The following is a 65,464-nucleotide window of genomic DNA, read 5'->3' as shown; positions in this document are numbered from 1 at the left end:
TGTTTACAGTGGGAAGAAACTGTAAAAACAGTGTTTTTTTAAGGACAGCGCTAGCAAACACTCCTTTTTATCTTGTGAGAGAAAAAGACAAAACACCCCTTTCCTTCCCCATTAGTGAAAAAATGTACCATGTTGACCAATCGAAAATGATGTGGCAACATGTGGCATTTTGTTGTTTGGGAAGAGGTGGAGGTTTTAGGAGTGACACTGGCGAGTCAGAGCGAGCGAGCGAAAGAAAGCGAGAGAGCAAGTTTTGATGCGTGAGAGATTTGTCATACCTGCAGGTAGGGCTGCCACGATTTGTCGACTAGTCACGATTACGTCGACTATCAAAATCGTAGACGACTGATTTAATAGTCGACGCGTCGTTTGAAGCTTTGTAAGATCCCAAAAGACGCAGGAATAATAGCAGGATTTAAGAGTGTAATAACGGACTGAAACAGAAGATGGCAGCACTGCACGTACAAGGATGCCAGCTGCCGTTAAACCCCGAAGAAGAAGAAGAAGAAGCAGCTGTGTCCCAGAATTCATAGCGCGGCCCAGCTTAGTTTCCAACAATGGCGGCAGCTAGTTAGTTTTAATATTACTCGTATTATTCTTTCCGGGTCACAAAATAAACGTTTAACATATTTTCAGGCGAGAATGTAGCTGTGTAAACCTCAAATATCTGCTCAGTTTATCAGGACACCACATATTTTCAAAAGCGCTCCGACGTTTTCGGAGACGTCTGTTACCCGCTAGCTCGATAGCTAGCCGGGGGCTAGGTCACTAGCGCCGTGAGAAGACCGGATTCCCGGCAAATTGTTTTCAAACCCACCGCCGTCTTTCGCTACTCAGGTTAAATATATATGAGTCACTTAGATAAATTAAAAATGTTGTTGTTTGGCTTTTTTTTTTTTTTGTATTTTATTTGTTCCTGAGTAAATCGGTTTGTCTGAGATTAAAGTTATAGTTTTTACACAGCTGAATAAACGTCAAGCAGACAGCTGATTATCAGAAGTGTGAGATGCTGGAGAATATACTCCGGTGTCCTGTTATATTTTAGATAGCAAGGAGTTTATTAAACTTCACCGAAACAATCTGCAAATTTCATTAAAATTGAATAATCTATCATCTTGTCTTTATCTTTAGTTAGCACCTTAAAAGCTTAAAGCTGTAAGCTAATGATAGTCATATAAGAGCAGATGCTGCTGGTGCAATAAGCTGTAGTTTTACGTCCAGTGGATGATGATCTGATTAGTCGACTAATCGCATAAATAATTGGTGACTAGTCGACTATCAAAATAATCGTTTGTGGCAGCCCTACCTGCAGGGTTTATACCTGTGGTGTTCTTCTCAGTCTTATGTGTGCATTTTTAGGTACATAGTGCCATGTACCAATGATATTTGCAAAATGTGTGCATAATTTTTAGAAATGTACAATTTCTATTTGCATTTTAAGTTTCAAAAATGATTTGTTAAACATGTTTGTGGTTTTTACAGTAAAAAATATAACTTTTTTCTACTCGGATTTTAGGTTTTTTGTCTCAATTGTCGTCAGTCGAATCAGAATTTGAATTTTTTTTGAAAACATGGACATGGCATCCTTTGGATTAATGAGGATCACTTGCTTGTTCTCAGTGCTCAGGTCAAAAACTTTCTTCTCTGATGGAATTTCCTATCAAACTGGCTGCTTAGGCGTCAAGTTTCTAACTCAACAATGCTCACATCCAGACGACGGGCTTTTCAGTGAAGGCCTTGCATCAGCTAGACAATATTAAACCACATACTGCATTTATTCCAACAACATGGCTTTGTAGTAGTAGAGTCCCAGGTTGGTGAACTGGCCTGCCTGCAGACATGGCAAATGTTTCTTTCATCCACTGAAAATATTTTGCATGAAAGTGAAAAATATGAAAATGGAGACCCAGGACTGTTCAACAGCTAGAATCTTATATCAGAGAAAAATGGGAAGAAACTCAAAACAGCAGCTGCTCTCCTCAGGTCACTAACTGTTGTTAAAAGAAGACAGAAAACAGTGGTAACATGGCTCCGTCCTGACTTTTCTGTTGCTATCTTCAATTTCAAAATAAGCAAATGTTTTGTATATTTGTTTGTTTTGTTGTTTTTCTTCTACAATATCCAATTGGGTTTAATTGGGTTTGTATCTGTAGAAATTTTATATCCATTAACAAATAAAGACAATCAGCATCATAATATGAACTCATTTTCAGGTTTCAACATTAACTAGACACAAGATTGTTTCTACTTTCTCAACCAACACACTTCGGCTTGTTCCTTTTAGTTTATATTATTCCTGTACCCCTGAAAATAAAGTTTAAGTTCTAATTAGAATCCTACATTAGTAATATTTGTTTGTCTCATCTATAGAGTATTCCAAACTTTTCATACTTTGTTGGTAAAATTATTTAGCACTAATTTCCTAGCAGTGGCTGTACTGTCCTGTGACAATTACACCCAGCTGTATTAGGAATTAGGTTAAAGAACTGTTTTGCTTTTTCGTTTAACTGTTGTTAGTTTTGCCATATTTGTGCCTTACCAACAGTGTTGGGTAGTAACGGAATACCCCGGGGTTCCCTTTACTACGGTTCGGAGCCACGGACCTGTTTCATATACGTGCGGAATAGTTTTCTATATGAGACCCAGCAAAAAGTGTAGCCGTACCTAATGTCCAACCTACTGATACTCATTTTACATTAAGATTTAAAAGTCTAGTTGGTACTGGTATGGCGAGTATCCTTCAGTAATAGTAATAAATCACACAGCAATTCATGTAGTTGTAAAAAGCATGTTAATATATTAAGTAATCCAAAGTATTCAGAATTAGAGATGGACCGATCCGATATCACATATCGGTATCGGTCCGATACTGACCTAAATTACTGGATCGGATATCGGAGAAAAATAAAAAATGTAATCCGATCCATTAAATATCACGAAAGCACCTCGCAAAACTTGCAACATGCCGTAACTCACCTCAGAACGTTAGCACGTCAGAGCAGTATGCGTCACGTGATAGAGCGGCTGTGGCATGCGGGACCTGTCGGTGGTCTGGATAGCATGTGGAGCTTCGCTAGCAACCTGGCATTTCATCTCCCATAAAGTTATCCCCGAGAGAAGTAAAGCAAGTGTGTAAGTCCATCTCTGAATGTTTGTAAAGCATTCCTGCGTTAAGCTTAACAAACGACTGCCTCTCGCTCTCCGGCTGCTACTTCAATCGTGAAGCTTACTTAATTACTTGCTTAATGGGGCGATCGTGGCTCAAGAGTTAGGAGTTCGCCTTGTAATCGGAAGGTTGCCGGTTCGAGCCCCGGCTTGGACAGTCTCGGTCGTTGTGTCCTTGGGCAAGACACTTCACCCGTTGCCTACTGGTGGTGGTCAGAGGGCCCGGTGGCGCCAGTGTCCGGCAGCCTCGCCTCTGTCAGTGCGCCCCAGGGTGGCTGTGGCTACAATGTAGCTTGGCCATCACCAGTGTGTGTGAATGTGTGTGTGAATGGGTGGATGACTGGATATGTAAACGCTTTGGGGTCCTTAGGGACTAGTTAAGCGCTATATAAATACAGGCCATTTACCATTTAATGATCAGCTGATCGGCTTTTCTGTCGCGAGTCCGTCTCTCTAGTTTGCTTTTGGCCCACTTTGCACCAGAAAGAGGAAACCAGCGGCCTGAACAACAGCAGAACGTTTAAGCTTGATAAGCTGTTGTTAGAATGTATTTAATATTACTTTCTACACCAGGATCTTTTTCTACGTAGCTGACGCTGGTAAACTGTGCAGGGGCGGATCTAGCAAAGTTTAGCCAGGGGGGCCGATAGGGCATGAACAGGGAAAAGGGGGCACAAAGACATACTTTTCTTTCTTATTCTCATTTAAAATGTCTAGCTTTTAATAAATAATTATCTGACACCCAAAGTTTTAATTTGATGTAAAATGAATAGAAGTCAATTACTGTATATAGTGACTATTAAGTCTAATATATATACCCTAGTAAGCTATAGTACTCTTTACTTTGGGAAGGTACCATCTGTGCAGTCTGCAATTTTGTTGAAGAAAGATGTTGAATCTATTTAATATTTCTTGAAAAATAATTGATTTCTGTGCATTTTTTTTCCACACTGCATCAAATTAAGGTTGATTACGTCGATTAAGCATCATGAGGTGGAGCGTGAGGGGTGGTTCCCTATTTTTTATTTATTTATTTTTGTTGTTGCTGGGAGTTGGAACCCTATTAGTTAGGTTGCTTAATATTTATGCTAAGTACTCTTTAAAATACCAGAATAGGGAGGATGGTGTAGGTTTAAGTTTATTAGATTGATCAGTATTGCTGAACTATGAAATATTTTTTTGTATACAGGTATAACAGAATAGCTTTAGTGTAGTTGTTGTTTTAAACTTGAGTATGAACTTATACAAAATGCAGCAAGATATTTTAAAAAAACAGTTTTGTTTATTAAAAAACACTATATCGGATTCATATCGGTATCGGCAGATATCCAAATTTATGATATCGGTATCGGTATCGGACATAAAAAAGTGGTATCGTGCCATCTCTATTCAGAATACATTACACTCACTGAGTAACGAGTTCTGAATACATTACAAAATACATATATTCTGTAATACATTTTAAAAAGTAACTTTTCCAACGCTGCCTACTATTAGCAAACTTGCGAGCCACATGCTATGAAGCAAATCTATGGTCTACAGTGACCCCTTGTAGACATTGTGAGACATCGTTTCTGCTTCCATTAAACCACAATTTGTGGGACTGTCAACTGCTCCTAAAAGAAAACTGAGCAACAATAACAGATATTACTTTTCCTTCTTCCCAGTGCAGACATCACTGATGCTTCACTCGTTCCTGCCTTCCTGATAGTTTCACATACCTTTGCTTTGTATCTGTATTTCAGGTTTCCAGATGGTATCCAGCAGTCTGAGCCTCTCCTGCCCGGTCCAGACCATGATGTGTTCAACCTCGTGACTGGTGCAGAGTTCCTCCTGTTCCTCCTTAATCTGAGGAGGCTCTGGGTCCTCCTGCTTCAGACTGGAGCTCCTCTCCTGGTTACAGATCTGTTGGTCTGCGAGAACCTCCTCATCCTTACTCTTCATTCTGTTTTGAGAATTCTTGAAAAGAGACAAGTGATAACGGGAGAAATTAAAAATGAACAAATGTGACAAATGTTTCAAGAGCACCGTGTGAGTGACTCAAGTTCTGATACTTTTATAAGCAAAATTAAGAATACAAAAACTTTCAGGTAGCTGCTGCCAGCTTGGTAAATGGCCTGCATTTGTATAGCGCTTTTCTAGTCCATAGGACCCCAAAGCGCTTCACACTACATTCAGTCATTCACCCATTCACACACACATTCACACACACAGCTTCACAGTTGCGCAACTGTTTGTCATTTTAACCTGCCACAGTAACAACCAAAAGTAATTATATCATTAATTATATTTAGATGGAGGATTTTAGAGTGTTTTTCACCACCTGACTATGATCTGAGTCCAAATTTCAAATTAAAAGCTGTTTCACTTTGTTTGCTGATTTGTGCTTAAAGCTGCAGTATTTTGTTTTGTTTTTCATTATTTTCAAACTACGAAATAATTGCAGTCACAATAATAAATTAATATCATGTAAATTATTTAAACTGTACTTAAGTAAAAATATAGAATCACCATGGTGGGATGGTGGTTAACACTGTTGCCTCACAGCAAGAAGATTCTTAATTCGACTCAGGAGTTTGCTTGTTCTGCTCCTCAGTGTGTCTGGGTACTCCAGCTAGGGCTGCCACAAACGATTATTTTTGAGATAGTCGACTAATCACATCATGCATCCATTGTTGTAAAACGTACAGCTTATTGCACCAGTATGCACCAGCTCTTACATAACTATCATTAGCTTACAGCTTAAAGTGTTTAACGTATGTGCTCACTAAAAATAAAGACAAGATGATAGTTCATTAAACTTTTAATTAAATTTGCAGATTAAAACACCACCGAGACAATCAATTCAGCAGTCTGCCTCTTTGCTCCCTCAAATATAACAGGACATTGGAGTAAATTCTCAATCATCTCACATTTCTGTTCAGTTTTCTGTTTATTCAGCTGTGTGAAAACTGTAACTTTAATCTCAGCCAAACTGATGCACTCAGGAAACAATAAAACACTGAAAAAGCCAGATAATAACATTTATAAACTAAGTCACTTATATAACTAACCCTATAGATGAAAGCACATAACATTTTATTTTCAAAAGCAAATAACAAGCTTATAGAGCAGTAGTTTTCGGTTTTCAACAAAAGCATGCAATTTACTTTGTGTACAGTCAAATGGAGTTGAGTCAACTAGTGCCACCCGTGGCAAGGTGCCATAGCCTACAGCCAGATCAACTTGTGACACAGACATCTGCAGCACAATACATTTGTCACTTTCAATTTTTTCTGTTTTTGTGTCTTGCAAATAAACCTTATATTATATAATTATATTATGCATTTATTTTTGGCCTACATCAGTAGAAAATGACAAATTATATACACAAAGTTATTGAAATCACCAGTCCTGTTGATTATCATGATTTTAATTTTCTTTCCCATAACAAAGAAATACGTCTTGAACAAATATATGACACATTAATATTTCACATCCTGTTATCATAGCCTGCCTGTGTAGAGAATACATTAACATGGCAAATGTATTTTGCATGAAACAAATTCAAACGAGGTGCAGATGTGTGTCACAAGTTAATCTGACTGTAGGCTTTAGGCACTTGACCACAGGTGGCGCTAGTTGACTCAATTTGAGTGAACATAAAGTAAACTGCACGTTTTAGTTGTGCAGCGAAAACGCTGAAATCGGAGTAATAACACGTACGAGGGGAACAATAACGAAGACAAGATTCTCCCGATCGTTTACTCTTGCTATCCTGTGAACAACATCGGCGTGGTGTTAATTGTTTGCCGTTTTCGCGATCGCCTCGCGCACGAGAATATCACCAGGTAAACTCGCGACATTTTTAAACATTTTGTTGTTAAAGAGCAACAAGACTGAGGGAGTGTGTTTGAGGTAACCTTATAAATGTCACGGATGACACATTTGGTGTTTATTTGCTGTTTTGTCGGGTAGCGGCTACTGAAAAGCAAGTCTACCACACATCTGTTCGGCCAACGCCAGTTAATCCGGAACACTGGCCGCGAAGGATTTCACTCGCAGAAAAGGCTCATCGATGGTGGCTGGGATCGCGGCACGATCATCAGCCATTGCAGCCCAAGGCTCAGGGAAACGAGCCCGCCAGCCCTTTATAGTGGCCGAGCCCACTGGCGATAAGGAAAGGTAGCTCGTCATAGAGGACTCACGCTCGGGGAGACGTTTTTATGGTCGACTTAATAATGGAATAATGGCATGCATTTATATAGCGCTTTTCGAGACCCTCAGAGCGCGTTACAATCCCACTATTCGGTTCTATACTTAGGCTCCCAGAAGAGCCTCGAGAACCCTGGTGCTGTCTTTGCATACCTCCACAATGCTATGTTATTTAATCTTTTAAAAAAGGAGATTTCCTGCGTACGACCAGAAAGAGCTCAAGTACCGCGCGTTCCACAGTTTTAAAATAAATAACCTATAACATCTGCACGGCAACCACGTGGTGCGAGTTGAAGGTTTCTCTCACAGATTCTTTCGTCCGCGTGTTTAATACTAAAATCTTACCGTTTAAATCAAAGGGACGCACTTATGTGATGAGCTGCTGGTTGAATTTAGTCTGCGCTGATGGTTGATCTCACCCTGGTCGATTGTTTCTTAACCTCCGAGCAGATTTCTACCTTGAAAAACTCTCAAACCACTGTTGTTTGTTTGTTGTGGAGTTTTGAGTGACGTCATTTCCGCTATACTTCTTCTATTAGAATTTCGAGTAGAACTGGCGCACTGCTGCCCTCCTCGGGTCATTCGTAGTCCAAATAAAAGTCCTTCCAAACAGTCCAGTGCTTTGCAGAAACCCGAATAAAGAATTTTAGTTCCCCAGTGATCCAAGCCAAGTATTGACTTAAACAGTCTGTAATATTCTGCAGCACAACTGGAACAGACTGTCTAAACATGTAAAGTAATGACACCCATTCTTTTCATTCTGTTATTGCTTTTTCCACATGCTGTTTTTTTGATGATGGATCCACATTCAGAAGACCCAGTGCTTATTAAATTAAATTAATTAATTTTATTTATATAGCGCCAAATCACAACAACAGTCACCTCAAGCATTAACTGAAGTTTCTGTATGTTTCCTTATCATTTCATTCATTTTCTTCACTCCTTAACACATATCTGAGCTCCTTTGTGAACAGTCTTGAACTTCATTTTGGACCTGTTTTAATCACTCTAGCAGCTACTATGTTTGTCATTTCCATTATTTTTCTTGCACTAAACTATTTGCACTAAACAATAATTTCAGATAAACTGTAATTCCATTCATCCATCCTGCTTTTCTCAAATTTCTCTGTGGCTTTTTCACAGTTAGAAGGAAATGCTTCCCAGTCTGCCTTACTGAAGTCAAATGAGCAAAGTCATTTGTTTTATTCAGTAAAGCATTCCAGAGCTTTTCAGAAGACAAGGCCTATGAACCAAGTGATGCTTCTGCAAGGGCCTCAGAAAAGTAAAACGCTACACTCATCCACACAAAAGCGTGTCTTTCATCTCTTCTAGGAGGAAATACTATATATTGTTATATATTATAATTAGTCCTCCAGTGAAGTTAGTCTCATATCACATGTGGCTGCATTACATCCTGCAACACCTCGACCGCCCGGGAACTTATGCCATGGTCCTGTTTGTGGACTTTAGTTTGGCTTTTAACACCATCGTGCCTGAACTTCTCTCCTCCAAACTATCCCAGCTCAGTGTGTCACCAGCTGCCTGTCAGTGGATCACCAGCCTGACAGACAGGAAGCAGCAAGTGAGGCTGGGGGAGATCACCTCTGAAACTCGGTCCCTCAGTATTGGTGCCCCTCAAGGATGTGTCCTCCTTCTACACTAATGACTGCACCTCCAAGAACTCTGCTGTTAAACTCCTAAAGTTTGCAGATGTCACCACCGTCATTGGCCTCATTCAAGATGGTGATGAATCTACATACCGACAGGACGTTAAGCAGCTGGTACTCTGGTGCAGTCAGCACAGTCTGGAGCTGAACACTCTTAAGACTGTAGAGATGACAGTGGTGTTGGAGCTATTGTTCTTTATTTTTTATTATTTTTGAAATTAGTTAAAGTTTGTTGTTAGTTTACTTATATTTTGGGTTTATTTACAAGTTTATTTGTAGGTTAATATTTGTTTCAATGTTTTGTTTGTTTGATGTTACCTTGTTAAATTAGTCAGTAAAAGCTGTAGGGCCATTTTGTTTCTATAAATAAAGAGACTGGTATAGGACCAGTATGCACTGGGGTGAGCCTATGGGTTTTTACCAGAGCAGGAGAAGCAGCAGGAAGTAACTAAAAATGGATCTTGTTATTGCCAAACTGGATTAATAAACTATAAAAACGCAACTTTCAAGTTTGGACAGTGGACTTCTTTTGCCTGCATACGGAATATTATCGCAGTGCAGCAGTGGCTTGTGGACTTTTAATTGCGGGATGTTTGGTTGGTCAAACAAAAGGAATTGCCACTACAATTGGACTTCAGGAGACATCCCTTAACTCTGCTCCCCCTTACCATATCAGACAGCCCGGTGTCTACTGTGAAGATCTTGAAGTTCCTGGGTACCACCATCTCCCAGGACCTGAAGTGGGAGACCAACATCAACTCCATCCTCAAAAGGACCCAGCAGAGGATGTACTTCCTGAGACAACTGGGGAAGTACAGTCTTCCACAGGAGCTGCTGATCCAGTTCTACACTTCAGTCATTGAGTCTGTCCTGTGCTCCTCCATCACAGTCTGGTATGGTGCAGCCACTAAACAGGACAGGAGCAGACTGCAGCAGACTGTACAGGCAGCAGAAAGGATCATCGGCGCCCCCCTGCCCTCCATCCAGGAGCTGTACCTCTCAAGAACCAGGAAACGGGCAGGGAAAATCATCACAGACCCCTCACACCCTGGACACAGACTTTTTGACCTGCTGCCTTCTGGCAGACGGTACAGAAGCCTGCAGACCAGGACCACCCGACACAGGAACAGTTTCTTTCCCCTCGCCATCTCCCTTCTAAACAGTTGACCTGTATTAAATCCCAGTTCTTTGTATTCCTTACGGCAAAGAAAGACACGGCTCAAAGTGGTCAAACTCAAAAAATGATCTTTATTTTACGTTACCGGGAAGGGAGACCTGAACACACGAACACACAAGCTCAGGTCTGAAGCACAAACAGGAAGCCTAGTTATTTATATACTTCCTCTAGACGTCACACACACTTTAAGTTTCGATCAAACACCCTACTTAGTTTCACTTTCTGCCCGCAACTCATGTTCTCTGCAAAAGCATGCAGTTTCCTGTCAGTACTTTTGGCACAGACTGTACTCAGAGTTGGGCCTCTCTTATCCATAAAACAATATAATCAGCAAAGAAGCATTCAGATTATATTATGTCACACTGCTCCCACTGCCAGACTGCAGCTGCACCTTATGTACATTCTGTAGTATTCATTCCACCTCATTTCATTTCTGTATTTAATGTATATAAGTTTAGATTAGTTATTTATAGTTGGTTTACACAGCTTTGTGTATGTATGTGTGTATATAGACGTGTGTGTGTGTGTCTGTGTGTCAATATACCAAACAGATAAATGTATTTGTTTCTTTCTAAAGTAAAGACAAAAAAAACTGCTTGACAAAGAATGTTCTGCTAATTTCTCTGTTAAAGCCCATGAAGTAGAAGACAAAAAAAGGTGGAGAAATATTTGTGTAAATAAAATTCATATCGATCACTGGTACCTTCAATGGACAAACAAACACAGGAAGGATCCCCTTTAAAAACTCAAAAACATCAAGAGAACAAAATGAAGATGTCAAAGTACCACCCATAATGTTTGACAGACAGCTGATCTCGGTGCAGAAATGATGGAGAGAAAATAAAATGGAAACTAAAATATAGATTTAAACCCACTATTTCAGTTTAATGAATTCAGCAATATCTCCATAATTGTTGTAAAGTCTAAGCCCAACGTAGAGCGGCTGAGTGAATGTGGTCTGGACTCTGTGGAGGAGAGTCATGGTTTCAGAGACACTGTAGAAGGACAAAATACCTGCTCTGTGATCCAGGTACACTCCTACTCTGGAGGAACAAGGACCTGAAATGGGAATTTCAGTGTTGTTATGCCAAAATGTGTAACTATTTTTGGAACAATCTAGTGCCCAAGACTTGTCATTACGACCAAATCCACATTCATTTCGAGTCCCTGCTTTGCTGATATTCCTATATGCAACTGCTACAAAAACTCCCCCTCTCCTCACCACCTCCCAGTAACAACGTCCGGTCAGGCTCTCTCTACTCAGGACCTGCCACCATCCAGTAAATCTGTCTGGATGATCCAAAAAGGATTGTTGATGATACATGAATGTTACTTTTCTGTTCTCGTCTGATATAACAGCTGTTTGTGTGCTGTGTTTGGATCCAGTGGAGATTTTACATGAATATTTTAAGAATCCAGCTCTGGTCTTTGGCTCTGCTGGTGGATCTGACAGTAAAACATCCACTTCAGTGACTGTCAGTGAGATGTTTGTCCATTCCTCTCTCAGAATGTCCTGTAGTTTATCTCTGACCTCTGACACAGCTGCTGTCACATCCTCAAAGTAGCTCAGAGGACGGATATTGATGCTGGATGAGTCTGTAGACTCACTGAGTGCTGACAGTGAGGGGTAGTTGTGTAGAAACTGGATGTGATCCTCTGTGTGTGAGAGCTGCTTCAATAGCTGCTTCAGCTCAGCATCTTTCCTCTTCAGCTCAGTGATCTCCTGCTCCAGCTTCTCCTGAAGCTCTTTGACTCGACTCACTTCAGTTTCCTGCTGGGATCTGATCTGCTGCTTCACATCAGAGCTTCTTTTCTGGATGAGATGGATCAGCTCAGTGAAGATCTTCTCACTGTGCTCCACTGTTTGATCAGCAGACTGATTGATGGCCTCCACCTCCTGTTGAAGCAGCTTCACATCTTTCTCTCTGTCCTGGATTCTCTGCTGGATGTTTTGTCGACTCACCTCCAGCTCTCTCTGCCTCTCAGTCCTTTCTGCTGCAGCTGAGACTGTGTCGTGGCCTTTATGTTCATCCACAGAGCAGAGATAACAGATACTCTGCTGATCAGTACGGCAGAACATCTTCATCACCTCATCATGACGAGAGCAGATGTTCTCCTGGAGCTTCTTGGAGGGCTCCACCAGCTTGTGTTTCTTTAATGGAGCCACATCATAATGAGGCTGAAGGTGTTTCTCACAGTAAGAGACCAAACACACCAGACATGATTTCACAGCTTTCATTTCTCTTCCAGTGCAGAAATCACAGGCCACATCTTCAGGTCCAGCATAGCAGTGATCAGCAGGAGCAGCTTGGAGTCCAGTCTTCTTCAGCTCCTCCACTAAAATAGTTAACATGGTGTTTTTCACCAGGACAGGCCTCGCTGTGAAAGTCTGTCTGCACTGAGGGCAGCTGTAGATTTTCTTCTCGTCCTCTCCATCCCAAAAGCCATTAATACAGTTCATGCAGTAGTTGTGTCCACAGGGAATAGTCACTGGCTCCTTCAGCAGATCCAAACAGATCGAACAAGAGAAAGTTTCTTGGTCCAGCTGAACTCCTTTCTGCGCCATTTCTCCTCTCAGTATCAGTGACTTTGTGAGTTTCACTTCCTTATAATTGAAAGCATTCGGAGCTCTTATCTAAACAACATGAGTTAGCTCTTCTGCGTCGCTGCACGTTGATTACAGCCATGTTCAAAGTGCAGACCTGAAGGGGAGGGAAGAAGGAAATATATGGACAGATAGGTGCTGAGTCAGAGAGCAGGAAGAGGAGGGAGGATTATCAGGCTATGATTAATTCTAAGAAGAGGAAAGATGTGTGATTAGTACTTCTTATAACAGAGCTTGCTTCACATTTTAAACAGTTTTAAACAGTGTGTTTTAAAAGGTCTTTTAAAATAATCTAAGTCTGCGAAATTAATTCATCTTTTTATTTGTTTCAGTATTTAAAATACTCCATATAAAGAGAGAACATAGTGAATAACTTTTCAAAACTGAGCTGAGAACAAATGTAGTCCATTTATTTTTTATATTTTTAGTTACAAAACAGAAAATTCCAAATGCTCCTAAAAGAAAACCGAGCAACAATAACAGAGATTTATAACGTCTCTTCCTTCGTCACCTGTTTGTTTTTCAAGTTGCTTTGACAGTTAGTTCTTATACTCTTGTCTCATGTGTGACAATATAGGGCACATGCCTTTATTGTTCATAGCAGGAGGTGTTTAAATTTTCATCCTCTGACTTGTTCTCAGGACGTCTAGAGACAATAATCAAGTGCACTCAAAGGAACTTTGCTTCAGTGACCATGCCCTTAGCCCACAGTGGATATTTGTAAGGGGGTGATTGCAAAACATTGCCGCTGTCACGCAGTTTCATATGATTGAGTCGTGTGTTTATGAGTCAGTAACTGTTATTTCATTGGCAGGTTAAGTGGATTATGCTGGTTATAACTGTTAAAGTTGTATGTCTCATTTACAGATTATTCCAAACTTTTCATACACACTAAAAAATGCTGGGTTATTTTCATAATCAACTTCTGTGTAAAAGCTGTAGGTTCGTAAATCGGGTTATTGTGACCAAATATTGGTGCAAAAGTCATGACTCAGGAGTTGGGATGATGATGTGCTGGGTTCTTCAGTTCACTCCACAGCTTGACTAATCCTGTTGGGTCACAGGTTGGGCAGCTTTGATAAAACATTGAGTCAAAATTTCACACAATTGTTTGGGTTGAAGATAAGCCTCAGAAGAAGCCACATCAGTCTTCACACTGCCATGTTCAACTAGAAATGACCTGATCAGATATCACTGGACTTCTCCACTACTCAGGGGCGATTCTAGGATCAGAGCTTTGGGGGTGCTGAGCACCAGGAGAGCTGCCCAGCCAGGCAAGATAAACTTTACTTGTCACAATGAGACTTCTTCCCCATCTCTGTCAGTCCTGATTTTATGTCTTTATTTCCAGAGCCGGCTCTTTTTAGTGAGCCGAGCCGAAAGAGCCGGTTCTCTAAAAAGAGCCGAAAATCCCATCACTAGTATTAAGCCTTTTGGTTCTTAGTCAACAGAGATTGACAGACCACGTGACTTTCGCGCATTGCTTTGTGGGTACCCGTGGCAACAACATCAAGACACTGCATCAAACACTAGCATTTCCAGCACCGGTAATCATTAATTCTGAGGTTTTAATCCCTACTTGCATTTTATTTGCCCCAAAAACAGTTATGTACAAAACGACGAAGAACTCGGCAGGTCCGTACGAAGACAGACTTGACGAAAAGACCAAAAAACAAAGTACGAGGAAAAAATCAAAGGAGAGATTTTCAATCTCTACACACAACGCTAAGTTGTTAAAGGGTTAACCTGGCAGGGCTGAGAATGTTGGTTGACCCTCCTCAGTATACAGCTAATCTGTTCTTCACTTAAGCTGGGCATACAGTGTGTGATTTTCGGCCCATTTTGAGATGATTTTTCAGTTGTGCCGTCGACCGTTTGGGGATTGGCCCGAGTTTCGCCTTAATCGTGTGTCTTGTAGTATACATGGGGTAACAAGAAGTGATTAACACCTCACGACCAGCTCCCAATCAGCAATCGTATGGTTGAAAGAAAATCAAACCTTTTTGAAATCCTGGTCGCCCCTCGTGAGCAGAGATGGGCAGTAACGCGTTACTTGTAACGCGTTACTGTAATCTGATTACTTTTTTCAAGTAACGAGTAAAGTAAGGGATTACTATTGCAAAAACGGTAATTAGATTACCGTTACTTTCCCGTAGGAACGCTGCGTTACTGCGTTACTAAAACCGTGATTTTTTGCGAGAATGGCTCACGACAGTGACGTAAGCGAGTGCGCCGTTAGTGACAACAGCTGTGTGCAGATCAACAATGGATCATATATCGAGTGCGGAGAGAGTATGAGCGTGCAGCGTTTAAAGCGTGGAAGTACTGACCTTACTTTGAGTTTGATTCCATAAAAAGTGACAAAAACATTAGTGTCCGTTGTGTGTGGGAAGAAAACTTCTTTTTACAGCGAAAAAAACCCCCTAAACTTCCAAGCAAGCACCGAGTGCGCAACGACGTAATGGGAAACTCACAGAGAAACTCATGGATTCTTCAACTGACCGCGGCACACCTGCACCAGGGTAAACCTCCGCCTACCCCACTCCTGCTTTACAGGTGAAAATAGAGCAACAGGACCGCTGAGTCTTTGACTTTATTTATTTTCTGCTGTGTTTTACTTGCATCTATTTGAAAGAGTGAGTGTAAACACAAAAACTATTTTCTTTTATGTGCTGGAATGTGCAGAAAATAGGTTTAAATGTTAAACTAATTTATTCAAGTCAGAGAATGTTGCATATAATTAAATTTTTGCTTGATGCATAAAGTTAAAAGATTAAAACTGATAAAACAAGTTTAAAAAAGAGACTTTTCCATTTGATTACAGAGGGGCCGATGGCGCGATATGGCAGCCTCGCTTCTGTCAGTCTGCCCCAGGGCAGCTGTGGCTACAACCGTAGCTTGCCTCCACCAGTGTATGAATGTGAGAGTGAATGAATAGTGGCATTGTAAAGCGCTTTGGGTGCCTTGAAAAGCGCTATATAAATCCAATCCATTATTATTATTATTATTATTATTGTATGATGGATTATGCAGAAAAAGTAGAATTGGGCTGAAAGATCTATCGCTTTATTACCTATTCAGGTTGTAAATCGTGTTTTTAAAAAGTAACTAAGTAATTAATTACTTTCGAAAATAAGTAATCAGTAAAGTAACGGGATTACTTTTTGGGGAAGTAATCAGTAATTAGTTACTGATTACTTTTTTCAAGTAACTTGACCAACACTGCTCGTGAGGGTATCGCATAGTAATGTGCAGCTCGATACTGAAATATCGATTCGTACGATACCAGTCATTTATGTTCTAGAATCGATTCTCATAATAAAATATCGATATTTTAGTAATTTAGGGTAAGTTTGTAGTTTATCATTAACAGGAACACAGTGGAAAGAAACTATATCATTCGGATTGTCTACATAGGAAGGAACTACTTCCTCTTCCACCTTTCATAGTCATGTGCGAAATACGGCTGCATAAATGTGTCGCAGCCCCTTGGCGTGTGCACTCACAATAATGGCTGAGCATAAATGGAGTCATGTGTGGACGTATTTTACCTCCACAAACAGCTGAGACATGGTTTGCAATACATGTGGCAAGAAAGTGAGGTGTTGTGGCAACATCACTAACCTTGTCAAACACCTCAGAATAAATCATATCACAGAATATGATGAGCGTATGTTGAGGTGAACAGAAGAGGAGGAGAGGACAGGGACAGATGCTGCTAGGGCGAGACAGACGTCTCTCACGGAGTCCTTTAGTGCTGCAGGCAGGCAACGTGTTCAAATAGCGCACAGCTTCAGTTTCTTTATTTCTATATGATGAATTCTGCATTTTTAAGTGATAAGAACAAGTAATCTGATGTCCTGTAATCATTATGAAGCTATAATTTGAGATACAATAAATAAAATAAGTTTTTGTACAAAGTATTGGTATCGGATCAGCATAAGAGACCAAGACCTCTGATACCCGACCTGACATAGACACAGACAAACAGGCACCCACAGATACAAAGACTCCAAACCTCCCTCCGCCCGCTCATATGTAGTGTTGATGCATGTGTGTTCTAAAGTGCATTTAAAACCCAGGAGGGCATGGAGCTACCTGCCAGAGAGCAGCAGTTAAGCGCATAGCCCCTCCTGATAGCCCTCATTGTCTATGTGTATTTAAAATTGAGAGGTGGGCAACAATGCTAGGGGTGAGGTTGTACACCCTAAAGGTCTTCTGGATGCCGTGTAGTGTGCACACCCCCAAGATCCTATATGTATGTGTTATGAGAGTGTGAGTAATGTCTAAGTTGTGGGATAAAATTGAGGGACAGGCAGCCAGAAGGGGACAGAGGGGGGGATGCCTTACCTGCACCCTGGTGACACACCTTTACCCCAAGGACCTACATGTGTGGGTGATTGTGGTGGAGCGGGAAGACTGAGGCAGCTGGAGATGGGGAGGGAAGGAAGGGAGGGGCAAGTGACCCCTCCCTGGGGCCAGCTCCCCCGCTGACCCCAGTAGGCACCCCCATACTCTGCAACCCACCAGGGAAAGGGGGCCCAGGCCCATCCGGACCGGTTCAGCAGCGCCGCCCGGCCCCACAGAGCCCGGGACAGCCCACCCGACCCCACCACAGAGAAAACTGCACCCACTCTGTCATCCACTCAGCTTCCAGACTACACAAGACAATAGACACCCAGGCTGAGATGTTCCTCCACCTCTCCTATATCTCCCCCTCCTGCAGAGTGAGTTCCTGGAGAGAGGAGACCTCCTGCAAGATGTAACACCCCCCCACCAGTTGAAGAGTCCCCCAGGTGGCTCTGGCGGCACCCTGCGCCAGGGCTGGGCCCCCATACACCCGCTCGCCAACAACCCCGGCGACACACCAACCAGGACCCAAACCCCAAGGCCCAGCCAGGGCCCCAGCCAAGAAGAAGGCGCACCCCCAGAACCCCACGCCCGTCCCGGACCCACCCAGGGGCAGCCAGGCTACCAGGTCAGTAACCCATGTCCGTCAGCACAGACCCTCCCCTAGGCCCACTGCACGCATCCACGAGGAAACCGTCACCTAAGAGCCAACAGAGCCCTAAACAGGCCATGACCGCAACCCCGGGTTGAGCCCTCCACGGAAGATGCTCCTGGGGAATCCCCCGACGCCCTAAGCCTGTCCCTACCCCCACATCAATATGATCAACAAACAGAAAGTTCTGCTAATTTCTGTTTAACTCCATTAAGTTGCAGACAAAAAACAAAAATAAAACTAGGGTAGCGCTCTGCCCATAAAGTTCAACTGACAGCTAATCTATGTGCAGTGCATAAAGAAAATGATGGAAAGACAAACTAAAAGAAAATTTAAACCTCTTACACCATTAAAGACTTCAGTCGTTCGCAGTTTAATGAACTCAGCAGAGACTCCAATAAAGAGCAGCTGAGTCAATCTGGTCTGGACTCTGGAGGAGAGTCATGATTTCAGAGCCTCTGTAGGACAGAAAACCTGCATTTATAGTGGGATAGTCTTCTGCTTAAATAACAGGATCATTCAAAACCGTTGTGTGACTCTGGAGGCTACACCCATAGACTGTGTGTCAGAAATATGATTTGTGTTCAGTATTTGAGCAATTTTATATGGTTTCCATATTCTTAAAATTTACTTTTGAAGGCGAATTATCTCTATTTCCAGTTAGCATCGGACCTCACTGAACAAGCTGGGTGATGGAACAAGCTGATGCTTTAATTTGCTGAATTATTTTGCACATCTTGCCAGTGGTAACAACACAGGCAAAGTTTTCACATCCATTACACAACATGGTGAGCGTCAGTAGTTGAGGGATGAAGTCACATATGTCAACATACATTTGCATCAGAGAACAGTCTCTTCAATTTACTTTTATTTCTATTTCTATAATATGTGAAAACGAGAATATAAAATACCCCCCAATCTAACATCTCTCACAATACAAATGAAACTACAATGCTTTGTAGACTGCCCAAGAATTTGAACAGGGTACTGGGCTTAAGTATAACAGACCCAAATTCAAGCACACTGGGTGAAAAAGTCCATTGTAAAAATCTGAGTTTAAATAAATAGTTTCTCAATTTATATAAAACATAGTCAGACACCAAGAAACAAATTGTGGAAAAAAGCTAAATAAAGGAGAACATTGTTATGTTGTTTGCTGCAAAGACCTGGTTATAATCATTTTTGACATTTCTTTTTAAACTATAAAAATCAGAAAGGAATTTGGTTCCAGTAGATGGTGGCTCTCAAGCACAGCAATGTAAATCCCTCTCTTACACACACACACACACACGCACACACACACGTCTATATATACATTACATATGCATACACATACATACACAAAGCTGTGTAAACCAACTATAAATAACTAATCTAAACTTATATACATTAAATACAGAAATTAAATGAGGTGGAATGAATACTAATGAATATACATAAATAAAAAGCACAACTAACTAAATCAACATCACAACATGAAGTGACTTCCAGTCCATAATGACTCCAGATTTTTGGTCTTAGGTATTACTTGAATGATTTCAAATCTTTTGTAGGAAAACCAGAATGACTGATGAATTAAATGTTTGCAATAAAAAAAAAAAAATGTTTTTTATAACAAAGTTGATTAGGTAAAAAAAAAAATTAACATCTACAATTAATATATACATGTTATCTGTACAGTTATCTGTACAGAAAAACATTCATCATAGTAACAAACCAATTAGTGTAACAAACAGTTGTTACTGTTACGGACATAAAATACCAAATTGAACTAAATATGAGGTAATCTTTTCCCTCATATATTGTAGTGAAGCTCCGCTTTGAACATTGCTCCATTTGAACTCTTTCCTCCACCTTTGACACTTTCATGTACTGTGAATTCTCATGTGCTTTTTCAAGTTTGTTGTCTGACTCAATATTTTACCACATATGTTACACAAGTTTGGCTTCTCACCTGTGTGAATTCTCATGTGAACTCTGAATGCTGACGCGTCACTAAAGCTTTTCCCACAGGCGCTACAAGAATATGGTTTCTCACCTGTGTGAATTCTCATGTGAACTCTGAATGCTGACGCGTCACTAAAGCTTTTCCCACAGGCGCTACAAGAATATGGCTTCTCACCTGTGTGGATTCTCATGTGTGTTTTTAAGTGGATCAGCTGACGGAATCCTTTCTCACATGTGCTACACCGATAAGGTTTCTCACCTGTATGACTTCTCATGTGAGTTTTGAAGAACAGAATGCAATTGAATTTTTTTCCACACAGACTACAAGAATATGGATTCTCACCTTTGTGGATTCTCATGTGTGTTTTTAAGTGGCTCAGCTGACGGAATCCTTTCCCACATGTGCTACAGCAATAAGGTTTCTCACCTGTGTGGATTCTCATGTGAGTTTTGAAGCACACAATGTCACTGAATCTTTTTCCACAGCTGCTACAAGAATATGGCTTCTCACCTGTGTGGTTTCTCATATGAGTTTTCAAGCTGTCCATATCACTGAATTTTTTTCCACAGGTGTTACAAGAATGGGGCTTCTCACCTGTGTGGATTCTCATGTGCCTTTTCAAGTGTGCCCCCTGACTGAATGTTTTACCACATATTTTACACAAGTGTGGCTTCTCACCTGTGTGGATTCTCATGTGAACTCTGAATGCTGATGCGCCACTAAAGCTTTTCCCACAGGCGCTACAAGAATATGGCTTCTCACCTGTGTGGGTTCTAATGTGAGTTTTTAAGCCGTTCATCTGAATGAATCGTTTCCCACAGGTGCTACAAGAATAAGGTTTCTCACCTGTATGGACTCTTAGATGGTTAAGCAGTCTGTATTTATACTGAAAGGTTTTTCCACAAATCTCACATTTTACAGACTTTCTACTTGTGTCAGGCTTACACTGACTATATGACATGAGCTGGCTCTCTACTCCACTTTGCTTTCTCTGATTTCTCCTCTTTGTATTTGCATTTGTAATTGATCCTGAGTGCACATGCTCACTTTCTTCCTGGCCTTGGCTCCACTCTGGCTGAGGACAGTTGTTAGAAAGAAAGTCACTGCTTGGTTCAGGTTCCTCATGAGTAGAAGTCACCATACATTTATTAGTCTCTTCCTTTAGAAGAAGCCGCTCTCCCTCCTGACTGGTGCAGGGTTCCTCCAGCTCCTCTTTAAATTCTGGAGGCTTTCGATCCTCCTGATCCAGACTGGAGATCCTTTCATGGTTAGAGACCTGTTGGTCTGCAGGAACCTCTTCCTCCTTACAGATCTTTTGATCTGAAAAGTCTCAAGAGACAAAAACAAAAACATAAAATGAAAAAAAAAAAACAGAAACTCGAACATTAAAAAAACAAAACAAAACATCTCATCAACTATTAGAAATTCTCTATGAGCATGTCGCCCACGTACGCCAGTGTAATTCAAACAGTTATGCTAGTGATACTGACACTTAGATACACCGGAATAAATTGAAGTTTGGGGAGCTACATACAAATCAAAAGATCTTGCTGCATTTTCTTACATATTAATTTTGTACATTACTACAATGAATTTTAAATAAAACCCCTCAGATGCAGTTTAAGTGCAGACCTTCAGCTTCAATTCAGTAGGTTGAATGAAAACACGGCATAAAAATGTGAGAAAAAAAACCCATCATGTTCATTTCTAATACAGATGCTTGCTTTCTCCTTTTTAATACTCTACCAGGCCTTTACTGCAGTGACTTTCAGGTCTTGTTTGTTTGTAGGCCTTTCTGTCTCAAATTTAGCTTTCAACAATAGAAATGCATGCTCAACTTGGTCAACGCTTGAGGGTTGACGGACGTGCTGACGCGCCAAAAATCAAACCACCAATTTAGGACAACACAGCAACAAGATGCAACGACCCAGAGTCTCCATTTCAACTTGGGTCGAAAGTGCGGACTTCAAACTTTATACCAGTTTTTAAATTGTGTTGACAGGCCACGTAAAACAGACGTATGATAAAAAATACACACAATGTTTTTTTCTGAATAAAATAGTAGTGTTTACAGTGGGAAGAAACTGTAAAAACAGTGTTTTTTTAAGGACAGCGCTAGCAAACACTCCTTTTTATCTTGTGAGAGAAAAAGACAAAACACCCCTTTCCTTCCCCATTAGTGAAAAAATGTACCATGTTGACCAATCGAAAATGATGTGGCAACATGTGGCATTTTGTTGTTTGGGAAGAGGTGGAGGTTTTAGGAGTGACACTGGCGAGTCAGAGCGAGCGAGCGAAAGAAAGCGAGAGAGCAAGTTTTGATGCGTGAGAGATTTGTGACATTTAGCATGTTTGGAGGGTATAGTTAGGGTGTAGTTTAGTCGTTGTGTTGTTTTGTGTCAGTTCTACGTCTTATGTGTGCATTTTTAGGTACATAGTACCATGTACTATAATATTTGCAAAACGTGTGCATAATTTTTAGAAATGTACAATTTCTATTTGCATTTTAAGTTTCGAAAATGATTTTTTTTAAACACGTTTGTGGTTTTTACAATAAAAAATATAACTTTTTTTCTACTCGGATTTTAGGTTTTTGGTCTCAATTGTCGTCAGTTGAAGCAGAATTTGAATTTTTTTTTGAAAACATGGACATGGCATCCTTTGGATTAATGAGGATGACTTGCTTGTTCTTAGTGCTCAGGTCAAAAACTTTCTTCTGTGATGGAATTTCCTATCAAACTGGCTGCTTAGGCGTCAAGTTTCTAACTCAACAATGCTCACATCCAGACGACGGGCTTTTCAGGGAAGGCCTTGCATCAGCTAGACAATATTAAACCATATACTGCATCTATTCCAACAACATGGCTTTGTATTAGTAGAGTCCAGGTGGTGAACTGGCCTGCCTGCAGACATGGCAAATGTTTCTTTCATCCACTGAAAATATTTTGCATGAAAGTGAAAAATATGAAAATGGAGACCCAGGACTGTTCAACAGCTAGAATCTTATATCAGAGAAAAATGGGAAGAAACTCAAAACAGCAGCTGCTCTCCTCAGGTCACTAACTGTTGTTAAAAGAAGACAGAAAACAGTGGTAACATGGCTCCGTCCTGACTTTTCTGTTGCTATCTTCAATTTCAAAATAAGCAAATGTTTTGTATATTTGTTTGTTTTGTTGTTTTTCTTCTACAATGTCCAATTGGGTTTAATTGGGTTTGTATCTGTAGAAATTTTATATCCATTAACAAATAAAGACAATCAGCATCATAATATGAACTCATTTTCAGGTTTCAACATTAACTAGACACAAGATTGTTTCTACTTTCTCAACCAACACACTTCGGCTTGTTCCTTTTAGTTTACATTATTCCTGTACCCCTGAAAATAAAGTTTAAGTTCTAATTAGAATCCTACATTAGTAATATTTGTTTGTCTCATCTATAGAGTATTCCAAACTTTTCATACTTTGTTGGTAAAATTATTTAGCACTAATTTCCTAGCAGCGGCTGTACTGTCCTGTGACAATTACACCCAGCTGTATTAGGAATTAGGTTAAAGAACTGTTTTGCTTTTTCGTTTAACTGTTGTTAGTTTTGCCATATTTGTGCCTTACCAACAGTGTTGGGTAGTAACGGAATACCCCGGGGTTCCCTTTACTACGGTTTGGAGCCACGGACCTGTTTCATATACGTGCGGAATAGTTTTCTATATGAGACCCAGCAAAAAGTGTAGCCGTACCTAATGTCCAACCTACTGATACTCATTTTACATTAAGATTTAAAAGTCTAGTTGGTACCTGTATGAGGAGTATCCTTCAGTAATACAGGGAGTGCAGAATTATTAGGCAAATTGTATTTTTGAGGAATAATTTTATTATTGAACAACAACCATGTTCTCAATGAACCCAAAAAACTCATTAATATCAAAGCTGAATGTTTTTGGAAGTAATTTTTAGTTTGTTTTTAGTTTTAGCTATTTTAGGGGGATATCTGCGTACTCCACCTCCACCTTGCTGGCGTCTGAGTCGGACTGGAGCTCTCTGCCCTTTACCAATCCAGCCACGGGCCCATCCATCTGGCCCATCAAGACTCACTCTCATTTCATCAGTCCATAAAACCTTAGAAAAATCAGTCTTGAGATATTTCTTGGCCCAGTCTTGACGTTTCAGCTTGTGTGTCTTGTTCAGTGGTGGTCGTCTTTCAGCCTTTCTTACCTTGGCCATGTCTCTGAGTATTGCACACCTTGTGCCTTTAGGCACTCCAGTGATGTTGCAGCTCTGAAATATGGCCAAACTGGTGGCAAGTGGCATCTTGGCAGCTGCACGCTTGACTTTTCTCAGTTCATGGGCAGTTATTTTGCACCTTGATTTTTCCACATGCTTCTTACGACCCTGTTGACTATTTTGAATGAAACGCTTGATTGTTTGATGATCACGCTTCAGAAGCTTTGCAATTTTGAGACTGCTGCATCCCTCTGCGAGATATCTCACTATTTTTGACTTTTCTACCGAGGGAATTTACAGCAGTGATTATTACGGCTGTTTACATACCCCCACAAGCCGACACTGACCGTGCACTCAGGGAACTGTACAGGGCGATCAGCAGTGAGGAAACCGCACACCCAGAGGCAGCGTTTATCACAGCCGGAGACTTTAATAAGGGAAACCTGAAGAAAGTCTCACCAAAACTCCATCAACACATCCTTTTTAACACACGTGGAAACCGGCTACTCGACCACTGTTACACCTCTTTCCGGGATGCGTACAAAGCCCTCCCCCGCGCCCCATTCGGCCAATCAGATCACTGCTCCATCCTGCTCCTGCCCGCCTACAGGCAGAAGCTGAAACAGGAAGCTCCAACCCGGAGGGCGGTGCACTGTTGGACGGACCAATCGGAGTCTGCGCTGCGGGACTGTTTTGATCACGCGGACTGGGAAATGTTTCACGTGGCCGCCAGAGACATTGATGAATACACAGACTCTGTGCATTTATCAGGAAATGCGTGGAAGATGTCGTCCCATCCAGAACAGTTAAATCCTCCCCAAATCAAAAACCCTGGATTAACAGAGATGTTCGCGCGGCACGGAACACCGCCTTTGCCTCCGCGAACACATCGGACTACAAACACGCACATTACCAACTCCGGAAGACGATCAAAGCAGCCAAATGTGAGTACAGGGACAGGGTGGAGCAACAGTTTGACAACCCTCGGAGTATGTGGCAGGGACTAAACACGATCACAGACTTTAGAGGGAAAACCAGCACACCGCAGACCACGGCCTCTCTGTGTGAGGATCTAAACGTATTCTACGCTAGATTCGACGCAGCGAACACCATGAGACCGGACAGTGTGCGCACCGCGGATGACGTCAGTGCGCACACTGTGTCTGAGGAGGATGTGCGGAAGTGCTTCAGGAAGGTGAACGCGCGCAAAGCTACTGGTCCGGACGGGATTCCCGGCCGCGTCCTCAAGTCATGTGCGGCTCAGCTGGCTGGAGTGTTCACGCACATCTTCAACCTTTCCCTCTCTCTGTCTGTAGTCCCAGCCTGCTTCAAAATGGCCACCATCGTCCCTGTACCCAAATCCTCCACCATCTCCTCATTGAACGACTGGCGACCTGTAGCCCTGACCTCCATCGTAAGCAAATGCTTCGAGAAGCTGGTCAGGGACTTCATCTGCTCTGCACTACCCGACTCACTGGACCCTCTACAGTTTGCATACCGCCACAACAGGTCCACTGATGATGCCATAGCCCTGACACTACACACTGCCCTGTCACACCTGGAGAAGAGAGACACGTACAGTGGGGCAAAAAAGTATTTAGTCAGCCACCGATTGTGCAAGTTCCCCCACCTAAAATGATGACAGAGGTCAGTAATTTGCACCAGAGGTACACTTCAACTGTGAGAGACAGAATGTGAAAAAAAAAATCCATGAATTCACATGGTAGGATTTGTAAAGAATTTATTCGTAAATCAGGGTAGAAAATAAGTATTTGGTCAATAACAAAAATACAACTCAATACTTTGTAACATAACCTTTGTTGGCAATAACAGAGGTCAAACGTTTACTATAGGTCTTTACCAGGTTTGCACACACAGTAGCTGGTATTTTGGCCCATTCCTCCATGCAGATCTTCTCGAGAGCAGTGATGTTTTGGGGCTGTCGCCGAGCAACACGGACTTTCAACTCCCGCCACAGATTTTCTATGGGGTTGAGGTCTGGAGACTGGCTAGGCCACTCCAGGACTTTCAAATGCTTCTTACGGAGCCACTCCTTTGTTGCCCGGGCGGTGTGTTTTGGATCATTGTCATGTTGGAAGACCCAGCCTCGTTTCATCTTCAAAGTTCTCATTGATGGAAGGAGGTTTTGGCTCAAAATCTCACGATACATGGCCCCATTCATTCTGTCCTTAACACGGATCAGTCGTCCTGTCCCCTTGGCAGAAAAACAGCCCCATAGCATGATGTTTCCACCCCCATGCTTCACAGTAGGTATGGTGTTCTTGGGATGCAACTCAGTATTCTTCTTCCTCCAAACACGACGAGTTGAGTTTATACCAAAAAGTTCTACTTTGGTTTCATCTGACCACATGACATTCTCCCAATCCTCTGCTGTATCATCCATGTGCTCTCTGGCAAACTTCAGACGGGCCTGGACATGCACTGGCTTCAGCAGCAGAACACGTCTGGCACTGCGGGATTTGATTCCCTGCCGTTGTAGTGTGTTACTGATGGTGACCTTTGTTACTTTGGTCCCAGCTCTCTGCAGGTCATTCACCAGGTCCCCCCGTGTGGTTCTGGGATCTTTGCTCACCGTTCTCATGATCATTTTGACCCCACGGGATCAGATCTTGCGTGGAGCCCCAGATCAAGGGAGATTATCAGTGGTCTTGTATGTCTTCCATTTTCTGATGATTGCTCCCACAGTTGATTTTTTCACACCAAGCTGCTTGCCTATTGTAGATTCACTCTTCCCAGTCTGGTGCAGGTCTACAATACTTTTCCTGGTGTCCTTCGAAAGCTCTTTGGTCTTGGCCATGGCGGAGTTTGGAGTCTGACTGTTTGAGGCTGTGGACAGGTGTCTTTTATACAGATGATGAGTTCAAACAGGTGCCATTCATACAGGTAACGAGTGGGGGACAGAAAAGCTTCTTACAGAAGACGTTACAGGTCTGTGAGAGCCAGAGATTTTCCTTGTTTGAGGTGACCAAATACTTATTTTCCACCCTAATTTACGAATAAATTCTTTACAAATCCTACCATGTGGATTCATGGATTTTTTTTTTTCACATTCTGTCTCTCACAGTTGACGTGTACCTCTGGTGCAAATTACTGACCTCTGTCATCATTTTAAGTGGGGGAACTTGCACAATCGGTGGCTGACTAAATACTTTTTTGCCCCACTGTATGTGAGAATGCTGTTTGTAGATTACAGCTCAGCATTCAATACCATCGTTCCCTCGAAGCTGGACAGGAAACTGCAGGATCTAGGACTGAGCAGCTCCCTCTGCAGCTGGATCCTTAGCTTCCTGTCTGACAGATGCCAGGTGGTCAGACTGGGCAGCATCACCTCATCCCCCATCACACTGAACACTGGTGCTCCACAGGGGTGTGTACTGAGCCCTCTCCTGTACTCACTCTACACCTACGACTGCACAGCCACTAACAACTCCAACATCATTGTGAAGTTTGCGGACGACACTACAGTGGTGGGTCTTATCACCAACGGTGATGAGACGGCTTACAGGGAGGAGGTCAGCGCCCTGACCCACTGGTGTCAACACAACCATCTCACCCTCAACGTCGCAAAGACAAAGGAGTTGATAGTGGACTTCCGGAGGTGCAGAGAAATACACACCCCCATCACCATCAACGGCGCTGCTGTGGAGAGAGTGAGCAGCTTCCGGTTCCTTGGAGTACATCTGGCTGAGGATCTTACGTGGTCAGTACACACAAACAAAACAGTGAAGAAGGCGCAGCAGCGCCTCTTCTTTCTCAGGAGACTGAAAAGATTCGGCATGAGCCCCCGCATCCTCAGGACCTTCTATCACTGTGCCATTGAGAGCATCCTCACTGGATGCATCACCACCTGGTATGGCAACAGCACCGCCTACAACTGCAAAGCTCTCCAGCGAGTAGTGCGGTGCTCTGAACGGATAATTGGAGGTGAGCTTCCCTCCCTCCAAGACATCTACAGGAAGCGCTGCCTGAGGAAAGCGGGGAGGATCATCAAGGACTCCAGTCACCCCAGCCATAAACTGTTCAGACTACTTCCATCAGGAAGGAGGTTCTGCAGCATCCGGTCCCGTACCAGCAGACTGAGAGACAGCTTTTTCCATCAGGCCATCAGACTGCTGAACACGTCATAGACACCTCAGCTTCACTACTGGAACTTTAACATTATGCACTCCATACTGTACAGTAACGCCACATTTTTGCACATGTCTCAACTCTGTATATTTTATATATTTTATTATTATTATTATTATTATTATTATTTTTTTTTTTTTTTACTATTTAATTTGTAAAAATGTGTATACACACACACACACACACACACACACACACACACACACACACACACACACACACGTAGGAAAATATTTAGTATACACATCCAGAAATGCATACACTATTATACATTGTACATATATTTATTAGTTTCAGGTTGGCCATTCTTTTATTTTGCTCGTTTGTGTTGTTGTGTTTGCACATCTCTGTTGCTTGTGGGGCTCACACACAAGAATTTCACTCGCATGTGCTGTGCCAGTGTGCCTGCACATGTGGTGTGACAATAAAAGTGATTTGATTTGATTTCTGAGCCTGTCAAGTCCTTCTTTTGACCCATTTTGCCAAAGGAAAGGACGTTGCCTAATAATTATGCACACCTGATATAGTGTGTTGATGTCATTAGACCACACCCCTTCTCATTACAGAGATGCACATCACCTAATATGCTTAATTGGTAGTAGGCTTTCGAGCCTATACAGCTTGGAGTAAGACAACATGCATGAAGAGGATGATGTGGACAAAATACTCATTTGCCTAATAATTCTGAACTCCCTGTAGTAATAAATCACACAGCAATTCATGTAGTTGTAAAAAGCATGTGAATATATTAAGTAATCCAAAGTATCCAGAATACATTACACTCACTGAGTAACGAGTTCTGAATACATTACAAAATACATATATTCTGTAATACATTTTAAAAGTAACTTTTCCAACGCTGCCTACTATTAGCAAACTTGCGAGCCACATGCTATGAAGCAAATCTATGGTCTACAGCAGGGGTGCTCAATCCCAGTCCTCGAGAGCTACTGTCCTGCAGCTTTTAGATGCATCCTTGTTCCGACACAGCTGAATCAAATGAATGGCTTGTTATCAGGCCTTTTCCAAACTTGATGGCATGCTGAAGAGGTAATCAAACATTTGATTCAGCTGTGTTGGAGTAGGGATGCATCTAAAAGCTGCAGGACAGTAGCTCTCGAGGACTGGGATTGAGCACCCCTGGTCTACAGTGACCCCTTGTAGACATTGTGAGACATCGTTTCTGCTTCCAGAAAACCACAATTTGTGGGACTGTCAACTGCTCCTAAAAGAAAACTGAGCAACAATAACAGATATTAAGGCGCCTTTTCCTTCTTCCCAGTGCAGACATCACTGATGCTTCACTCGTTCCTGCCTTCCTGATAGTTTCACATACCTTTGCTTTGTATCTGTATTTCAGGTTTCCAGATGGTATCCAGCAGTCTGAGCCTCTCCTGCCCGGTCCAGACCATGATGTGTTCAAACTCGTGACTGGTGCAGAGTTCCTCCTGTTCCTCCTTAATCTGAGGAGGCTCTGGGTCCTCCTGCTTCAGACTGGAGCTCCTCTCCTGGTTACAGACCTGTTGGTCTGCGAGAACCTCCTCATCCTTACTCTTCATTCTGTTTTGAGAATTCTTGAAAAGAGACAAGTGATGACGGGAGAAATTAAAAATGAACAAATGTGACAAATGTTTCAAGAGCAAAAGTAATTATATCACTAGAAAAATTTGCATTTCTTGCGAAAATGCAGTGTGGATGCTTTAAAGCTGAAGCTGTATGCAAAAACTAGCTGAAAAAGCTGAAAAGTTGCAGAAATTGTAAAAACTTTGCAGAAGTAAAGGAACTTTGCTAAAATGTAATAACTTAGCAGAACTGCAATATCTTAGAGGAAACATAATACTTGGCAGAAATACAATAGCATAGCAGAACTTAGCAGAAATATTGTAACTTACCAGAAACATGATAACTTCTCAAAAATACAAGAATTTAGGAGAAATAGTATAAGATAACAGAAAGAATATATTTATCCAAAAATACTTAAACATTACTGAAACACTATGATTTAGAAAAATAGTACAACATAGCAGAAATACTGTGTTTTACCAGAGACACTGTGATGAACTATGAATATTGTAATTTTAAATTAATAGTATGTTTTAGCACAAATACTATAATTTGGAAAAAATACTATGTTTCAGCACAAATACTCTGGTTTAGCACAAATATTATAACATAGCAGAAATACAATTATATAGCAGAAGTGCTATATTTAGAAAGAAAAATATAATATAGTAGAAATACTATGATTTAGCAGAAATACTGTAATCAGGACATATATTGTAACATGACAGAAATTCCTCCACTTAGTAGTAATACTTTAACATAACACAAATGTTATGATTTGGCACAAAAATCACGATTTGTCAAAAATACTATGATTTAGCAAAATACTATGATTGAGCAGAAGTACTAAGATGTAATAAAAGAACCTTGATTTAACAGAAATACAATTATGGAGGAGTAATACTTTAAAATGGGAGAACTATTGATACACACACACACATACACAGAGCCTAAAGGGAAGAGTATTTGTGCCATGGAGTGTTAACAAGAATGTGAGGTCCATATTAGAAAAGCTGGTAAAATCATAAAAGTTTGCCGAATTGTAATAAATGATGAATATGAATTACTGGTCTGTGATAGTGTATTAATTTGTAGGGGAAAAAAACATGTTAACCAAGGTGGAATCGAACCCACAACCTTTGGTTTGCGGACCCGTGTCATTACCAACTGCGCCACTGGGAAAGAGAGCGGGTGCCTTGAAAAACAGGGTGATGAGCAGTCAGAATTAGATTGCGGTGAGAGGCGAAAAATGCCGTTTTCTGGAGTTACAAAACGTCATGTAACTCAAAAACTAGGTGGACTAGAAGCATAATTCTTGTACTGGGTGAATCAGCGGACTTTGGTGTATTTTGACCGCGATTTTCATTGCTCTCTGTACATCCGTCGCTGAGATATGACGAGAGAAGGAACGGCAGACCTCAGATATGATTGGCTGGCTGGGAAGCCGTGCAGGCCCTGATATGTGCATTTGAATGTCTGAGTCCTCACAGAGGATTGGCTGCCTGGCAGAAATATATAGAAATAGTATGATTAAGCATAAATACTACATTTAGTAGAAATACTATATTAAGCACAAATCCTATAAAAAGCAGAAATACTGTACTATGATTTGGTAGAAAAACTATAATTAATCAGAAATACTATATTTGGCAGAAACACTATATTTAGCACAAATCTTATAAAATAGCAGAAATAGTATGATTTAGCACAATAGTAATAAGTTAAACAGAAAAATTGGAAAAGCAAAATGGACAGCTGAAAAAATGCTGAACATGCTGAGGGTCCCTCAAATATACTTGTTAAATGAAAAAAATCAGCAAAAAAATATATAACAGCCACACAATCACAAATATGTACACATAAGGAAACACACATGCACAGAGAGAGACACACACAAGATCCAATTCAGTAAACCAGTCTAAATATATTGAATTTTAATCTTACAATGAGATCATCCCATTAAAAGGATTTCTCTCTCTCTCTGTCTCACACACACACACACACACACACACACACACACACACACACACACACACACACAGGGAGAGAGAAGTAAGTTTCCAGCTCAGTCAAGCAGGCTGGGAGCTGCAAAATTTGAATCCACCAATCAGAGAGGCGGTGTACTTTTCCCCGCCAAAACAGGTGCACGCAGCACAGAGAGACACAGGATTTTTGCAGTCTATTTCTCATAGTGACGACTCCCCTCAAACAAATGACCATAATTTCCTAACCGTAGGGGCTAGAGCGGTCATTCTTACATCGTTCTGCTCAGAAGAGATGGGGGAATCTTCCAGTGTTGACAATTTATCATTAAAATATGAATTATTAAAGATATTTGACTTGTAATGCACCATAACTGAGTAGAGCAAAGCAAAAACTGCCTTGACTTGCCTTCAAAAAACGCTTTGTAACTCTAAATCTATTTGGAGTATCGATATCATTCTTTCACCGTAAGAGACAGCAGGCTTTGGCGAACAGTCATGGAAATTTTCAGGTCTCTGTGGAAATCCAACAAAAAGTTATGACGAGAGAAAAAAGTGGTTCATTTCCAGAGTTTGAAATCTGAGCGAAGGACGAATTTCCTACCCTCAAACGAGTCCAACTCATTTCAGAACGGTAATAGGTGAGAAAGAAATTCTTTAATTGTGAGTGTCAGGAGTGTCTGAAGATATACTGGGACAAGCCTCATGTCTTAACTTTGCTTCATTAAGGAGATATGACGATTCGAATATGCCTCTCATTATAGAAATCAAGCGGTGATTTTGAACAAACTCTCCATTGACTTTCTATGGAGAGTTTTGCGACTTTGTGTTGGTCTGAGGAGATTTGCAAAAATTCTATAAATTCCACAACAATGATAGTGACATTTTCAGAAAGCCAGCAAAAATACCTACGTTTTGTTGTATAATTTGTGGAAGTTGAGTGAAATTTGAGCAAGTAGCAAGAAGTTGTTCGGACATGAAGAGAAGACTGCGAAACCTTCAGTGGCACACTGGAAGCCAAGTGCATAGCAACCATAACAACGCATGTATTTTGTGAAAAATCACAATTTTGCAACTCAAAACTTTAAGAGGCATAAAAGTAAAACAGTAAAAGATTTGAAAAAGCTGATTTATACCTGAATGGCCCAATAATTTGAGAACATTTTAAAGTTTGAATGGTTGTTCTACGTGAAAATATGAAGAAGTAGTTAAGTTTTAGCAGAATTGCAGAAGTTTCCTATTCATTTCAAATTAAAGGAAAAAAGCTTAATATTTTAAAAAGTATAATAGTGAAAAATACCAAAAGACATAGCCGTCATTAGCAGAAATAGCAGAATAGTTTAAAATTTGAACGGTGAAAATCGGCTGAAAATTGTGGAAGTAGATCCACGGCGAAAAGTGTACAGAAACACCAAGAAGGAACTCAATAGTGTGGATGCTTATTTAGATGGAGAATTTTAGAGTGTTTTTCACCACCTGACTATGATCGGAGTCCAAATTTCAAATTAAAGGCTGTTTCACTTTGTTTGCTGATTTGTGCTTAAAGCTGCAACACCTACCAGTATTTTGTTTTGTTTTTCATTATTTTCAAACTACGAAATAATTGCAGTAAAAATAATGAATTAATATCATGTAAATTATTTAAACGGTACTTAAGATGGTGGTTAACACTGTTGCCTCACAGCAAGAAGATTCTTAATTCGACTCAGGAGTTTGCATGTTCTGCTCCTCAGTGTGTCGGTTCTCTCTGGGTACTCCAGCTAGGGCTGCCCCAAACGATTATTTTTGAGATAGTCAACTAATCACATCATGCATCCATTGTTGTAAAACGTACAGCTTATTGCACCAGTATGCACCTGCTCTTATATAACTATCATTAGCTTACAGCTTAAAGTGTTTAACGTATGTGCTCACTAAAAATAAAGACAAGATGATAGTTCATTAAACTTTTAATTAAATTTGCAGATTAAACACCACCGAGACAATCAATTCAGCAGTCTGCTCTTTGCTCCCTCAAATATAACAGGACATTGGAGTAAATTCTCAATCATCTCACATTTCTGTTCAGTTTTCTGTTTATTCAGCTGTGTGAAAACTGTAACTTTAATCTCAGCCAAACTGATGCACTCAGGAAACAATAAAACACTGAAAAAGCCAGATAATAACATTTATAAACTAAGTCACTTATATAACTAACCCTATAGATGAAAGCACATAACATTTTATTTTCAAAAGCAAATAACAAGCTTATAGAGCAGTAGTTTTCGGTTTTCAACAAAAGCATGCAATTTACTTTGTGTACAGTCAAATGGAGTTGAGTCAACTAGTGCCACCCGTGGCAAGGTGCCATAGCCTACAGCCAGATCAACTTGTGACACAGACATCTGCAGCACAATACATTTGTAACTTTCAATTTTTTCTGTTTTTGTGTCTTGCAAATAAACCTTATATTATATAATTATATTATGCATTTATTTTTGGCCTACATCAGTAGAAAATGACAAATTATATACACAAAGTTATTGAAATCACCAGTCCTGTTGATTATCATGATTTTAATTTTCTTTCCCATAACAAAGAAATACGTCTTGAACAAATATATGACACATTAATATTTCACATCCTGTTATCATAGCCTGCCTGTGTAGAGAATACATTAACATGGCAAATGTATTTTGCATGAAACAAATTCAAACGAGGTGCAGATGTGTGTCACAAGTTAATCTGACTGTAGGCTTTAGGCACTTGACCACAGGTGGCGCTAGTTGACTCAATTTGAGTGAACATAAAGTAAACTGCACGTTTTAGTTGTGCAGCGAAAACGCTGAAATCGGAGTAATAACACGTACAAGGGGAACAATAACGAAGACAAGATTCTCCCGATCGTTTACTCTTGCTGTCCTGTGAACAACATCGGCGTGGTGTTAATTGTTTGCCGTTTTCGCGATCGCCTCGCGCACGAGAATATCACCAGGTAAACTCGCGACATTTTTAAACATTTTGTTGTTAAAGAGCAACAAGACTGAGGGAGTGTGTTTGAGGTAACCTTATAAATGTCACGGATGACACATTTGGTGTTTATTTGCTGTTTTGTCGGTAGCGGCTACTGAAAAGCAAGTCTACCACACATCTGTTCGGCCAACGCCAGTTAATCCGGAACACTGGCCGCGAAGGATTTCACTCGCAGAAAAGGCTCATCGATGGTGGCTGGGATCGCGGCACGATCATCAGCCATTGCAGCCCAAGGCTCAGGGAAACGAGCCCGCCAGCCCTTTATAGTGGCCGAGCCCACTGGCGATAAGGAAAGGTAGCTCGTCATAGAGGACTCACGCTCGGGGAGACGTTTTTATGGTCGACTTAATAATGGAATAATGGCATGCATTTATATAGCGCTTTTCGAGACCCTCAAAGCGCGTTACAATCCCACTATTCGGTTCTATACTTAGGCTCCCAGAAGAGCCTCGAGAACCCTGGCGCTGTCTTTGCATACCTCCACAATGCTATGTTATTTAATCTTTTAAAAAAGGAGATTTCCTGCGTACGACCAGAAAGAGCTCAAGTACCGCGCGTTCCACAGTTTTAAAATAAATAACCTATAACATCTGCACGGCAACCACGTGGTGCGAGTTGAAGGTTTCTCTCACAGATTCTTTCGTCCGCGTGTTTAATACTAAAATCTTACCGTTTAAATCAAAGGGACGCACTTATGTGATGAGCTGCTGGTTGAATTTAGTCTGCGCTGATGGTTGATCTCACCCTGGTCGATTGTTTCTTAACCTCCGAGCAGATTTCTACCTTGAAAAACTCTCAAACCACTGTTGTTTGTTTGTTGTTGCGTTTGAGTGACGTCATTTCCGCTATACTTCTTCTATTAGAATTTCGAGTAGAACTGGCGCACTGCTGCCCTCGGGTCATTCGTAGTCCAAATAAAAGTCCTTCCAAACAGTCCAGTGCTTTGCAGAAACCCGAATAAAGAATTTTAGTTCCCCAGTGATCCAAGCCAAGTATTGACTTAAACCATAGGTGTCAAACTCTGGCCTGTGGGCCAAATTTGGCCCGCAGCCTAATTACATTTGGCCCGCGAAGCCATACCAAATTACTATTAGAGCTGGCCTACTGGTATTATACAGCTAATATATATATTGTTTAGTATTAAGCTTTGCTTGTTCCATATTCAGTTTTTCAGCAAAACGTGTTTGAGTCCATAAGAAAAGATTCATTCTTATATCTGGAGGAATAAATATATTTCAATAAATATTAACGTTAGCCTGCGACATTGTTTCAGTTTTGAATTTTGGCCCACTGTGTATTTGAGTTTGACACCCCTGACTTAAACAGTCTGCAGCACAACTGGAACAGACTGTCTAAACATGTAAAGTAATGACACCCATTCTTTTCATTCTGTTATTGCTTTTGCCACATGCTGGGGTTTGTTTTTTTTTTTTTTTGATGATGGATCCATATTCAGAAGACCAAGTGCTTATTAAATTAAATTACATTTTATTTACATAGTGCCAAATCACAACAACAGTCACCTCAAGGCCCCCCAGGTTCTCCAGCCTTTAGATTGATTTTAGTGTCATCTTCATTAACTGAAGTTTCTGTATGTTTCCTTATCATTTCATTCATTTTCCTCACTCCTTAATACATATCTGAGCTCCTAGTTTGAGCAGATGACAAACTTGACACCAAGTTTGTCATCTGCAAACTTGGTGTCAAGTTTGGATTTAGTCCATAAATGATTGAAAACCAACAACAAGGCTACAACAAGACAGCAGCAATGTGTAGGCCTGTACTAAAAAAGGGAAAACAGTCATCCTGGGTCATCCATATGCCAAACAGTAGATAACACATGAGGATCCTACTTACCACCCTTTAACAGTTATACAGAGTGAGGAATTGCCAGGGGAAATGAATCCGGTCTGCAATACAGCCTGTAATCTTTGCCACCCTGAACACGAATAAGTGGACCAAAGCACCACTATAACAACCTCTGATTAACAGGTAAGGGAGAGGTGAATGTTCATGCTGCATTCACTGACACATGTATGGACCAACCTCCACCAAATCTACCCCACTACAAGTGGTAAACATGGCCCTGTCCTGACTTTTCTGTTGCTGTATTCCATTTCAAAGTAAGCAAATGTTTTTGTATGTTTGTTTGTTTTGTGGCACAAGTTCCCATTTTCTTCTACAATGTTACAGCTGTACCATACATTTTATTTCCGTTAACAAATGAAGCCAATCAACATCATAATATGATCTCATTTTCAGATTTTAACATTCATTGCACTCAAGGCTGTTCATGTGTCTTCTCTGTCCAAAATGTGTTAAACAAATGTGAACATGGTTTGAAAAAGGAGTGAAAGAAGCGATCTATGTCCACTTTGAACAGAGGTGGTGGCTTACGACACGACACCAACTGTCTGCCATCTATAATCCAGAGATTATATCTTTGAGATCCTTTCCCAGATGCCTTAACGCCCACTCACATTCACTCACAGCCTTTTGACCCCCTTGGCTCATGTGATTAGGTAAAATGGTAAATGGTAAATGGCCTGTATTTATATAGCGCTTTACTAGTCCCTAAGGACCCCAAAGCGCTTTACATATCCAGTCATCCACCCATTCACACAGGTAGAGGATCACTAGGAGGACCAGACATCAGCTAGTTCCTTTTAGTTTTAATCATTTAAATTTGTGGCGCTTGGACCTTAAATTCTTCCTGTACCACTGAAAATACACTTCAAAGCTTTAATTAAAATCTTAGTAATATTAGTAATATTTGTTTATTTATTTTATTAAGACCATGAAAGTTTCACATACCTTTTCTGTGTATCTTCATTTCAGATGGTATCCAGCACTCTGAGCCTCTCCTGCCCGGTCCAGACGATGACACTGTTTTGAAAAGTCTCGACAAACAAAGAGACACAAGTGATAATGGGAAAATTTTAAAGTGAACAAATGTGACAAATGCTTCAAGAGCACCGTGTAAGTGACTCGAGTTCTGATACTTTTATTAGACAAGTTAAAAGTAGAAAACATTCAGGTAGCTGCTGCCAGCTTCACAGTTGTGTAACTGTCTTTTTAACCAGCAACAGGGAAAACCAAAAGTAAATATATAATTAAAATGTGTATTGGATGGAGAATTTTAGGGTGTTTCTCACCATGTCACTATGATCTGAGTCCATATTTCAAATTAAAAGCTGTTTCGCTTTATTGTTTGTGACAATTGCCCGCACGTGAGGAGACACGTCAGCGTGTGGTGACTCCGCCCCAAGGTGGAGACATCTGCTCAGAGGCAAAACACCTGTACTCACCCGGACCATGGACACAGCTGCTGCTTTAAAAAGCACCTGAGACCTCAAAGGCCAACAAGTAAAAGAAAAGTTCACAGACTGAGGAATCTTCCTTTGTGAAAAACATGAACTCTGAACTTTGAGGTGTTTCAGGATGATAACTACTTCAGTTATTCTCTCAGATTAGTTTGACATTTTCTCAATTAGATTTGAGTGAGATCCTGGAATGAAGACGGACAAAAATTGTTTGTTCAACAAAGTTTTCTTTATAGTAATAGTCTTCGGTTTGTTCATATGTTTCATCACGACAAGAAAGATATGAACAAAATCAGGTTTTAGATCCCCCCGAAAACTTTGGTCTTCCAAACAGGAAAATAGAAATGTAATTTATATTAAGAAGGAAACAAAGTTTTCAGTATTTTATATATTATATAAATAAATATAAATATTTAGTGTTTTTAGTATCTAATAAAAAATACCAGGTTTTTTTTCAGATATTAAACAAAAATAACTTTTAAATGTAGTCATAGATATGTTTAAAAATGTACAAACTGGTGAGAAAAAACAATTGTTATAAAGGAAACTCAGCCTATTTCTATGTTAAGGTTTATTAAGTGGAAGAGGAAAAAACAACATAGAAGCAAATCCATCAATACAAATACAGGGAGCACAAAAAAGTTTACATTTTCATGTGGAGAAATATTTTTATACATGAAAATAATCATGAGCAGTGATAGGCTACAAGGCTAAAGAGTAACAGGAAAGAGCTCCACTGAAACAAACAAGATGCTCAGGTACCACCCATAATATCCAACCGGTAGCTGACCATTGTTCAGGCGCAGAAATGCCACAATATTGCTGCAGAGAAAATAAAATGGAAACTAAAATGCAGATTTCAACCTACAATATGAAAGACTTCAGTCTATTTCAGTTTAATGAACTCAGCAGTGTCTCCACAATTGTGGTAAAACCAGAGTCCAGCATAGAGCGGCTGAGTGAATGTGGTCTGGACTCTGTGGAGGAGAGTCATGGTTTCAGAGACGCTGTAGAAGGACAAAATACCTGCTCTGTGATCCAGGTACACTCCTACTCTGGAGGACCCAACATTTGAAATAGGAGTTTGAATGTTGTTATGCCAAAATGTGTAACTGTTTTTGGAACAATCTAATGCCCAAGACTTGTCATTACGTCCAAAGGCACATTCATTCCTCCACCATGCTCTGCTGATATTCTTGTATGCGACTGCTATAATAACTCTCCCTTTCCTCTCCACCTCCCAGTAACAACGTCCAGTCAGACTCTCTTTACTCAGGACCTGAGACATTCCAGTGAATTTGTCTTGATGATCAGAATAAGACTGTTGATGCTTCACATATGTTACTTTTCTGTTCCCCTCTGATAATAACAGCTGTGTGTGTGCAGTGATTGGGTCCAGTGTGATTTCACATGAATATTTTAAGAATCCAGCTCTGGTCTTTGGCTCTGGTTGTGGATCTGACACTAAAACATCCACTTCAGTGACTGTCAGTGAGATGTTTGTCCGTTCCTCTCTCAGAATGTCCTGTAGTTTATCTCTGACCTCTGACACAGCTGCTGTCACATCCTCAAAGTAGCTCAGAGGACGGATATTGATGCTGGATGAGTCTGTAGACTCACTGAGTGCTGACAGTGAGGGGTAGTTGTGTAGAAACTGGATGTGATCCTCTGTGTGTGAGAGCTGCTTCAGCTCAGCATCTTTCCTCTTCAGCTCAGTGATCTCCTGCTCCAGCTTCTCCTGAAGCTCTTTGACTCGACTCACTTCAGTTTCCTGCTGGGATCTGATCTGCTGCTTCACATCAGAGCTTCTTTTCTGGATGAGATGGATCAGCTCAGTGAAGATCTTCTCACTGTGCTCCACTGTTTGATCAGCAGACTGATTGATGGCCTCCACCTCCTGTTGAAGCAGCTTCACATCTTTCTCTCTGTCCTGGATTCTCTGCTGGATGTTTTGTCGACTCACCTCCAGCTCTCTCTGCCTCTCAGTCCTTTCTGCTGCAGCTGAGACTGTGTCGTGGCCTTTATGTTCATCCACAGAGCAGAGATAACAGATACTCTGCTGATCAGTACGGCAGAACATCTTCATCACCTCATCATGACGAGAGCAGATGTTCTCCTGGAGCTTCTTGGAGGGCTCCACCAGCTTGTGTTTCTTTAGTGGAGCCACATCATAATGAGGCTGAAGGTGTTCCTTACAGTAAGAAGCCAGACAGACTAAACATGATTTCACAGCTTTTAACTTCATCTCAATGCAGAAATCACAGGCCACATCTTCAGGTCCAGCATAGCAGTGATCAGCAGGAGCAGCTTGGAGTCCAGTCTTCTTCAGCTGCTCCACTAAAACTGCTAACATGGTGTTTTTCACCAGGACAGGCCTCGGTGTGAAAGTCTGTCTGCACTGAGGGCAGCTGTAGATTTTCTTCTCGTCCTCTCCATCCCAAAAGCCATTAATACAGTTCATGCAGTAGCTGTGTCCACAGGGAATAGTCACCGGATTCTTCAGTAGATCCAAACAGATCGAACAAGAGAAAGTTTCTTGGTCCAGCTGAACTCCTTTCTGCGCCATTTCTCCTCTCAGTATCAGCGACTGTGTGAGTTTCACTTCCTTATAACTGAAACTAATGCAGTAAATGGGGCCTGTCAGCTATTCCACGTCACTACATGCTGGTTATGTCATCCAGGGAAGGACGGACGTTGTTTTGCTGTGCTGTATTTTAATGTGAAGTGTACATATTTATTTTTTATATTGCATGCATTGGTTATATTTTTGTGCAGTGTTTTATTTAGTTTGCATGTTTTAGTTGCCGGCAAATTGTCCTGGAGAGACTCCGCCTTTTCCCCCGTTTTTACTAATTGGACACACCTGAGAGAAAAGAAAAGGTAATTTACAGAGGACAAGGACACATAAGAGGTTTGGAGCCGGTGTTCAACGAAAATGTAACACGGAGAATGCGAGACAGACAGAGGAAAGACACAGACGATCAGAGGGGAGAGCGAGAGACGATCAGAGAGTAGAGATGATCAGATGGAGCAGACGACCAGCGACTGGGAAGGGGAAACGATCAGAGGAAAAAAAGGCAGATGACCAGCGACTAGGGACGCGTAGCGGCAGTAACGACAAGAGCCAGCTCGTGCACTGCGGGAGAACAGAAGCAGTGAGACCGCGGTGCCGATTGCAGTTTGAGGAAGCGGCGGGCGGAGTTGAGAGCTCTGCCCACCCGGGTAAGTCTTTGACTTATCCTTTTTATAAAGTAAACTGCCAAAGGAATAGTGACTGCCGCTCCCTCCCTTTCTTCAGTGCACCAGGACGTGGAATGCGGGGAGGAAGGCGAGGACTCCGCTGGGTTTCCCTCTTTGACTACTACGCTGGACCTCTTAGTTTTCTGTGACTTTTAGGCCGTGGTGGATTCCACTGGACTTTTAATGTTGTGTGTTATTGATTTTTATTGTGTCTTCCCTTGGCCAAGGTTGTTTTAATTCATTTTATATTTTTAACTATTTAAACATAATAAATTATATTTTTAATTCTACAGTTTTGTTTCGTGTGCTTTTCCCTCGGCGGCTCCATTGCTCTGCCCGTTTTGAGGAAGGTTTCCTTCCTTTAAAAAACACAAATCACCTGTGGAAAGAAGATAAGAGAAAGATAAAACTCAGCCTTTCCGCACCGGTGTCACAGTTACACCCATCTTCAAAGTTTAGATCTGAAGGGGAGGGAACACAGAAACATGTGGACAGAGAGGAGGTGCTGAGTCAGAGAGTGGGAGGAAGTGGGAGGTTTATCAGACTGTGTGTCATTAACACTTTTTATAACTGAGCATTTTTCACATTTTAAAAATACTATTCAAACTTTTTAAAAATTATCTTCTACATCTGCTAAATTAATCATTTTATTCATTTCAATAACCACTGACACTCTAACTACGTGTCTCTGGACTCTGAGGAAGCCAGAGTGCCCAGAGATAAGGACAACATGCAAATCACATCGAAAGGCTTGTACAGATCCTGCACAGGACATAGTATGAGACCAGTATCACCTTCAGTGTCATACACACTGAATTGTAATTGTTAGGGTGCCTGGGTCGTTGACCCAGAGGTTTAAGTTTTCATTATTATTGTACTTTGATTTTTGCCTTTATTTATCATTTCTAGTCTTTTGGTTTCTTTGTCTGAGTTGTACCTGCTGGTTTCTGTTCTGTGTTGCCTCCCCTGTCTGCTGTATCCCCATGTCAAGTCTGCGTCTCTGTGTTATGTTTCCATTTTTACTTTGAAAGTCCGTGTCTCATGTTAATGTGTCTGGTTTTGCTTCCTTTGTCTTTTTAGGCCTGAGTTTCTGTCCAGCCACCTGTTGCTGCTGGAGGGTCCAAGAGGCCCGTCCAGCAACCTGCCTCCGCTGGAGGGTCCGAGAGGCCCGTCCAGTCTTCGTTGCCTGCAGTGCCACCACCTGCTTCTCCATCTGCGGCTTCCACGCTGTCGTCGCCTGGTCCTGCCTCGCCTGGTCATGAATAAACTCTATGTAGAGGGGAAATGTACATACCAAGTCTACATTTGCACAAAAGTCTACAGGAGAAGCAGCAAAAGTGCAGACATTCTGAGCAGATACTCTGTACAGATGCTAGTGTTAGAAATTCTCAAGTAAAAGTAGAAATACTGATTCAACTTCTTTACTCAAGTAAAGGTGAAAAAGTCAGCAAGAACAAAGCAAAAGTAAAAATCAAGTTTTTTGCTGGATGTCAAACATATGAAATACTCTTGAGCAAATTTATTTAGCAAAATCCACAATGGTATAACCATGCAAAATAAAAGATGCCCAAGTGTGCACCCTCATGCTTGTCTTTGAACTGTATGTGAAGCGTACATCTACAGCTGAAAAGAGACTGTTTCCATAATTTGTGAATTTACTGATTTGTTGTTAATGTGACACTTTTTTTCATGAACTGCAGATGATGAAATTCTCTTTATTTGAGAAAATATATCCTTATACTAGTAACAACTTCTTTACTATGTGAATAAACTATTTGAACAACTAAATCAGAATCAGAATATTTTATTGATTCTGATTCTGATTCAGTTAATGGGTTCAGAGTGAAATCCAATGCACACAGTTTAGTTTAGAATCACAAATTAATCTAACCCCACTAACTACATGTCTCTGGACTGTGAGGAAGCCAGAGTGCCCAGAGATAAACACAAGGACAACATGCAAATCACACAGAAAGGCCTTGCACAGTTGCACAGTGCTGGAGGCCTTAAAGCCTTTCAATAGATATAAGAAGATGGTTAAGGCAAGAGATTACTATTTTGTCTTTTACATTGGTGCAAATGGAGGAATAAATGCCCAAAAAAGAAAGAAGGTTTTTAAAATTGACCACGTAAAACAGTTCAAGTACCTCTGTGTTTACGGAGAGAAGGGGATATATGTGGCGGACAGATAGTCGCTTCACCAATGACCTGGGCTACTTTGAGCTGGTTAACATCAACGACAAATGTAAGACTAAGTGCACAGACACAATTGATAATCTGGACAATAAGAAAATCCAGATATGTTTTCCACAGGGAGCAATACAGAAATAAAAGATGTAAAACAAGTAGCCATCCTGGGCAACAGAAACAGCAGAATCCTCCACATGCATCAAATATTGCAGAGCGCAGGGGTGGAATGATATCAGTCACAGATGCAGCGCTGCAGAACGGAATCAATCTAAAAACAGCAATCAAAGAAACAGGCAGCAACATTGGCCCGAGGAGGTTTATGACCTACTTTGTCAGCATAAAGAGTAGATTCCTCCAAAACTCTTTCCAGGAAGCACTGAAATGCAGGAATGAGAACTTTGGAAAGATCCGACAGTCTTTGTTGTTATCTGTTTGTGATACTTTTTGAATGAACAATTGGATTGTTTAAATTTTCCAAGAGTTAATTTATTTGTTTGGTTGATTTAGCAGAAGCACTGTGGAAAATTTTACAAGGACGTGCGCTTACATCCATCTAACAGTACAGGAGAGGCACAGCTCAGCAGGTTCTGAGGTAGCTGTTTACAAACTGTTGTATCCTATCTGAAGATTCTTTACAATTTTAAGTTGAGAAACATTATTCTTAAAATATTTGACCTGTATGAAGTATCATGTCTTAAATGTATTTCACATCATTCATTTTTGAACCATAAGACTAACAAGCTGAAATGTAACAGGAGGGAACTTAAATACTGACTTAGCTAAACCCTATGACACACGAGGGGGAAGCAAAATAGCTGCCCTATAACTACCTAACACAAAACAATTAAGCAAACTCAAACACCCCCCTGGCAATGAAGCATGTTGTTCAGTCCAATGAGGCTGTCAGCAGTACTTCCGATCCCCCAGCCTTTTGCCAACCAGGAAGGAGAAGCCAAACCTGCAGGTATCTCAAACAAAAAGACGTATTAATAAAACATAAAACATAAATTTGACCATGCAGTGTTGATATGGGTGCACTCCATATAAACATTGTAAGGTGTGATGGAAAAGGTAAACTAATTTAATAAAGAAACAATATAATAGACAATAAATAAAATATATTTAAAGTAGGGACTGCAAAGTAAACTAAAGTGAAGCAAACTAGTGGTGAGGTGTGGAGCTTACCATGTGTGGCTTGCCATCACAAACACAAAGCCAACAACAAAATGCAAAGATGAAAACCACCGCAAGAATTTTTTAAAGCAATCAAACCACTGTGAATTCTACTTTAGAAACAAGAACAGATAGAAACGAAGGCTGCAACCTGACTGGTTACACGTTTGTTACCTGTTGAAGTTCAGAGTCTGGCTGCTGTGCTGGGGTCAGCATTGCTCAGCTTTAACATCACTCTGGGTTCTTGGCTAGCTTAGTGTTAAAATGCCATCTGTGCAGGTTGTCTGTGCGAAGTTGTGTTAGCAGGATCATGCAGCTGTTTCTGTCCTGGACACAGTTTACACTTTACCATCTCACGCTTATCCTTTTGTTTAAAAAAAAAAAAAAGAAGTAATGTCCATGTCCAAGCTGTAGACTGTGCCACTATTTTCCTCCTGCAGCACACAAAATGAGATCAATTCCACAAATTTACCCACTTGAAACCAGTTCTCTACAAGAACTTGATTCTTTTATATAGTTCAATTCATTTTTATAGATTTGGCGCCAAATCACAACAACAGTTACGTCAAGGCACTTTATGTTGTAATGTTTTCTTGTTGTCATGTCTGTCGTTGTCCACCAGGTGTCTCCTTTGGATCATTTTTTCTGTGTAACTGTTGTTTTACACCAGTGATCAGAGTTTTGTTTGTTGGTTTTTTTGTGGTTTGTTTCTTTGTTTGGATTTGTTTTTATCCACATTTGTACATATGTCCGTATATTTTCACCAATAGCTATGACAGGAGATGGGACAACCCTGGAAAAGTAGTGCCAAAACAACCATCTATGCCGAAATGTCTTCAAGACAAAGGAGGTGTTTTTGTTAAATGAAGGGGGGGCAAATCATTCATCTCCCAGAGATTCACAAATCTCACACCGGCAGGCTAAGAGAGCAGTCCATATCTGACTGAAGAGAAGAAAAATCTAGCACGGAGAGGCTGTGAGTCACAACCAGTAATGCTGATGCTGCACTGAGAGACCATGGGAAAAACTGATAAGTTTGCAGTTTATAAATATGAAGTAAAACACTTCAGTGCTTTAAAATGTTTAATAACTTTGTCCATGATGACCCATATTAAAAAAACTTCTCTATATAATGATTAAAGACGTTGCTTTAAAAATCAACAAGTATGAGATTGACTGAAAAGTTAGTCTTCCAGTTATACATTTCTTTCCAAGTGTATAAAGTGATGATCACTACTCATTTAGAGATCAGCTCTTTTTATGCAGTGAAATGTTTTTGTAGATGAAAATGATCATGAACAGTCATAGCCTCCATGGCTAAACAGACTTAGGAACAGCTCGTTATAAAACGCTCAATAACATCATTCAACATCTAGAAGATGTTGGGGTAACACCCATAATGATTGATTTACAGCTGATCTCTGTGCACAGCCAAAATGTCACAACAATGATGAAACTAAAATACAGATTTAAACCCACAATATGAAAGACTTTAGTCTATTTCAGTGTGACGAACTCAGCAATATCTCCATAATTATAGTAAAGACTCAGTCCAGCATAGAGCGGCTGAGTGAATGTAGTCTGGACTCTGTGGAGGAGAGTCATGGTTTCAGAGACGCTGTAGAAGGACAAAATACCTGCTCTGTGATCCAGGTACACTCCTACTCTGGAGGAACGAGGACCTGAGACAGGAGTTTGGATGCTGTTGTGCCAAAATATATAACTGTTTTTGTTGCAATCTAATGCCCAGGATTGGTCATCGTGCCCAAACCAACATTCATCCTGTGCTGTCCTGATATTTTTAGATGCAACTGCTACAATAACTCCTCTTCCTCTCCTCAACACTTCCCAGTAACAACGTTCAGTTAGACTCTCTCTACTAACGACCTGTTTATAAGAAGTGAATCTGTATGGATGATAAAAATAAGACTCGTCATAAAACAATAATGTGACTCTTCTGTTGTCCTCTGATAATAACAGCTGTGTGTGTGCTGTGTTTGGGTCCAGTGTGATTTCCTTTGAATATTTTAAGAATCTATCTCTGGTCTTTGGCTCTGGTTGTGACAGTAAAACATCCACTTCAGTGACTGTCAGTGAGATGTTTGTCCATTCCTCTCTCAGAATGTCCTGTAGTTTATCTCTGACCTCTGACACAGCTGCTGTCACATCCTCAAAGTAGCTCAGAGGACGGATATTGATGCTGGATGAGTCTGTAGACTCACTGAGTGCTGACAGTGAGGGGTAGTTGTGTAGAAACTGGATGTGATCCTCTGTGTGTGAGAGCTGCTTCAGCTCAGCATCTTTCCTCTTCAGCTCAGTGATCTCCTGCTCCAGCTTCTCCTGAAGCTCTTTGACTCGACTCACTTCAGTTTCCTGCTGGGATCTGATCTGCTGCTTCACATCAGAGCTTCTTTTCTGGATGAGATGGATCAGCTCAGTGAAGATCTTCTCACTGTGCTCCACTGTTTGATCAGCAGACTGATTGATGGCCTCCACCTCCTGTTGAAGCAGCTTCACATCTTTCTCTCTGTCCTGGATTCTCTGCTGGATGTTTTGTCGACTCACCTCCAGCTCTCTCTGCCTCTCAGTCCTTTCTGCTGCAGCTGAGACTGTGTCGTGGCCTTTATGTTCATCCACAGGGCAGAGATAACAGATACTCTGCTGATCAGTACGGCAGAACATCTTCTTCACCTCATCATGACGAGAGCAGATGTTCTCCTGGAGCTTCTTGGAGGGCTCCACCAGCTTGTGTTTCTTTAATGGAGCAACATCATAATGAGGCTGAAGGTGTTTCTCACAGTAAGAAACCAAACACACTAGACAGGATTTCACAGCTTTTAGCTTGATGCCAGTGCAGAAATCACAGGCCACATCTTCAGGTCCAGCATAGCAGTGATCAGCAGGAGCAGCTTGGAGTCCAGTCTTCTTCAGCTCCTCCACTAAATCTGCTAACATGGTGCTTTTCACCAGGACAGGCCTCGCTGTGAAAGTCTGTCTGCACTGAGGGCAGCTGTAGGTTTTCTTCTCCTCCTCTCCATCCCAAAAGCCATTAATACACTTCATACAATAGCTGTGTCCACAGGGAATAGTCACCGGATCCTTCAGTAGATCCAAACAGATCGAACAAGAGAAAGTTTCTCGGTCCAGCTGAACACTTTTCTGCGCCATTTCTCCTCTCAGTGTCAGTGACTGTGTGAGTTTCACTTCCTTATAACTGAAACTGGTCTGAGCTCTGATCTAAACAACATGTGTTGCTGCTGTGAATGGGGCCTGTGAGCTCTTACAGATTGCCACATGTTGCTTACACTCATCTACAAAGTGGAGATCAGAAGGGGAGGGAACAAGTGAACATGAGGACAGACAGGAGGTGCTGAGTCAGAGACCGGGAGGGGAGGGGCCTTATGGGGCAGTGACTCATTACAGGAAGCCAAGAGATGTGTTTTTAACACTTCTGCAGCTATGGCAGACAATTAAATCCTCTGATGGCAGAATTTACAGTCTGATATGCTCTGATAACTGTAATTTAGTGCTGCTGAGCTTTGTGTGTTGTAAACTATTATCTATTGTTTGTGATAGCTTGTTGTTTCTTATAACATGTATGACTGTCAAGCTGACATTAATGGTCTTTTAATGGTATATAATTTGTTAATGTGCAGTCAGAAACCCTGACCAGGAGTCTTTCACTGAGATTTCCTGCTTGTCTCTAAACACTGCATCAGTGTTTATGTCAGAAACTCTCAAAATGTCAGAAAATCACGGTAATTATCTAGAAAGAATTTCACCCATATCTGTAAAATTAAAACAAAAAAAATAAATAAACTAAGCAGATTTAAAAATGAAGAGAAAATCCCTTTATTGATTCATCTGGTGACACAGCTGATTAAACCTCAGTATGTTTATTTATAAAATGCTTTTTACAGACATATAATTACTAAGTACTGTACAAATAACAGACAAAGGGCTGTGCTCTGAACCCATTCCTACACTCACTCTACACCCATGACAGCTTGGGGTAAAAAATGGCTAATAACACAACTGAGAGGTTTACAGGATTGAGTTCACTTGCTGATGAGACAGCCCTGGACAACTATTGCCAAAACAAGCATTTATGCCTGAATATCTCAGAAAGAAAGGAGGTTATTGTGAATTACATGAAGGTGGAGGAGCATTCATCTGCTGGTACTCATGAATAACTCAGCTGTGGAAACAGTGGACAGCTTTAAATACCTCTGAATATATAAAGACTTTATATGGGCAACTCATCCAACTGTTGTTAAAAAGAAAACCAACATCTTGGACCTCAAATTCTCAAAGGAACTTTAACCGCAACGCAAAAGTGTGCTCTATATTTTTATGTTTATATATTACAGTTAGTCCTTGAGGTTAAGTGGCTTGAATCAACCTTTGTTGTGATTTGGTACTATATAAATAAAATTGAATTGAATTTAAATTGAATTGAAAGTATTTCAGGTGTTTCGGGAGAAAAACTGAACAAAAAGTTATTTATAGTAAAAGCCTTCACTTTGTTCACATGCTAAACATTAAAAACAATGCATGAAGTTATCATTGATTGCAATTATCAAAGGTATAGGATTATAACATCTAAAGCTGGGGATACACTGTGTTTTTTTCAGTCGCAGTATTCAGCTCCTGCTCAAACTGTACCACTGAATCGCAGGGGTTAGAAGTTCGTAGGTCATCGTTCTCGCATTATACGCCCGATGCGACCTGCGTGCTCACAGTGTGCGTCCAAATTTTAGCTTGGTAACATTTTGTGTTACCAAAGGTTATATTATTTAGCTAATATATGACACAAAATCTGTCTCTCGCTCTCCTTCGCTGACACACACACACACGCACACACACACGCACACACACACACACACGCACACACACGCACACACACACACACACACACACACACACACACACACACACACACACACACACACACACACACACACACACACACACCACCATCAACTTTTCTAAATTGCTAATGAAAACATAACTGAGCAGCAAAGTCCATCTAACTCTTCACGGTTGCTGTGGTCGTGATAGTTTTGTGAGGACACATTGAAAAGCCTCAGATGAACTTGCCAAAGTTCTACAAGTTAGGCGTCCATAGCCTTTGTCTAGATCACACGCTGCACTGCCATGTTGCTCCGACTTTTTCGCTTCTGTGTTTGGGCACGCGCAGTGTGAGAGGTTGCGTTAAATTGGCTTGTGGCACTGCTTCAACAGTGGATACTCTCACGAGGGGCGACCAGGATTTCAAAAAGGTTTGACTTTCTTGTGACCATATGATTGCTGATCGGGAACTGGTTGTGAGGTGTTACTCGCTTCTCGTTACTCCATGTATACTACACAATGCATGACACATTAAGGCGAAACTCGGGCCGATCCCAAAAATTCTAGCTCAAGTGAAAAATCCACTCCAATTTAAACCCACAACAATATGAAAGAGTTCAGTCTATTTTGGTTTATTGAACTCAGCAAAATCTCCATAACTGTTGTAAAACCAAAGTCCAGCAAAAAGCGGCTTAGTGAATGTGGTCTGAACTCTGTGGAGGAGAGTCATGGTTTCAGAGACTTTATAGAAAGACAAAATACCTGCTCTGTGATCCAGGTACACTCCTACTCTGGAGGACCCATGACCTGAAACTGGAGTTTCAGTGTTGTTATGGCAAAATGTATAACAGTTTTTGGAACAATGTAATGCCCAAGATTTGTCATTATGCCCAAATCCACATTTATTTCCACACTTTGCTCTGCAGATGTACTTGTATGCGACTGCTACATAAACTCGCCCTTTCCTCTCCACCTCCCAGTAACAACGTCCAGTCAGACGTTCTCTACCCAGGACTTGATAACAATATCTGAATCTGTTTGGATGATCAGGATAAGACTGCTGATATTTCACAAATGTTGCTTTTCTGTTCCCCTCTGATAATAACAGCTGTGTGTTTGCTGTGTTTGGATCCAGTGTGATGTTACGCGAATATTTTAAGAATCCAGCTCTGGTCTTTGGCTCTGATTGTGGCACTAAAACATCCACTTCAGTGACTGTCAGTGAGATGTTTGTCCGTTCCTCTCTCAGAATGTCCTGTAGTTTATCTCTGACCTCTGACACAGCTGCTGTCACATCCTCAAAGTAGCTCAGAGGACGGATATTGATGCTGGATGAGTCTGTAGACTCACTGAGTGCTGACAGTGAGGGGTAGTTGTGTAGAAACTGGATGTGATCCTCTGTGTGTGAGAGCTGCTTCAGCTCAGCATCTTTCCTCTTCAGCTCAGTGATCTCCTGCTCCAGCTTCTCCTGAAGCTCTTTGACTCGACTCACTTCAGTTTCCTGCTGGGATCTGATCTGCTGCTTCACATCAGAGCTTCTTTTCTGGATGAGATGGATCAGCTCAGTGAAGATCTTCTCACTGTGCTCCACTGTTTGATCAGCAGACTGATTGATGGCCTCCACCTCCTGTTGAAGCAGCTTCACATCTTTCTCTCTGTCCTGGATTCTCTGCTGGATGTTTTGTCGACTCACCTCCAGCTCTCTCTGCCTCTCAGTCCTTTCTGCTGCAGCTGAGACTGTGTCGTGGCCTTTATGTTCATCCACAGAGCAGAGATAACAGATACTCTGCTGATCAGTACGGCAGAACATCTTCATCACCTCATCATGACGAGAGCAGATGTTCTCCTGGAGCTTCTTGGAGGGCTCCACCAGCTTGTGTTTCTTTAATGGAGCCACATCATAATGAGGCTGAAGGTGTTTCTCACAGTAAGAGACCAAACACACTAGACAAGATTTCACAGCTTTTAGCTTTATGCCAGTGCAGACATCACAGGCCACATCTTCAGGTCCAGCATAGCAGTGATCAGCAGGAGCAGCTTGGAGTCCAGTCTTCTTCAGCTGCTCCACTAAAACTGCTAACATGGTGTTTTTCACCAGGACAGGCCTCGGTGTGAAAGTCTGTCTGCACTGAGGGCAGCTGTAGATTTTCTTCTCTTCCTCTCCATCCCAGAAGCTTTCAATACAGTTCATGCAGTAGCTGTGTCCGCAGGGAATAGTCACCGGATCCTTCAGGAGATCCAAACAGATCGAACAAGAGAAAGTTTCTTGTGTCAGCTGAACTCCTTTCTGCGCCATTTCTCCTCTCAGTGTCAGCGACTTTGCAAGTTTCTCTTCCGTATGACTGACACTAGTCTGAGCTCTGATTTACCAGTGTCAGCACATGTTTGTCACATTCATCTTCAAACTGCAGATCGAAAGGGGAGAACACGGAAACATGTTGACAGAAAGGAAGTCTTGAGTTAGAGAGCAGGAAGAAGATGAAGGGTGTGATTCATTTCAGGAAGAGGAGAAATACTTGCTGAACACTTCTTATAACAGAGCTTGTTTCACATTTTTTTCAAAACTTGTTTAAGTCTGCTAAAATAATTTTAGCTTCTTTTCCTTCATCCCAGTGCAGACATCGCTGCTTTTTCTGTCTATTCCTGTGTGCCATTTATATAAAAGGTAACTTTTGACAGAAATAGACCATGTGTCATGTGAGAATATGGAGCCCATGCCTTTATTGGACGTAAATGTAATATTTTTTTTAAAAATACACATAGTTAATTAAATTATTTTAGTATCATGTCATGAACAATCTTTTCTGACCAAACAGGCTCAGACACCGTTATCCACAAAGATATCAAAACTGGAGCAGTGAGATACAGACAGGTGACAAATTAAAGGAAAAAACTTCTTCATGAGGTTTTTGTGTACCATGTGCCCTCAGAACAGCTTCAGTCTTTCACGGTATTGATTCTGCAAGTCTCTTAAAATCTAAAGAACAAATGAAATGGGGAAAAAAAAGTTTTTTTTAGAGTTTTGATGAAATTGTTAAGATCACTTTATTTTACGACATTCAAAAGATAATGATGAAATCATGAATCATGAAAGATGTTCAACTTGGTTGAGACTGCCTGGCTTTGATGGCCAAAGCGCATGACTCACACCATTTTCATACTCGTGAAATATTCTATGAGCCTGCTTCAGTCCAGTCCCATCAACATAGAAATGTTCCACCCTACAAACTGACTGTGAAAGTGCCGTGGTCAGATGGTCCAGTCTGAGTATTTCAGAAACTTGCTGATCTATTGGATTTTCTAGCACAACCATATCTAAGATCTACAGAGAATGGTCTAAAAAAAGTCTACTAAGCTGAAGATTTCTGGGAGAAATTTTTTTGTTGATGTTAGAGGTCAGAGGAGAATGGCCAGAGTACTTTGAGCAGTTTTGAAGGCAAAAATGACTCAAATAACCACTTGTTACAAACCAAGGTATGCAGAAGAGCATCTCTGAACATATAACATGTTCCTCTTTGAAGGCAATGGCCTGCAGCAGTAGAAGACAATGCTAGGTGCCATTGCCATCAGCTAAGGATGAGTTTTGTGCTGCAGCATTTGAATTATACCTCTGGTATCATCTCACTCTGTTTCTTTTGTGCAATAAAAATAAAGGTTATGTCCATATCCACTCTGCAGACTGCACCGTATTTTCCTAATCTGGTACACTCTGTGCAGAGGTGGGTTTTTTCTGTTCTCAAACTGATCTCCCTGTTGGAGCTCAGTCTGGGGAGACTTATTTTTTTCTCCTTATCTTTCCTCATGTGGTGCATTTTCCATTGTTATACCTCTCTGACCTGTCTTCCCCATGTGATGTTTCTGTGTAATGTATGTATTGTCAGAGGTTAAGATGGCGCCGCCATTGCGTGCAATAGGTCGGCAGCCTTAACATGAAATTTCCTACTCGTGGGACTAATAAAGGTATCTTATCTTAAACTGTAGCAAGTGTGAGTGGAATTGATGAGCAGAATCAACAGGCAAGGAGATTAACAAATCCAAGGAATTTAACTGTTGGGAACCAGTTTGTGACTCCCATCCCTAATGATGACAGATTTCATTTACAGAAAGTAAAACACAAGCAAAGTGAAATCAATCAAAAAGGTTGAAAAGTATAAAAGAAAATACAGATTTTTTGTTCAAAGGCCAAACGTTTTAGTGAGTCTGGATGTGTGGGGGCAGTTTTATACAACTCAGTAACTTATACTTATCAAACTCCTAAAATATTCAGAAGCTTTGTACAATTCAGATTTTAAAAGATAGCTCAGTTTAGGATTATGGAAAACCAACATCTCATGTCTGTGGCGTTTGAAAACTAAAGTCAACTGAATACAAATTTTTGTGGGAAGATGATGAAGTGTTTTAATGATTACTACAAACACTACTGATGTTATACATTGTGGATGTAGTGAAAAAAAAGATGAAGAGGGCTGGCATAACTGAAGAGGATGCTAGAAACTGTGTGAGATACTGGAAGATGAGTCACTCTGGCGACCCCTAAAGGGAGCAGTTGAAAGAAAAAAATGATTTAAATCATTTTCTTTTTCTTACTATGTTGTTGTTGTAATTTTGCTCCCAAGAGCTGACATACTGGTTTAATGATGCTGAAATGTTTCCCACAGTTTCCATCAGTGTTTCTGTCAAACACTCTCAGATTTTAATAATAATATAATGTCAAAACTCTAAAATGAATTTCAGCCAAATCTGTAAAACTAAAACAAATAAAAAGAAACTGAGCAGATTAAAAAATGAAGCAAAGGAAGAAAAATCCATTCATTAACTTAGCTGATTAACTACATTAGGTAAATTTATTTACATAGCACTTTTCACAGACATGTAATCACAAAGTACTGAACAACAAAATTGATAAATTATAAAAAAAATCAAAAATTAAAAATACAGTAGAAAATTAAAATAGAGGTAAAACAAAACCAGTTACCAGTACTGTGCAAATGTCTTGAGCACCCCTCTTTTCTTTACATTTTACTTTCAAGGAGCCAGAGTTGTAATTTTTGACAGTTGGACAGGTAATCCATTTCTAGGTCACAGCACCTAGTATAGCTGCAGGTATAAGCAGAGATACCCAGAGTTTAATTTTTCCAGCCACCTCCTCTAGTTTTTCCTAAGGGACACCAATGAGTTCCCAAACCAGCTGAAAGATATAATCTCTCCATTGTTTCTCCTGGGGCCACATCCTGCAGTGCCCAGAACACTTCACACTGGACACTTTCTGGTTATATGCAAAAACCACCTTAAACATCTCCTTTTGATATTTGGGGAGTAGGAGCTCTACTCTGAGACAGAAAAACACGTGAAACGGTCCATTCAGAGTCAATGTCCCTAGCTCATCAGAATGCAGTTAAAGCTCTCAGAGTTGAAGATCTTGTGAACTGGAACCTCTACCAGATGCTTTCAGCACATCTACAGTATGGGTATGCAAGGTCGTTCTGGCATCCTTCCCCACCACTTCCTCCAACTCACCACTAGCTAATGATCAACTGACAACTCATAACCTGACAGTTCAGAACATACAGCTGCAGACCTGACTATATGATTACAAAATTGATCAGCAATCTATGGCTCAGGTGCGATGTGCACTCATAGACACACTTGTTTGAAGATGGTGTTGATTATGAATAAAGTAGGACTATCACAGAAGCCCGACAAAGCACTGCTTGGATTTAGACTGGACAGGCTATTCCCTTCAATCACACCCCTGCAGGTTTTACTTCACTTCTTATGTTGAGTGTTGGGGACCCTAAGTAGCCCAGGTACATGCTGAATAGTTCTCGGATAGTATTCGGCATGTAAGCACAGACATCAGCCAGGAAACGTTCGCCAACCCAAAGATGCAGGGGAAAAACTGTTTTGTTCTCTGGTCACCACGTCACAATTTATTTTTTTTTAAAAAGTACAATAAAAAAAGGTTCCAATGCGTCATAATAATAAGCCAAATAAAAATTTTGAGAGTTCTGTACACGTCTCAACCTGAATATGAGGTCACATTTTCCCTTAGTTGTTGCAGTGATTTGGTTTGTCACCAGTGTGGGCTCTATCATCGGCACACTGCCATGTCTGACAGCTCTCACTCATTTGTAATCTTTAACTAGTATGAATTCCCATGTGTCGTTTCAGGTTTGCCATCTGACTAAATCTTTTCCCACAGATCGCACAAGAATGTGGCTTCTCACCTGTGTGGATTCTTACATGAGTTTCCAGTGTTGATTTCTGACTGAATCTTTTACCACAGGTGCTACACGAATGCGGCCTCTCACCTGTATGAATTCTGATGTGAGTTTTCAAGTGTATCATACGACTGAATCTTTTCCCGCAGGTGCTACAAGAATGCGGCTTGTCACCTGTGTGATTTTGCACGTGAGTTTTCAAAGTTATCATGTGACTGAATCTCTTCCCACAGGTGTTGCAAGAATGTGGCTTCTCGCCCGTGTGAATTCTCATGTGTGTTTTCAAGTTTGCCATCTGACTAAATCCTTTCCCACAGATGCTACATGAATGTGGCTTTTCACCTGTGTGTGTTCTCAGATGTTTAGTCAGGTTGGATTTACACTGAAAGGTTTTTCCACAAGTGTCACATTTTACAGACTTTCTACTTGTATCAGTTTTACACTGGCTGTCTAAAGCCTGAGAGTCATTTACTCTGCTAATATGACTTCTGTCTATTTGATGTCTCAACAGATCTGCACATCTAGTCGATCCTGAGTCCACATACTTGCTTTCTTCCTCGTCTCTGCTCTCTGGTTCAGGACAGTTGTGAGAAAGGAGCTGGTCACTGTTTGGTTCACTTTCCTCATAAGTAGAAGTCACCATAAAGGTATCAGTCTCCTCTTTCAGTATAAGGTGCTCTCCCTCTTGACTGGTGTAGAGTTCCTCTGGTTCCTCTTTAATCTCTGGATGCCCTGGGTCTTTCTGATCAAGACTGGAGTTCCTCTCCGGGATGCAGACCTGCTGGAGGAGACCCTCCTCTTCCTTACATTCATGTTGTTGTGGGATTGCTGAAGGAACAAAAGGACACAAGAAAAAAAGCTTCCTAATGTTATGACAGGAAAACACTAAAAACAGTATGGTATGTCATTCAAAATATTAAACCTGACCTGTTTGCTTCAAAAGTCAATCCTATTAATTCCAGTTTGCATAAGTCAGTTTTTGTTTCCAGTTTAGAAGTCAACTGCATGTGATCTTAATGTTCTGGATCTTCAGTCCTGGCTTCAACAACTTGAAAAAGAAAATGCTCAGCAAGTTGATAAAGTAGAATACTTGGAAAACTAAAGCTGACTGAGTTCCCCCTTTGTTTTCTTTGTCTTCGTCCGCTGCCATAAAGAAGCTGCCTTCATGTCATCCATGAACTCACCATCATAACATTGACCTGCTGAGGTGCATTCTGTTATTTTCTTTAGTCAGTTATTACTTTTTAGTGGATCGTTCAATGTGATTTCTAAAATTATATTATATATGGGTTCGTATACAAAGTGTAAACCTGCACGTTGAAAGGAGCGATTTCAGATGGTTCGAGGATGCCTCGTGGGCACCTCCCTTTGCAGGTGTTCTGGTCATGCCCAGAAACCTGCTGGAGACATAAAAATTACTCATCTAGCCTGGGAATGCCAGGCTAGATGATCCAGTTCCACAGGATCCCTCAGTTGGAGAGGAATGTCTGTAAAAGTGTGCTTAGCTTACTGACCCAACTTCGGATAAGTGGATGGATGGAAGAATAGTACTCATCTGTTATGTAGAAAACATAACAAGCAATGGGAAAACAACATAAATTGAATTGCTTGTTTGCTGTATCCCACATTGTAGATGAGTTACCAAACATTTGAATAACACAAAGTCAGTGTTCATTTCACAGAAACAGAATTCAACCTGTCTTGTTCTTACATCTTTCTCTGTCTCTGAATAAACATTCTCACCCTGCAAAATAAAGCAGTGATGCATTTAACTAGCAAATACACCGTGTAACATGTAAACTTAAGAAAATCAGATATAATGACAGCCCTAAAAAGCAAATATGTCAGGCTCATAGCCTGGGTTTACGCCCCAGTACAGTCCTGCATATAACTAAACAGGAGTAATGTTTAACCACATTAAGATGTGTGGACCTGTGAAAAAAAGTAGGCTTGCTTGTTAGCACTTATAACATTAGCCACACTTGACTAACTAGTCTGACATTTGGGGTATTTTAAATTATTTTATAGTGTGTTATAATGATCTCTACCAACCTGATCTATGTACTATCTAAAAGCCTGCAGGTCCCGTGTTGGGAAATGAGCTACATTTGTTGTATTTTTAGTTGTAATGAATGTTTTTTGTTTGCAAGCCCTTTTTGTGTATGTTTGGACAAACTGTGTAATTTCTCTCTATAGTTTCATCATTAATGTCCATTTTGTATCTGAGGAAGTTGGTCTTTGGATCAAAGATTTTATTTTTTTGGCTCTTTCTGTGTGAAATACTACCTTTGAATATTTCAAATTTCTGCTCCATGTTAGCTTTTTACTTATTCAAACATGTTTTGTTTCTCAAACCAGACTACATATATTTTCATTAAGTTCATCAGTGTTCATTAAGTGTGCCTATGCCAAAAGGCACACTTCTTATTTGTTTTATCGCTGCTTTGTAAAAAGCTATCATTTTATTTATTTGTCTTGTGACCTTTTGTTTTCTGTTTGCTTGTCTTATTCGTTCTGTGTTAGTTGTGCATAGTATGTATTGTTTTCTTATCATTTGGTGCATGAATTTTTGTTTTGACCCCTTCAACAAAGAGATGCTACAGCTCAAGAGGTTTATCAACATATAATGAATCTGATTGAGGTGTGGAGCTGTGTGATGTCATGTCGTGTAATGAGACTTATGACTATGACTCAAACTAAATGACTAATATTAAGGAAAGAGGTGCGATATATGGTCATCTCCATAGAAGCTTCCAAAATATTATTTATATTTATATTATTTATTATTATTATTTATTACTTTGTAATTTTCCACAGTTTATGTGTACAGGAAGTAAGTATGCAGCCAGTCTGAACCAGTTTGCTCATTGTAGTTCTTTTCATTCAGTCTCAAGGTCGGTCTTTCTTTATCAGGCAGGCTCACTCAATAACTGTCTCTCAGAGTGCAGTTCTTCGTTATCCAGCCTGCACAAAATGCTTTGTGTGTCTGTTCATGCTGGTCCTTCTGCAGCTTTAATGAAAGACTCAAAGACATTGGAAGTGGGCTTTTTCCCCCAGATTTCCTCCACACAGCTGAATCATTTTAGTCTGAGCTAAAGCTGCTGCAAAAGCTTACAGCAAAATTCATAATCATGATTATTTTTGGTCACATAAACCTATTGCAGTTTCACTTATTTAACAGGGTAAATTTTGAAAATAAAACTTACATTTAAGTCGAATCGATTTGTTTGTTTAAAAGAGACGAGAGTGATGGGAGACACAGGGTCGTCTTGCAGGGAGTTTGGCCCTGATTAGGCGGTGATTTTGATCACTAAACACATCTCAAAGGATGAAGATGGGTGTTGAGGAGCAGATGACTCCTGCTTCAGGGCACACAGGGTAAGGGACAGAGAGATCAAGCTGTCAGCCAGCTGTGGCACAAGTTTTGTCTCACGTTTTAACCTCAAAAGTGACTTTCTCTGTGCCTTACTCAGTGTTTAATGCTAAAAGTTTACGTGTGTGTGTGTGTGTGTGTGTGTGTGTGTGTGTGTGTGTGTGTGTGTGTGTGTGTGTGTGTGTGTGTGTGTGTAACTCCATTAGCCTAAAACTGAGCTCTGATCAGGGTCCTGCATGATCATCGCAGTTATACATACCTGTCATGTGTAACTTTGTCTCGGGTTTCCGGCTGATATCCAGCAGTCTGCGCTGACGGCTGATCTCCTCCTCATACTGGACCATCGTTTTTTCAGCCTCAGAGGAGATGTCTTCAGCTGTAGCAGTTAGTCTCTCCCTGATAAAGTCTCTCAAATGCTGAACTGAAGACATTGTTGCTTCAGTAACTGAAATATTTGTCAAACCAAAATCTTCCAGCTAACTGCAGACATATATGTATCACACCTGAAGATAACATCCATCAGAGCCCTTGAGTACTAAAGCTGTGTCCCAATTCAGGGGCTGCATCCTTCTCCGAGGCTGCTTTAATTGAGATCGTCTAGCCTACGACGCGCTGCTCCTGTTGCTTAGCAACCCTGACAGTAGCAGCTGAGAGCCTTTTTTAACAGCATTGCTTGACGGATGTGCAAATGTCAATTGTATCTCATTTATTTAATTTTTACAGGAGATGTGACGTGCCTTACATTAAGAGAGGACCACACCCAGGTGCAGTAATTTTAACACTAGGAAACAACAGTTAGGTATGTAGATAAAAGCAGAGTCATTTAAATCTAACTGTATTTAGTTAATAAAGGGATTCTCCTTTCTTTGCTTTATTTTAAACCTGCTCAGGTTAATTTTATTTGTTTTATTTTTAACAGATTCGGGTGAAATTATTTTTGTCCAGAAGCTCTGACTGTTATGTGTGTGCAGGAGCCAAATGCAGATTCTCAGACGAGTGAGTCAAAAGAAAATACTTTTAATTTTATAGGTGGAAGTTCAGCCTCTCTGGGTACTCCGGCATTCCTCCCACAGTCAAAACATACAATTAGTGGGGTTAGGTTAATTGGTGATTCCAAAATACCCATTTGTGTGAATGTGAATGGTTATCTATCTCTCTCATGGAACTCATGGTGGGTTCACGCCCTCGGCCCACGCCTTCCTGGATTGGGAACACCTGGGCCTCATCAGACCAGCGGGTATTTAAGAGGGAGAAGGTCTGCTGTTTGACGCTGGATTGTTGTGAAGACTCTCATTAGTACAAGTCTAGCTTAAGTTTCCTGTGCTGACATGTCAGACGTTAAAGTGTGTTTCTGTGTCTCTTCCACACGTGGACGTGTGTGTGATTTCCCTTTTTCCCTGGAACCCCGCCCCTCACGTCTTGTAAATAGCACAATTTCCGCACTGCCTGTAAATACACTTGGTGAAGAAATTGTAAATAAAACTTTCTCTGTTAAATCCCAACCCCGGAGTCCTGCGTGTGGATCCTCAGAGCAACTCGTGACAGTCCAGCAAGAACACCACAAAAACTCAGAAGCAACAAACAAAATCCCGACTGAAAAACAGACAAGGTCACAAAGAACAAAGGATAACTGAAATTATGTATACTAATACATGTTGTGCTTTTCATACTAATTTATACACATTAGAGCTAATCAGGGGAATAGGGAACGACTGAACACACAGGTGAGACTCATCAGAATTAATGACGCAGGAAGTAAAACTAAATACAAAGCATAAGAGACAAATGACCATCAAATAAAAGGGGAAGTCAATAACTAACACTTAGACAAGACCCTGACACACTGAAACGTCACATAAAAGAACATGGGGGGAAAGTTGGGAAAAATAACATAAGCAACTTTTTGCAAACTGCTTCTGAGCAACACAAACTGACCTGCATAACTTATTTTTCTTCACTTGGGCACACTGGATGCTGGTAGTTATTCCACTTGCTTTCAATAGTTAAATCTTACTATAATAAACTTTTACTCGTCTATGAAAGGGCCCTAAAGTATGTTAAAGGAGCCACCTTCAGAATAAGAAACCTCTAACTGCAAGGCAAAAACTGTAGCAGCTGAACATCCCTATGCTATCAGACCTGAAGATGCTTTTAGCTACCTACAATCAGGCACTTGACCTGCAAGGACAAAGAAAACCAAACAGAGACAGGACTTACTTCATACAGGAGACTTCAAAAACAGAGACGGGATAAGACAGGACATGAAAGGAAACTAAGATCATCTGATTATCACACACACACACACACACACACACACACACTCTCCCACCTCTGACTCTCCATCATTAGTTACGACCACAGGCGGACCTCTGCAAGAATGTGAAAATAAAAGGTTTTGTTTTGCACTGCATACATTAACATTAAATTCAAAGCTGATTTCAGAAAACACAGTGCATACTGTAATCATTATGTCAACATTATGTGCAAACAGAAATTTACTTTTACTGCTCAGCCTTGTAAAAGGTGTAACTGTCGCGAACATTTAGAAAGCTTCATATGTTTATGAGTTATTATGTAATATTTACAGAATCCGTTTTACTTTGTGATGCAGTATTTGAAACGAATTCCTGGAATCCGAAGCCTTTTCTTACATGTCTGTGTGCGCATTAATTTCTCATTTCATTTATACGATGATGTGTTCAGGTTTGAGGACCTCCTGCGGCTTTTTGAAGACTTTCATTGATTTCAATATAACACTGGGTATGGACCCAATAACAGAGTTAAATTTCTTTATAATGTAAAAGCCAAAGAATAAACCCCAAATTCCAAAGGAAAATACATCCAAACTAACACCAGTCTGATGTCAAGATCCTGGAATGAAGACTGAGGAAAAGACTTTGTTCAAAAATTTATTTATTTGAAAACCCTTCAGCTGGTTCCCACATTAAACAATGAACATAATGACTAATCTCCTCGTCAAGTGTGATCACAGAAACCTTGTTCTGATAACACCCCATTTGCTTTTTGATTTAGAAAATAAAACTGTGATAATGGAAAGCCCATGAAGTGAAGGAGAAACAATAACATACAAAAGCATTAATATACATGTTAAATAAAATTTTTGATTTACATTTAGATTTAAGATTTACATTTGGAAAAATATATATGTTTAAAATGAAAATCATAAAATTATTATGAGCAGCGATAGCCTCCACGACTAAAGAGACACGGGAAGTTTCCCTTCGAAAAACTAGCAAAATTAACTAATAAAATAATCAAGGAAATATAAAATACCTACAACAAAAATAATACCAACTCATGAACAGACAAATCTAGAAGTGTACTAGAAGCAACACTAACAACACTCAATGGGGAGGGCTCCACACAGGAGGCGTCTCTCCTGCCTCTTTAGCTCTGATGGTGTAATTAGAATATCCATTGTTATTAGAATTTTTTTCTATTGTTTTGAACATTGTCAGTCGGTTCTGGCGTGTCCTTCTTTTTCGATCTAAGAAAGCTGATTGATGCTCTTCATGGGAAAACGATACACTGGGAACGAATAATGGGGTGTGGGGAGACACTACGCGAGGGAGGTGAAATGCACGCACACGGCGTCTGTCCCGACGAGGTAATAAAGCATCCACTTCAGTGACTGTCAGTGAGATGTTTGTCCGTTCCTCTCTCAGAATGTCCTGTAGTTTATCTCTGACCTCTGACACAGCTGCTGTCACATCCTCAAAGTAGCTCAGAGGACGGATATTGATGCTGGATGAGTCTGTAGACTCACTGAGTGCTGACAGTGAGGGGTAGTTGTGTAGAAACTGGATGTGATCCTCTGTGTGTGAGAGCTGCTTCAGCTCAGCATCTTTCCTCTTCAGCTCAGTGATCTCCTGCTCCAGCTTCTCCTGAAGCTCTTTGACTCGACTCACTTCAGTTTCCTGCTGGGATCTGATCTGCTGCTTCACATCAGAGCTTCTTTTCTGGATGAGATGGATCAGCTCAGTGAAGATCTTCTCACTGTGCTCCACTGTTTGATCAGCAGACTGATTGATGGCCTCCACCTCCTGTTGAAGCAGCTTCACATCTTTCTCTCTGTCCTGGATTCTCTGCTGGATGTTTTGTCGACTCACCTCCAGCTCTCTCTGCCTCTCAGTCCTTTCTGCTGCAGCTGAGACTGTGTCGTGGCCTTTATGTTCATCCACAGGGCAGAGATAACAGATACTCTGCTGATCAGTACGGCAGAACATCTTCATCACCTCATCATGACGAGAGCAGATCTTCTCCTGGAGCGTCTTGGAGGGCTCCACCAGCTTGTGTTTCTTGAATGTAGGTGAATCATAATGAGGCTGAAGGTGTTTCTCACAGTAAGATGCCAGACAGAATAAACAGGACTTGAAGGCTTTCATTTTTCTTCCAGTGCAGAAATCACAGGCCACATCTTCAGGTCCAGCATAGCAGTGATCAGCAGGAGCAGCTTGGAGTCCAGTCTTCTTCAGCTCCTCCACTAAAACTGCTAACATGGTGTTTTTCACCAGGACAGGCCTCGCTGTGAAAGTCTGTCTGCACTGAGGGCAGCTGTAGATTTTCTTCTTTTCCTCTTCATCCCAGAAGCTTTCAATACACTTCATGCAGTAGCTGTGTCCACAGGGAATAGCCACCGGATCCTTCAGTAGATCCAAACAGATCGAACAAGAGAAGGTTTCTCGGTCCAGCTGAACTCCTTTCTGCGCCATTTCTCCTCTCAGTGTCAGTGACTGTGTAAGTTTCACTTCCTTAATATAGAAACTGGTCTGACCTGATCTGAACAACAAGTGTTGCTGCTGTGAATGGGGCCTGCCAGCTCTAACACACGTTGGTTACACCCATCTTCATAATGTAGATCTAAAGGGGAGGGAACACAGAAAGATATGGACAGACAGGAGGTGCTGAGCTAGAGAGCAGGAAGAAGAGGAAGGGTTTTCATGCTGTGATTCATTCCAGAAAGCAGGAAGAGGCTCTGTGTTTAATTGTTTTTTGTTCAAACCTTTAACTAAATAATATAAATGTCAATAACTGGATGCCTCTCTATTCTTTTTGTTAATCTGCTAAATGAATAGTTTGTTTCTTTTAACAATTCAAATAGCAGAAATGAACAGCTGACAGCTTGTCAGACTCAGACTGTAAACCATAGAGACAGTTTATATATACATTTAGTCAGGGCAGTGCAGAGATGTTTAAAGGGGCGGGTGCTCACAGTTAAAAAGGGCACATAGAAGCAGGCTGAAGAACAACAACCCACATTCATCAAGAATCTAATATGGAATCACATCACACTACATCACTGTCATCAGGTGGGCACAATGCAAAGCAAACGTAGCCCATTTTTTTACCTGATGGGTACAATGTTGCTGTTTGGGGGGTTGCTTCTGCTCTTGCTGCTGATAGTGCTGGAGGGCAGGGCTGTGTTGATCTGAGACTGTAGAGATTAAACAGTCCACAGGAGAGAGGGTAGCTGATTAAACAAGTGTTATGAGATAATAATAAAACGCAAAGATTGGTCACGGCGCTTGGAACCATAAGGCAACAAAACTGGGAAATAAACTAAGCTCTGCCTGTGAATCACTCTTTGCCTCTCTTCTTCCTTCCATCTCCTCATCTCATCTATCACATTCCACTTGCTGTCCATCTGAGAACGAGGCACAGTTTGCTATTGAATTCATCTATTATTTAATTATACATTTTAACAACTCTTGCACCTAATCCATAATAAAGCAATGATAGAAAAATGTTATAGAACAAAAACTTTGTGTTTATTATGTCTGTGAAGGTTCTCAGTCATCCAGGTCATCGTAGTCAAATCAGCTTGCAAAGAAAAGCGTCTGGACTTGTTTAAGTTGCTTGAAGACTTTTCACCTCTCATCCGAGAAGCTTCTTCAGTTCTAAGATCAAATGGTGGGGAGTCCCAGATTTAAAACTAGTGGGAGTATCCCCCCCACAGAGGGACAAAAGGACCCCCTGATGATCCTCTAATCGCCTGAGCCAAGGTATGAAAGCCAAGGTGGCTTGCCTGTTCCATTTGCCCATTAGTTTGAGATGGAAACCGGATGGTAAGCTGACTTGAGCCCCTAGTTCCTTGCAAAACTCTCTCCAAACCCAGAACGTGAACACATGCTGTGTAAGAATCTGGCTGGTGTTCAGAGCTGATGGGAGCTTAGGCAGAGCAATGAAATGCACAGCTTTGGAGAACCGATCGATGATGGTCAGAATAACTGTTACCTGAGGATGGTGGGAGACCAGTGATGAAGTCCAGTGCGATATGAGACCAGGGGCATCTAGGAACGGGCAACGGAGGCCAGCAGGAGGTGAAACCTAAACTGGAAAAAACTAACACAACACAGAACTGAAACCTAAAATGGAGATGCAGGGAGAC

At 40.9% G+C, this 65,464-nt stretch overlaps 7 protein-coding genes and 1 pseudogene across 9 annotated transcripts; all 8 read right to left on the bottom strand.

The window, feature by feature from the left end:
- The window catches only part of LOC113010253 (zinc finger protein 2-like), a 12,240-nt pseudogene extending 4,391 nt beyond the window's left edge, over positions 1-7,849 (bottom strand).
- A 2,904-nt stretch (positions 7,850-10,753) lies between these two features.
- On the bottom strand, positions 10,754-13,099 carry LOC113010238 (tripartite motif-containing protein 16-like). Its single transcript, XM_026149223.1, has one exon. The coding sequence runs from the start codon at positions 12,767-12,769 to the stop codon at positions 11,078-11,080; it is 1,692 nt and encodes a 563-aa protein (XP_026005008.1). The 5' UTR covers positions 12,770-13,099; the 3' UTR covers positions 10,754-11,077.
- Positions 13,100-19,226: 6,127 nt separating this feature from the next.
- Positions 19,227-35,702, bottom strand: LOC113010256 (zinc finger protein 501-like). Of its 2 annotated transcripts, XM_026149252.1 has the most exons (4): positions 35,355-35,702; positions 29,464-29,701; positions 19,849-21,087; positions 19,227-19,764 (listed from the first exon to the last, which is right to left on the bottom strand). In XM_026149252.1, exons 2-4 carry the CDS (start codon positions 29,684-29,686, stop codon positions 19,676-19,678), a joined length of 1,551 nt encoding a protein of 516 aa, XP_026005037.1. In that variant the 5' UTR covers positions 29,687-29,701; positions 35,355-35,702; the 3' UTR covers positions 19,227-19,675. The 2 variants fall into 2 exon arrangements, with proteins under 2 accessions (XP_026005037.1, XP_026005036.1); XM_026149251.1 differs by having other exon boundaries at positions 19,227-21,087.
- Positions 35,703-37,705: 2,003 nt separating this feature from the next.
- LOC113010241 (tripartite motif-containing protein 16-like) lies at positions 37,706-41,468 on the bottom strand. Its single transcript, XM_026149226.1, has 2 exons — positions 39,034-41,468; positions 37,706-38,192 (listed from the first exon to the last, which is right to left on the bottom strand). Exons 1-2 carry the CDS (start codon positions 40,571-40,573, stop codon positions 38,155-38,157), a joined length of 1,578 nt encoding a protein of 525 aa, XP_026005011.1. The 5' UTR covers positions 40,574-41,468; the 3' UTR covers positions 37,706-38,154.
- Positions 41,469-45,765: 4,297 nt separating this feature from the next.
- On the bottom strand, positions 45,766-47,821 carry LOC113010284 (tripartite motif-containing protein 16-like). The gene has a single exon (XM_026149296.1). It carries the CDS (start codon positions 47,776-47,778, stop codon positions 46,108-46,110), a length of 1,671 nt encoding a protein of 556 aa, XP_026005081.1. The 5' UTR covers positions 47,779-47,821; the 3' UTR covers positions 45,766-46,107.
- A 2,236-nt stretch (positions 47,822-50,057) lies between these two features.
- On the bottom strand, positions 50,058-51,772 carry LOC113010292 (tripartite motif-containing protein 16-like). Its single transcript, XM_026149307.1, has one exon. The coding sequence runs from the start codon at positions 51,755-51,757 to the stop codon at positions 50,084-50,086; it is 1,674 nt and encodes a 557-aa protein (XP_026005092.1). The 5' UTR covers positions 51,758-51,772; the 3' UTR covers positions 50,058-50,083.
- Positions 51,773-52,392: 620 nt separating this feature from the next.
- LOC113010296 (zinc finger protein OZF-like) lies at positions 52,393-59,623 on the bottom strand. Of its 2 annotated transcripts, XM_026149316.1 has the most exons (3): positions 59,315-59,623; positions 56,228-56,510; positions 52,393-52,438 (listed from the first exon to the last, which is right to left on the bottom strand). In XM_026149316.1, exons 1-3 carry the CDS (start codon positions 59,484-59,486, stop codon positions 52,432-52,434), a joined length of 462 nt encoding a protein of 153 aa, XP_026005101.1. In that variant the 5' UTR covers positions 59,487-59,623; the 3' UTR covers positions 52,393-52,431. The 2 variants fall into 2 exon arrangements, with proteins under 2 accessions (XP_026005101.1, XP_026005100.1); XM_026149315.1 differs by lacking the exon at positions 52,393-52,438 and having other exon boundaries at positions 55,129-56,510.
- Positions 59,624-61,948: 2,325 nt separating this feature from the next.
- On the bottom strand, positions 61,949-64,498 carry LOC113010272 (E3 ubiquitin/ISG15 ligase TRIM25-like). The gene is made up of 2 exons (XM_026149282.1): positions 64,425-64,498; positions 61,949-63,936 (listed from the first exon to the last, which is right to left on the bottom strand). The coding sequence occupies exon 2, from the start codon at positions 63,786-63,788 to the stop codon at positions 62,421-62,423; it is 1,368 nt and encodes a 455-aa protein (XP_026005067.1). The 5' UTR covers positions 63,789-63,936; positions 64,425-64,498; the 3' UTR covers positions 61,949-62,420.
- Positions 64,499-65,464: the final 966 nt, after the last annotated feature.

This window comes from Astatotilapia calliptera, chromosome 18, assembly GCF_900246225.1.
Source record: "Astatotilapia calliptera chromosome 18, fAstCal1.2, whole genome shotgun sequence".
Classification (NCBI taxonomy): Eukaryota; Metazoa; Chordata; class Actinopteri; order Cichliformes; family Cichlidae; genus Astatotilapia; species Astatotilapia calliptera.
Note: the sequence above shows the minus strand (reverse complement) of the source record. Positions and strands in the feature narration are given on the sequence as shown.

Bases quoted from the DNA above. Each gene is read 5' to 3' on its own strand.
- LOC113010241 (XM_026149226.1), bottom strand. From the start codon at position 40,573: ATGGCGCAGAAAGGAGTTCAGCTGGACCAAGAAACTTTCTCTTGTTCG. The intron at 38,193-39,033 runs GTATTTTGTCCT...TCTTCATTCCAG, and splicing joins GTACCTGGATCACAGAGCAG to GATCTCACTCAAATCTAATT.
- LOC113010296 (XM_026149315.1), bottom strand. From the start codon at position 59,486: ATGTCTTCAGTTCAGCATTTGAGAGACTTTATCAGGGAGAGACTAACT. The intron at 56,511-59,314 runs GTATGTATAACT...TTGTTCCTTCAG, and splicing joins GACAAAGTTACACATGACAG to CAATCCCACAACAACATGAA.
- LOC113010284 (XM_026149296.1), bottom strand. From the start codon at position 47,778: ATGGCGCAGAAAAGTGTTCAGCTGGACCGAGAAACTTTCTCTTGTTCG.
- LOC113010256 (XM_026149251.1), bottom strand. From the start codon at position 29,686: ATGAAGAGTAAGGATGAGGAGGTTCTCGCAGACCAACAGGTCTGTAAC. The intron at 21,088-29,463 runs GTATGTGAAACT...TTGTCTCTTGAG, and splicing joins AATACAGATACAAAGCAAAG to ACTTTTCAGATCAAAAGATC.
- LOC113010272 (XM_026149282.1), bottom strand. From the start codon at position 63,788: ATGGCGCAGAAAGGAGTTCAGCTGGACCGAGAAACCTTCTCTTGTTCG.
- LOC113010292 (XM_026149307.1), bottom strand. From the start codon at position 51,757: ATGGCGCAGAAAGGAGTTCAGCTGACACAAGAAACTTTCTCTTGTTCG.
- LOC113010238 (XM_026149223.1), bottom strand. From the start codon at position 12,769: ATGGCGCAGAAAGGAGTTCAGCTGGACCAAGAAACTTTCTCTTGTTCG.